This window comes from Silene latifolia, chromosome 10, assembly GCF_048544455.1.
Source record: "Silene latifolia isolate original U9 population chromosome 10, ASM4854445v1, whole genome shotgun sequence".
Classification (NCBI taxonomy): Eukaryota; Viridiplantae; Streptophyta; class Magnoliopsida; order Caryophyllales; family Caryophyllaceae; genus Silene; species Silene latifolia.
This window is the reverse complement of record NC_133535.1, coordinates 130,140,327-130,212,415: the sequence shown is the minus strand read 5'-3', so window position 1 is coordinate 130,212,415 and position 72,089 is coordinate 130,140,327. Positions and strand designations below refer to the sequence as shown.

At 38.9% G+C, this 72,089-nt stretch overlaps 1 protein-coding gene and 1 non-coding gene across 2 annotated transcripts; one reads left to right on the top strand and one right to left on the bottom strand.

Moving 5' to 3' along the window:
* Positions 1-3,795: 3,795 nt before the first annotated feature.
* Positions 3,796-3,901, bottom strand: LOC141609802 (small nucleolar RNA R71). Its single transcript, XR_012527712.1, has one exon. It is a non-coding gene; the product is annotated as a small nucleolar RNA R71 (small nucleolar RNA).
* Positions 3,902-59,114: 55,213 nt separating this feature from the next.
* On the top strand, positions 59,115-59,864 carry LOC141608222 (uncharacterized). The gene has a single exon (XM_074427585.1). It carries the CDS (start codon positions 59,115-59,117, stop codon positions 59,862-59,864), a length of 750 nt encoding a protein of 249 aa, XP_074283686.1.
* Positions 59,865-72,089: the final 12,225 nt, after the last annotated feature.

Sequence of the window (72,089 nt, the reverse complement as noted above, 5' to 3'; positions counted from 1 at the left end):
AGCCAGCTTAGAAGAGTAGCATCATTTAGTGTTCGGGCTTTCCTAATTTCAAGACCCCCGGGCTTGAGGTCTCGTCATTAAGTCCCAATTAGAAAGGTGGAGTTTGCGGGAGGAGAGACTAGACCAGAGAAACGATCTATTGATTTTATCGATGAAGGAGATGGTGGAAGAAGGTAAATGAAGGCGTTGCATGAGGTGGGACGGAATATATAGCATTGAGAGTTGATTTGATGAGGCAAAGTCTCGCAGAACGGGAGCGAAATTGAGTTTCCCAATTGGCAAGTCTAGAATTGATTTTATTAATTAAGGGTTGGAGGTCAGATTTGCTTGGTTTCTTATGGAGAAGAGGAAACACAAGATAGGTTCCAAGGCTGGACGCCTTCTTAATACCAAGCGAACTCTCAGAAAAGGAGATGTTTTGAGGGGAAGTTCTTTTAGAAAAGAAGACTTTACTTTTAAGAGTGTTGTCCGGAAGACGAACAGAATTGGACAAGGACATCTTGAAGGGCACAAAGATTTTTCTCGGTTGCCCTTCCGAAAAGGAGAATATAATCAGCAAAAAGAAGGGATCACCTCCCTTACTAAGAGGGAAGCGAGTCTATTGGGATTCAGAGCAAGAAATGTGGATGGATTTTGAAAGGGCTTCCATATAAAGGATGAAGAGATAAGGGAAAAGTGGCTCACCTTGGCGTACACCTCTAGAGGGTTAAAAGGACGGGGTTGGATTACCATTGAGAGTGACAGAGGAATTAACACCGGTGACACAGTTCATAATTAGGGTGATGGTGTCATTATCAAATTTAGAGCTGGAGAGGCAATCACCAATGAAATCTCATTCCAAACGGTCGAAAGCTTTTTCTAAGTCGAGTTTGAGTGCAAACCAGCCTTTCTTGCATCTAGAGTCGTTCATCGAATAAAGGATTTCAAAGGCACAAACGTAGTGTGCATCGGTACCTCGCACAGGTATGGAGCTTCCCTGGTTGGGAAAGAAGAGGAGCGGCATAATGGGTTTAAGGCGGTTGCCGATGATTTTTGTGACAATCTTATAAATAGTGTTACAAAGGCTAATGGCCGGAAAGTGCTTTATAGACTTAGGATATGGAATTTTTGGAATCAGAGATATTGAAGTATAGATAGTAGAGGGATATGACATGTGTCAAAAATCCAGGTGATGAAGGAATGAGGCCAGGAGAGATGATGTTCCGGAAGCTTTTGAAGAACCCAACATGATCACCATTGGGTCCAGGGGCTTTGCTACAACCAAGCAGGAAATGGCAGAGTGAATTTCATCAATAGAGGGCCTGGAAGCATACAGGAAGGTGGGGCTATCCACATGTGGATGTCTATTGCAGTGGTCTTTTTGGGAGGTGTAGAGGTTGAGGAAGAAGGAGGTGATGTGGTTTGCCAGATAAAAAGGTGAATTATAAGTGCTACCAACATCATCAGACAAGCAAAGGATACAGTTACGAACACGCGTAAGAGAGACCGATTTGTGAAAGAAGGAGGTGTTACGGTCACCGTCATTGAGCCAACTGATAAGAGATCTATCTTTCCAGTAGGCATTTTCAGGGTCAAGAATACGGTTCAAATCAAGGGAGAGGGAATTGTGAAGGTTGTGAAGTGATACGTGCATTTTGTATAGTCTTTTTAGCCTATTTTAGCACGTATTTCCATGTACTTTTGTACTGTTTATATCGCATTATGCCCCGAATTGGCTACTTTGGTTCGTTTTGTCCATTTTGTAGAAATGAACGTGAAAGTAGTGGAATCGTACCATTTTCGTCCTACTTTGCATGCATTTTGAGGAGACGGGATTTTTCGGAGCGAGATCTTGCATTGGGATGCGTGAAGGAACGGTCTACGAAGCAGTCGGTTACGAGTTTGGAGATGTTCAGAGGAAGAACACTCGATCGAGCCCTTTTATTGGTCGATCGAGTGGTTTTTGTAGATGTGTTGGTCGATCGAGTGCTTTGTTTTACTCGATCGACAAAGCTGGAATTGGGTGTTGCTCGTTCGAGTACTATTTCTACTCGATCGAGTAGATTGCTTGGAGAAGAACTCGATCGAGCTGATCCAGACTGCTCGATCGAGTGGTTTTCTCTTTCATTGGCTTTAATTAGTCCGTGAACTTATTTTCGTTAGTGGACTTAGCTTATTTCTATTTAAAACGTACATTAATTAGGTCATGAGGCATCTAATAATCTGATTATCTTTTATTTCATCTTTCACTGCAAAAAGACTACGTCGCTTTTTCCTCTCTACTGTAACTTTTGCTTTCGGATTTTCTCGCTCAGATTTAGTTGTTCTTTACGCCGGATTCTTGCGATTGTAATCTTTTACTCTCTTTTAATCTTAATCTTTCAATCATTTGCTTTAATTACTTGTTTTGTTCCTTTTTAACTTCTGCCTTAATCCTTATTTATGCAATTTCATTATTATTTCATTATGTTTAATGTTAGTTATTTCATTGTTATTAGTTTTAATAATATTAATAGCATGAGTAGCTAAATCATTTCGTGTTGGGATTAGGGGATCTACGGTAGAAATGTGACGATGTAGTGAGTAGTTAGATGAATTATTTGTGAGATTCTGTCTCCATGGCAATATAACTGTATTTACCGACTTAGTTGAGTGCACGCTTCTGAGTCACCTTTTAATCTGGTTAAATTTAATCCAGGATCGGAAGATTGGACTAAATAGACCTGCTATGAACAGTAGACTACCCTGACGAGGACGGAAGTTAAGTTAGTGGAAATCTAGGATAGAAAGTGGACCGGAAGGATCTTTCCATATCCGTCTCACGGTAATTTATCTAAGTTATTTGCAGTTGAGTCACTGGACTACCGTAGTGAACCGAAATCCTGACATGTCCCTTCTTTATTGATCACCTTATTCTTATTTTCTGCCTTTATTGTTCTTCTTTATTTCTCTTCCTTTAAAGCCTTAATTAGTTAGAAATCAATTATAAACCCCCCATTTTGTGACCAAATAGACGGACTCTTTACAGATATCTTGCCTCCCTGAGGAGATCGACCTGACTTCCCTAGCTATATAGTTGGTTTAGTTAGTTAATTTTGATAGGTATACGACTGCCCTATTAAATTTGGCGCTGTTGCCGGGGAGGCAATTGCTCTATCTGTTTTTTGTTTCGTTTATTTTATCCGTCTCAGGGAATTCTTATTCCTTGAGACGGTTCTTATTTATTTTCTTTCAGTGTTGTGTATGCCCAGGTCAAACAGGTGGGAGTTAGTTTCAGCTGATTCTGAGCCAGAAAGACTATTCATGCATAGACTCCGTCTGCAGAAAGAATCACGAAAGGAAGCCTTGAGTACTTTCGAACCCGAACTTCAGCATTTCCTATTTACAGAAGATCAATCTTTAGGAGAAGATAATCTCAATTCTGTAAACCAACCAGTAAAGATGCCGAATATTGCAAGTCATTCGGAGCCTAAAGCATCATCTATTCCCAAAGGTTTCAATCTCCAGACTGAGGATGGGAATACTTTTGACATCCGTCCGTCCTATATCAATCTGGTGGAGTGAAATCTCTTTAGAGGTGTGGCAGGTGAAGACCCGAGGAAGCATATGGAGGTCTTTACGGACTACTGTTCTACTATCCCCGCCACAAAGGGGGTAACTCAAGACAAGATTAAGGAGGTGATGTTTTCTTTTTCTTTGACTGACTTAGCCATGGAGTGGCTGACTGACTTGGACCGTACGGCCGCGGGGATCACAGACTGGGAGACCCTTTCTCTTGCTTTTTATAAGAGATATTTCCCTCCGCAGCGCACTAATCAGCTGAGTGCAAAGATCACTAGTTTCAAGCAGGCACCTGATGAAACTTTCTATGAAGCTTGGTGCCGGTTCAAGATATTGGTGAGGTCTCTCCCTCACCATGCTTTTGATCCGTGGTTTCTGTCCAATCAATTCTACAATGGGTTGTACGATGTTCACAGAGCCATACTCGATGCCTCATCCAACGGAAGATTCCAAAAGAATACTGATGATGATAAGGGATGGGCGATTATTGAGGAGATGGTGACCCATTGTGCCGAGTATGGGAACCCGAGGGATGGTATTCGAACAGTTCACGCGGTTGATAAGGCAGTCGTGGCTCAGCTGGAAGCCATAAATGCTCGTTTTGATAAATTGGAGCTGCATTCGGCTGGAGAGCCTCAGACGGTCCACTTGCTTACTAGATGGGAGACCGTCACATGTGAGAGGTGTGGGAGCAACGACGGTCATACTGCTGTTGGCTGTCTTACAGAGAAGGAACAGGTCCTTGCTTTTCAACAATACAGGCAAGGAGGAGGTTCCTATTATAATAACCAAGGGGCAGTCCATCCCAATTTGAGGTGGACAAGTCAAAATGTGCTCAATCCTACCCCTCCTCCGCAGCAGCAGCAGCAGCTATATGTCCCTCCTCATAAGGCTCAACAAGGCTTTCAGAAGCCTCCTTCCTTTCCTACACCTAATCACAGTGCATCATCCTCAGCTAGGGTGAGCGAGTTATCTGAGTTGAAGACGATGTTGCAGTTTTTGACAAAGCAATGGCAACTAAGTGACCAACAAAAAGATGCGTCCATCAAGTCACTTGAAACTCAAGTTGCACAGTTAGCCGCGAACCAATCCATGAGGAAGCAAGGTCATTTACCGTCGCAAGCTGATAAGAATCCACACGAGACGGTGAATTTAATAAATCTGAGAAGCGGTCGTTCATATGAGGGACCAGAATTGTTGAAATCAGATTCGAGGAAGGTAATTCTGGCGATGAAGCGATTAATCGTTGAAGAAAAAAGAGTCGACGACAAAGAAGATACTCGATCGATTGGTCTCAGGTGGTCGATCGAGTGAAAAAGCTGAAGAAAGGACTCGATCGAGTGGAATTTTTACCCGATCGAGTCACCAGGAAAAATAACAGCTCGACCGAGTAAAACAAACAGCTCGATCGAGTGATGCTGATAAAGAAGACCTCGATCGAGAGCCTGCTAGTGCTCGATCGAGTGAAATATCGCTTGAAAGACCCCGTTCGAGAGGAAAGTAGTCTCGATCGAAGGATGTAGAGCTTGATCCAGCTGATACGTTGGAAGAGAGGAACAAGGGGCTCGAGATACCCATCACGGATTCACGGTACCCTTTCCGAGGCGTCTGCAGAAAACAAAGGCTAATCAACAGTTTGGTAAATTTGCCGAACTCCTGAAAAGCTTGCAAGTCACTGTTCCGTTCGCCGAATTGCTGACACAGGTACCCTCTTACCTTAAATTTATGAAAGAAATTTTATCACGTAAGAGGCACATTAATGATTATGAGACGGTAACTTTGACCAAGGTAGGGACGGCCCTAGTTCAAAATAAGTTACCTCCCAAACAGTCAGACCCGGGTAGTTTCTCAATTCCGTGTCACATTGGTACCCACTTAATTGATAACGCGTTATGCGATCTTGGCGCTAGCGTGAGTGCCTTACCGCTGTCTCTTGCTAAGAGACTTGATTTGACCAAGTTTAATTGTACAAATATGACTGTTCAGATGGCCGACCGTAGTATATCACGGTTGTTAGGTGTCATAGAAGACATACCTGTTAAGATAGGGAGATTCTTTATTCCCGTTGATTTCGTTGTACTTGATATCCCAGAGGACACACATACCCCTATCATTTTAGGGAGACCATTTTTATTCACTGCCAGTGCAGTGATAGACGTCGGGGGCAAGACATTGACTTTCCAGGTTGGGGACGAGGAATTGATATTCCATTAGTCTAAGTCCCGAAGGGCTCCCATGCAAGCTCAGGTTTGCAATGCCCTCTCTTCTACAGACCCTTCTATTGACACTCCAAATGAAGATTTGGAATATTGTGCTGCTATCGTGACCCCTCCGCCTCAGATTGAGAGCAAAAAGGAGGAAAGTTCGTCTGTTTTCCTTGCTGGAGGTACAGATGAAAATAATGCAGGAGCTGTCAATGGTTATTGTGCAATTAATGTCAGTCAAAGTGGGAGTGATGATACTAAAGCTGGTAAGAAAGGAGTAAGGACGAGAAAAGTTCGTGCGTATGTAGACGTCAACTATTTTTCTCCTAATGATTCAAGTTCAAGCTCGTGGAAATTGAAGAGGACGGTTAATGTTGTTGAGGTGACGTCTTCCAGTCAGGAGCCCTCCGAGGGACTACTGAATTGCTTTGAGAAGTGAGCGGGGAAATTCCCCGTGTAACAAATTGTATAAACAATTTTTAATTTCCCGTCGGATTTTATTTATTGCATTTAATTAGGACAATTAGAACTTAGACATTTTTAGCGTAGTTTAGAAGACTATAGACTGTTACTTTTCATATTTGGTATTTTGGGATATTTTTGCGAGTGTTTTTATGCAAGGTCGGGGAATTATACCCAAATTCAAAGGCTTACACGAGGAAAAGAGCTCGATCGAGTACTATTTGTACTCGATCGAGTGAAATTTGATCGATCGAGTGGTTTCATATTGCTCGATCGACAAAAGCGAAAAAGGGGAGTACTCGATCGAGTAAATTTTCACTCGATCGAGTGAAATATATACAGGAGCTCTCGATCGAGTGGTTTTAAATCACTCGATCGAGTGGATTTGCAAAGGCCACGCAGAAAGTGTCTTCTAAACTTCCTATTTTCCTCCTTTATTTCATTCTCTCATCCATTATTCACTCTTCCCCTCTATTTTTGCGAAAAATCCCCAAATCCTCCATTAATCTTGCCCATTTACCAAATCCAACACCTACATTTTGTTCATTGCTAATTACTCGACATTTGCCCTCTACTTTCCCCTTGATTCTTGTTGTTTTACACGGTCAAATAGAGAAGTTAAGGTTTGCGATTTTTCGATCAAAAATCGCCCATATTTGCTTGTTTGTGTCGGTTAATTGCTCTTTGTAGGTTCCTTATCATCAAGTAAGTAATTCCTTTAGTTCTATGCATTTTAATCGTTTTAATTTTGCCTCTCTTGAAGTAAATTAGGAATTAGGGTTTCGTGTATTCATTTTAGGTCGAATTTTTCGACTATAATTATGATTCTTTGCCCAATTTGCCTTACTTGATGATTAATTCCCTTACCTCATTGATTTTCACATGTTTACTTCGAATTATATGGGAAATTTGTGATTAGGGTTCTTGTCAGTCGAAATTTTCGATTGTGAATTGGGTTTTTCCTGCTACCATATGCCTAATTTGCTTCAAGTGTTGCTTAATGTGCTGCATTTGTCATCTGCTACCCTTCCCCTATCGCTGATTACCTGCTTCATTCGAATTATTGAGGAAAAATTCGGGAATTAGGGCTGCCAGTCGAAAATTTCGACTGTTTAGGGAAATTCTCTGCTGTTTTCATGCTGTTTTCTTATCAGTTTCCCCTGCGCTATTTGACTAGTATGGATTCTAGCTCTATGCCTCCTACGAGATCCGCTGCTAGTCCGTCCTTGTCTTTGTCTGAGACGGTAGTCCCTGCTGCTACTACCGTCTCCGCACCTGACAGTACCTCTGTTTTTCTTGTTTCTGTTGTCGGCACTGTTTTTACTACTGCTAGCACTGCTGCTAGCCACGTTTCAGCCACAGCTGCTAGCACTGCTGTTAGCCTTTCTTCCTCAGTAGCGGTCTCCGCTGCCTCCACTGTTGCAACTTCACTTTCACCTGCAGCCGCAGCTGCCTTTAGAGCGGCCCTAGTACCTCGTACTGTCAGTGGACGGTCTTCTACTTCAGGTTCTAGAGGGCGGGGTCGCGGTCATGGTCGTGCTACACCTGCTCCTAGCGTCTCTGCTGGTATGGTCACGATTCGAGTGGACGACACCCTCGACTCCCACCCTGAGTACCAGCAGGTAATTTTTGTTAATGGTGTACATCGTACTACATTTTATAACTTAGTTGACTGTGAGTTTCTCCCTACACGTTTCCTTTGCCGTACGTCACTTGAGAGGCTCGGTTTCTATGAGCCTGTTAGTGAGCTTTTACGGGGCACGGGGATGGCCGGACTGATTACTATGAGTGGCCATACCTTTCGGGAGCTGACTCTTGAGTTCTTCAGCTCCTTCACCTTCACCTCCGGGGCACACGATGCTGCCCCCACTAGTCTTTCTGTATCTTTCCGGTTGTTCAACCGGACATTTTCGATGACATTGGAGGAGTTTGGTACTCTACTTGGACTTTCCTTTACGGGCGCTACTGTTGCCCCTAGGAAGGTCATCCGTCGGCTTTTGCGGACATTGGCCCAGACAACCTTTCCCGAGCGAAAGCTCGCTCAGGTCCACCTTCCCCCTGCCCGTTACTTCCTTAGACTGATGAAGAGTACTATTTTTGGCCGAAAGTAGTAAAACAACATCAACAACAACGAGCTTTCCATTTAGGCGGTTACCTGAACATCGACTGCGAGGGTCCCTTTACCCTCAACATCGCATACTTGACCGCCCAGTACTTCCAGGCTCAGGGAGAGAAGATCACGGGCACTATCGTCTGCGGTGGCATAGCCACCATTCTTGCCCGCTCTCTCCTCCGTGACTTGCCTCGTGACCTACCGTACATTAAGGGAGATAGGTACCTCAGCCTAGCGTCTATGCACTCTCAGACCTGGCTGACTTATGACTACCGGACTTGGAAGATAGACGGTTCCTTGTCCGTAGACCTACATTGCACCACTCTCCCTCGTTTAGCCCCTTTGCCTACTGGTGCACGGGGCGCCCGACCACCACCTTTACCAGAGTACCACCTACCAATCCGACCACCTACTACCTTACTCGCCGCTAAGAAGCGGCGTAGACTTGAGACCGGAGAGGGATCCGCACCTTCCACGGGTGGCCAGACTTCTACGGTCACACCTACCCCGATCCCTACTCCTACTCCCGCGCCTGCTGACCAGACACAGACACAGCCAGTCCTACCGGCTAATTTTGTACCTCCTCCACCCTTTGAGGTGTCCTCGGTCATGGACCAAGAGCGCCGTGACGGTTTGTTGATTGAAATTACACAGAGACAGGCTCGTATGGAGAAGGACATAGCTTTGACTTTGTTCCCTCTGTACGAGTATCACATGCGGCGACACCGTCCTGTTGGGAAATGTGTCCTCAACAATAGTGCGATCACATGATTTAATATCATAATTAAATCTCATACTAAGAATACGTGAGGGATGATTCTTTATACAGTCGACTGACCGTCATTAATCGATAATGATTGGCTAACTAGAGTTTGACATTACTGTCGTGTGACGGTGGTGGTCAGTTGATCCCTTTAGGTCACACCTATAGGATGAGGCCCAAATAGATATTTAATTAATTGTATGCGATACAGATTAATTAATTCCTTAATTATGGGAGTGCAATTTTGCGTCTTATTGTAATGTGATTAAATAAGATTAAATTTAGTTATTAAGTGTTAATTTACTAAATTAGTTGAGCTATTAATATAAGTTTTGAGGTAGAGGTAATTAGTTATTTAAAGTTACAAGAAGTTGTAATTTTAACTAACTAGTAATTTTGGGACCCATTATATGTTGATATAATGGTAGTATACTACTCAAAAGTGGAGTGTATATTATATTATTAATTGTAATATTTAAGTGTTAAATGATTACATTAATAATTAAATATGTAAGATTGTTAAACATAAGACTTATAAGCATTTGTGGGACAAATGACAAAAGACAAAAATGGGCCATAAAAGGACCAAAATTTCGGCCAAAATAAGATGAGCAAAGATGCTCTTTTGTCTTATGTTGATGTTGGTTATTGTGTGAAAGAGACATTACATACTAGCCTTTACATACTACATCTTACACAATCTACCTATAATGAACAAAACAAGTAAAAACAAATGAAAAAAAGATTCCTCTTTTTGCCTAAAGCCAACCGGTTTTGGCTCATCAAAAGGGCAAGATTGTTGTTCATTTTTGATGCTTGCTTTTACTTGTTTTTCTCTCTACCTTCCTCACATGCAAAGCAACAAAAACTCTCTAAAAATACTAATACACTCATCATCTATTAGTAGAGGTAGTAATACAAGATTATTAGTATTATTAAGGTAATATTTCTACTAAATATCTAGTTAATATTAGTAGAGATTTTTGGGATTAATCTTGGGTGCAATTTATTGGAGTGGCTTCTAAACTTGGAGTCTTAGGAGGATCATCCATCATTATAAGCTCAAGAACAAGTGAAGGAAGGTGACCTTACTTGTGCCCTTAATTTCGAACCAATTGACAATGTAAGAGACATTGTTTTCTTATAAATCTTTCATTTAGTTATGCATGCACTAGATCTAAAGAACAAATAATTAACAAGTTAATTTGTTCACTATTAGAGGGGTCTAATAATAGGTATATGAACCTAACAAGTGGTATCAGAGCATAAGGATGTTGCATGCATAATCGGTCATTGTTTTTCCGAGTTAAAAGGTTAACATATAAAACTTAAAAATTTGTGATTAGTAAGTATAAGCCACGAAATCACTATGCATGTTATATATTCTGGTCCTAAAATATTTTTAGGTCATTTTTATGATTCATGGAAATTTATTGCTCATTTTAAGGATTTTTGGTCATTTTATTACATTTTTATGACTAAAATGGGAATTAAAATTCTAAAAATAGTTAAATTTCGTTTCTGACCTTAGAAAATTTATATTACCTCACATGAATATTTTACAAGTTGTGTGTAAAAGGACGAGTTAATTTGATTAATATTGCATGATTTATGATTTTTATGAGATAAAGATGGATTAAAAGAGATAAAATGGTTAAAAATAGTTAAATTTCGAATTAAGCCATGATATTTTAATATGATGTCACATGCAATATTTACAGAGAGTATGTAAATTTCTAAATTTAAATATCTTCTTTAGCATGATTTATGGATTTTTGAGTAAAAATGGCATAAATAGTGACTATTTTAGCAAAAATTAGCTAAAACGTATTGCATGGCTTGAGAAAATTATTTTAAGTTGCATTCATATCCCACTAATCAGATCCAAAGTTGTAAAAATTATTGGTTTAATTTTCGTATACTTTATACATTTTATGAGATAAAAACGATAAAAATGCAACTATATTTTCTCAAAATTAATTCGAAAATTTTAACCATGATTTTTGATATTATGAGTGTCATGGATTTATTCTATAATGTTCAAAAATTTAAAATTCAAATTTTGAAATTTTTATGATTTAGTTTAGATTTATTTCATAAATATTATGTTTTTAAGGTAAAAAATGAGCATAAAATTAAATCAAGTTGAATTATTGTCAAAAATTAAGTGATGACTGATTTTTGAGTCCTAAAATGTGTTAGGATAATTAACTTGAGCTTAGATGTGATTTAAGTGTTAATTAGTGATTTTAAAAGGTTATTATCACGCATTTCCATGAAACCGGGTTGTATGTACGACATAGGTTAAATAGGGCGATTTGGCACATCATTTTGCATGATAGGTACATATTATAATGCTGCATATTTCAATTGTTGGATGTCTTTTATTTATATAATTTTGAATTATGTAATTTTATCTTAGTATGGCCTTAGTTTTAATTAATATTACCCGTAATGAAAGGGAATATTGATTCGGTTGTAATTTAATGTGATCTCGTATCTCTTTTATTTTATTTTTTATTTCAGTAGTTTTTCCATTTTACAAATGTATAATAGGAATAGTTTTGTATTTTTATTATTATTTGTAATTATGGAGCATCTTCAAAGACGGTGCCATTCGGAAAAGTGATCCGACAAAGACGGTGTCTTGGAAGGCGTGCCAATTGAAGATTCAAGGGACCAAAGGAGTTGGTTTCCGAATATGTAATAGATTATTTGATTTTCTATTTTAGGAAGGCCATACTAGGAATTTTATTTATTGCTTTGCATTTCTTTTAATATGTTGCATGCATTGCCAAATCGCCATAACAACACATGCATATTATATCGAGTCATCGACCGTGTCAATTATAATTATCATAGTTCACCGCTTTAGTTCACTTAAAACGTGATAGATAATAAATTGACAAGACCTCTCACATATTAAAAATTGAGAAATAGCCTTACCAAATAGTAGAAACCCACGAAGTACCAATTTCATAAGGGAGTTGAGTAGGCATTCGTAATACAAACCTTGTTACGTTGGCGAAGTGGGGTAGTAAAAAGTTATTACATCGAAATTTGGATTGAGCTCAACGGAAGTATTGTTGACCGTAGTCTCATGTGTTCTGGGCTAAAGATGAGAATTAGAGTAATTTTTATCGACCGAGAGTTCTAAAAGTAGAATCGATTAAAGAGTTAATCCACCGAGTTATATTAATAAGGGATGACTAAAACTACGTACCGTATTAATATGAATTTGGATCTCGGAATCATTTATGTAGTTGGGTGGAGGTCACTATATAAATGCAATACTTGTAGTTAAATTTACGAGTATTATTAAAACGATAGATGATAATTATTTCCTTTATTTCAATTTTTGTAGTTAATTATACGCAATGAATTCATCTAATACTCCTACACCAATCACCGTTGAAACATGGCTCCAATCATACGATGAAAAATGCTCCGAGTATGACAATGAAACGATTAGAGAATTACGCATTGGCATTAGTCAGGATGGAAATTTTTGCTTCTTTACCACCTCCACTCCACCCACTCCAATATTATTGCCCACCACCTTGGAAAGAAAATCTTGTAAAGAAAATCTTACAAAACCCAAGGCATCCTTGTTTGAAGAAACAATGAGAAATATCAAATTGAGTAGGAGTTCTAGCAAGAGTGTCCTTGCAAATGAAAGGAGTGTTGGTTTTATTAAAGGGAAGGCAAAAATGGGCGAGAAACTCAAACCTGATTATAAATTGGAAATGGGTAGTGGGACTACCAAGACCAAGACCAAGAAGGGCGCCAAATCCTATGAGGAATGTCATTATTGTAATGTCATGGGCCATTGGAGGCGAAATTGCCCCAAGTATTTAGAAGATATCAAAGTTGGGCTTGTTACTCCAAGTGGGACTTGGAAATGTGGAAAAGCTAAACAAGAGTGATATGAATCTCCGACAATGAAATGGAGCTCGGGTAGCCGCCACTTCAAGAGAAATTTATGTACTTGTTTTTGCTAATAGCTTTGAGTTATAATTTACATAATTGTTATTATGTATCCACTTAGTCTAAAACATTATTTCCATTTCTATGTGAGACATGAAAGGATCTATATTTTGTCTTCAAAGACAATTGTTGTATTTTGTTGAAAATAGACATGGATGTGAGCCATGTCACTTATCTTTATGATACACAAGTTTTAGACAGTTCCAACTACTGTAAAGATAACTACATAATACGATCCAAAAGACTCATAACTAGTAATCCAAATGATTTGAACATTTGTTTTTCAATTAGGTTACGAAAATGAGAAATGCATTAAACGCTAGTGTCGACTAGAATTATTGGACCATTTGATTTTCAATCATATGGAATATGCGAATCTTGTCTCCTTTGCAATATAATTTGTACTTCCTTTAGTGGTAAAGGGACACAAGCAAGTGATTTGTTGAGACTAATACATGCCGATGTATGTGTTCTAATGAGCATCACCGCAAGGGGAATTTTTTGACTACTTCGTCACTTTTACCAATGATTCAAGTAGATAAGGGTATATTTACTTGATCAATTATAAGGTGAAGCATTTGAGAGATTTGAGAAATTTCTAAAAATGACGTAGAGAACCAATTGAATAAAGTTCTAAGCATTACGACCCAATCGTAGTGGCAAAGATCTAAGTAATAAATTTGATTTATTAAAGATGGATTATGACCTAGCGTCACTACCCATAAGATCAAACTAATATGAGTCGGTTTGAGTTGATGAACTCAATTTTGGGAATTTGCAATCCAAAACGGACAAGTAATTCTAATTGGATGGTCAACCAAGAGATACCTAGAATAGAGAGTCTATCAAACAGATGACATGGATAAGACTCCTATATTATCAAGCTGCCATGTTAGGATGGCCTTTTGAAAGCTAAAACTCCGTTAAATATATATGTTTGTGTCTCACAAAACTATCTCTCAAGAAGATAGATGTATTTCTGAGAGATAGAGTGGGAGAAGATTGTATCGTCACAAACACCTCTTATAGTTGAAATGTTACTTTGTGAAAGTAATTGAATTAATAGAGTGGGAGTTGGTATTGAACTATTATCTATGAAGATAGTATGAGACCATAGTTCAGTGGGAGTCTATCGGACATGTCTTATTGTTTAAAAAATATTACTTTGTGAAAGTGATAGTATCATGACCTTGTTATATATATATCATGACCTTGTTATATATACGAGCCGAAGCATTACAATCCGAAAATTGTTGCTCATGAGTAGATTTACTTTAAAGTGAGGGTCTCTTTAAAGGGAAATAGAGCTTTAGAGTACACAAGTGCATAAGATTTACATGAAGATGTTGATCAAGATAAATTGTGTTAGGAATTGTCGCATTTCATTTTAATGAAGAATGGCAAATAGAATTCGCTTTTCTAAAATGGGAATTTAGAGAAAGAAGTGTTTTAAAACACAAAACCTTAGATGAAGATCTAAGAATCCTAACATATTATGCATAGCTATCTTAAGTGATCACAAGATGGTCTTAAGCTAGCATTAAAGGATCATACTTTTCGTTCTTGTGATTATAGTGAATTGTTTCATTCACATGATTGAAGAATCATGATATACATGAAGTTAAGTGGGAGCTAGAATTGTTTCTCTATGTCTTGTATGTTGATAACATATTACTTATTGAGAATAATGTACCAATTCTCTCTTCTGGCAAGAGTGATTGGGAGACATGGAAAGGGATGTAAAGTAATCTAGATTTTGAATCTATGTGAGAGAATATTGGCATAGAGTTGAGAGTCTTATGAGGATAATATATTTCGCATCTGTTGAACAACAACAAAGTTGAATGGCTTTCCAATAACGCGTAAACCATTTCAAACCAAGACCGATCAATATCCGAACGAAACGGTGAAATGAATTCTAAGGAAAAAGAAGATACGCCCGTAAAGAATTCTTCTAAAAATTCTGAACCCAAGCCGAAATATCACAAGTACCGCCCCGCCCCGGACCATCGCTCCGTCCTTTCTTTATCTCGGTCTCACCCAACAAGATGTTTTCTCGTTAGATACACTATCAAAGATTGATAAGAAATACCCTACGTGAAAGTAAAACAACCGAAAGACAGAAAAAATCTGTTCATGATGATGAAAGTGGAATTACTATGATGGAATCATAGTCGTTCACTGAACCCATTAAGTTGTTGATTACATGAAATCGATTACTAATGTTTCCGCCATTAGAACGATTATGTATGCCAACAGACGCACGTGCTGTGATGTACCATATGCAAGGTACATTATGAATCAATAATAAGTTAATTCATTAGATGGGATTGTGAAAGCCTTAAAGTACAATTGATGACTTGTACACATGTTTGGATGATAAACTAAGTTTGTGTTGAAGGGTTGCACAAACTTTAGTTTCCAAGCTTAAAAGGATTTGATGAAATCCTAAGCTAATGTTATTGACTAAGGAGTAAGAAACTAAGAAAAGTGTTTTAGTTTCACGCATTGCAAATTCTACAAAAGGATTCTAAGTAAATAGTGATTAAATGGTCAACGTAGGGATTAAGGGTGAATCCCTCTACAAATGACTTTATCACAAGTTATGCGATAACAGTGGGAGCTTCTTTCAAGTTAAAGAGCTCAGGTCTAGTATGAAGTCTAGACATATATTTAGAGAAATTCATGTCATTAGAGATGACATTGAATGGAAGGAAATAGCAATTAATAAAGTTGGAATATATGGATATCGGGTATATCCACTTGCCAAGCTTGTATTGCATTTTAACTAGTGTTATTATACACTAAAGATTATAGAATATGAAGTAGTAATAGTGTATTGACTATTCATATGTGATAATCACATTTATCGTTTGAGTTTTATTAAACTCACCAGCTACCTTGTCGTATCCGAATGGGTTGTAGAGACAAATTGAACCCCATTAAAGTGAACTGGATTGACATGGTATTCGCCCCTAGTTACTTATATGAGGTGACGTCTCCAAGTGACTAGAGTGTGATGCGATTTATGGCAAGTTCAAGTGTCATAGAGTCATATGGGATGACTAGTCGATCACATAGGCGGTTTGTATGGGACAATCGTCGGGCGATGACCGCTTATAGAGTTCAGTAATTCATAAAGTCCGGTCGTGGCAAGAGCTACTATAGTATTCTTATGAGTCAATTCTTTTGACTAGAGACTATTCGCCCAAGTTGGCACGACTTCGATTAGCTTTGATTTATACTTTACGATTTCGTAAATGAGGTCAAACTGGGTATATTTTGGGTTATGATGGTGTGGTGAACGAAGGGAATAGGGCGATAGAAATTGTCCACCCCTTGTCAGGGTTGTTTGAAATCTCAAGGCCACTCGAGGAGTAGTTAACTGGAAATGCGTGGCCACGCTCGGAAGGTATCTATGATAGATAATTCCGGTCAGACAGTTAATCTCCAGATCGAGAAAACCACTCAAGATATGATCAAATGTAAGTACGACCTGCGAGACACCTTGCATTGAGTGGGAGATTGTAATAGGACAAGAGAATTGGTGACGCACACTTGTCGAGGACAAGTGGGAGATTGTTGGGAAATGTGTCCTCAACAATAGTGCGATCACATGATTTAATATCATAATTAAATCTCATACTAAGAATACGTGAGGGATGATTCTTTATACAGTCGACTGACCGTCATTAATCGGTAATGATTGGCTAACTAGAGTTTGACATTACTGTCGTGTGACGGTGGTGGTCAGTTGATCCCTTTAGGTCACACCTATAGGATGAGGCCCAAATAGATATTTAATTAATTGTATGCGTCTGATTAATTAATTCCTTAATTATGGGAGTGCAATTTTGCGTCTTATTGTAATGTGATTAAATAAGATTAAATTTAGTTATTAAGTGTTAATTTACTAAATTAGTTGAGGTATTAATATAAGTTTTGAGGTAGAGGCAATTAGTTATTTAAAGTTACAAGAAGTTGTAATTTTAACTAACTAGTAATTTTGGGACCCATTATATGTTGATATAATGGTAGTATACTACTCAAAAAGTGGAGTGTATATTATATTATTAATTGTAATATTTAAGTGTTAAATGATTACATTAATAATTAAATATGTAAGATTGTTAAACATAAGACTTATAAGCATTTGTGGGACAAATGACAAAAGGCAAAAATGGTCCATAAAAGGACCAATATTTCGGCCAAAATAAGATGAGCAAAGATGCTCTTTTGTCTTATGTTGATGTTGGTTATTGTGTGAAAGAGACATTACATACTAGCCTTTACATACTACATCTTACACAATCTACCTATAATGAACAAAACAAGTAAAAACAAATGAAAAAAAGATTCCTCTTTTTGCCTAAAGCCAACCGGTTTTGGCTCATCAAAAGGGCAAGATTGTTGTTCATTTTTTATGCTTGCTTTTACTTGTTTTTCTCTCTACCTTCCTCACATGCAAAGCAACAAAAACTCTCTAAAAATACTAATACACTCATCATCTATTACTAGAGGTAGTAATACAAGATTATTAGTATTATTAAGGTAATATTTCTACTAAATATCTAGTTAATATTAGTAGAGATTTTAGGGATTAATCTTGGGTGCAATTTATTGGAGTGGCTTCTAAACTTGGAGTCTTAGGAGGATCATCCATCATTCTAAGCTCAAGAACAAGTGAAGGAAGTTGACCTTACTTGTGCCCTTAATTTCGAACCAATTAACAATGTAAGAGACATTGTTTGCTTATAAATCTTTCATTTAGTTATGCATGCACTAGATCTAAAGAACAAATAATTAACAAGTTAATTTGTTCACTATTGGAGGGGTCTAATAATAGGTATATGAACCTAACACGTCCGACCCCAGAGGATTGGCCACACCCTTCCTTTTACCGGTACCCAGCTGAGGGGTACCCGGACTGCTAGTGAGGAGGAGGAGGAAGACGAGGACCCGGCGACGGCGGCGGAGAGAGCTCAAGCTGAGCAGAGGAGGAGGAGAGAGCATGAGGTGGATCCGGACTACACTGTGACGGTGGAGGACATGACGGAGGAGGCTGACGAGTAGCTGTTGGTCTACTCACTTCCCCAGTTTTCAGGCTGGTTTGGGGAAGTTCGTGTTTTGTATGTTTATTCTCGCTCTTTTATTTCTTTTGTCTCCTTTTTATTTTATTGTTTTTTATTTTTTATTGGTTGTATATTCCTGTTCCCCTGTATATATCTGCTGGTGTATGCTGAAGGACAAAGAGGGTGTTGTCCGTTTTGGTTTGGGGAGGGTATTGCATCCTTTTGAGTCTGCATTTGCATTTGTTTTGCATTCACGTTTATATTTTCAGCTTGCATTTGTATTTATTTATTTTATTAAAATTCAAAAAAAAACCAAAAAAATTAGAAAATTTCAAAATTTTTAAAAAAATATTCACGTTTAATTTTGCATATAGGTTGAGTCAGAACGGTTGATTTCCGTGATGATATTGCACTATAACTTGTCATTTTACTTGAGCCGTGCACTTCTATTGATAGTTATTAGCTTTGTCATACGCATAGTCTACGAGTTTTTGTTCAAATATAGCTGACTATTTAGACTTGACCTGATAAATCGGCAACCTACTTACAATTTCTGAGATTTAGAGCCCATAACTGGTGACATTCATGACCAGTTCATTAGGAATTGAGAGTAGTACTCCTTGCATAGCATGTTCATCATTTTTGCACTTTTATGACATTCAATTTCTTGTCAAATGCACACATTTGGGTTTGTGGTCGGTGTCACATGCAAGGAGGTGCTTGCAAATTTTCCCCTTTTCTTATATTTTTCACCCATTTAGCTCCACTTAAGCCAAAACTTGCCTTTTTGACCCATTAGCTACATCCCAAACTGAGCCTGCCTAGTAAAGCTAGTTTAGTATGTCTTTTGTGGTATGATTTTTCGTCTGCAGTTTGGCCCGTATCATTTTGATTGGAGTTGGTGTAAATAAATGAAGGAGAAAAGAAGAGGAAAAAAAAAAGAGGAAAACGTGAATAAAGAAAAAAAATGAAAAATGTATGATTCATGTATGTCAGAAAAATGAAAAAGAAAAAATTTGAAAAACAAATTGATCTGTATTAATAGATTCATTTAGACGGTATTAAAAAAGGGAAGTTTGTGACCGTCTAACTCCTCCGTTCTTATTCCATATTTTTGTGGAGATAGTGTATATGATTAGTGAGCTATGTGCCAATTGGAGGGCACTCGTACTTTATTTTCCAGTCAGTTGAGATTCAGACTGTCTTATATGGTCTTGTTTAGGAACTAGCTTGGCGCTTTTACCTCCACATTACCATAACTTGTTTTTCCTTTTCTCACCTGAACTTCACTATTCCAATATCATTTGTAAGCCCTCGGCTGTGACGGACATTATCGGTTGGTGTGTGCATTAGTACTTGAATTGTCTTTCATTTTTGTTGCATGCATGCTATATAGGTCGCAGTTAGGTGAGTGGCTGTTTCTCTTTCTCTCTTTCACATATATTATTCACCCTTTGCTGCATGAGAGAAGAGTGACCACGTGAGAGTCCGATTTTGTTGGTCTTGCAAGGTCGATAGGTCGGCTATATTTCTGAACAACTTATAACTCGTTTGCGTATTGACTGCATAGCTGTAACTGTTAATTATTGTTGTATTAAATTGGTTCAAGTAGACAAGTTATAGCTAGCTCTGAGTTTTCATTTCCGTTCCATTAGTTGCGTTTTAGTTTACTCGAGGACGAGTAAATGTTCGGTTTGGGGAGATTTGATACGTGCATTTTGTATAGTCTTTTTAGCCTATTTTAGCACGTATTTCCATGTACTTTTGTACTCTTTATATCGCATTATGCCCCGAATTGGCTACTTTGGTTCGTTTTGTCCATTTTGTAGAAATGAACGTGAAAGTAATGGAATCATACCATTTTCGTCCTACTTTACATGCATTTTGAGGAGACCATATTTTTAGAAGCGAGATCTTGCATTGGGATGCGTGAAGGAAAGGTCTACGAAGCAATCGGTTACGAGTTTGGAGCTGTTCAGAGGAAGAACACTCGATCGAGCCCTTTTATTGGTCGATCAAGTGGTTTTTGTAGCTGTGTTGGTCGATCGAGTGCTTTGTTTTACTCGATCGACAAAGCTGGAATTGGGTGTTGCTCGTTCGAGTACTATTTCTACTCGATCGAGTAGATTGCTTGGAGAAGCACTCGATCGAGCTGTTTCAGACTGCTCGATCAAGTGGTTTTGTCTTTCATGGGCTTTAATTAGTCCGTGAACTTATTTTCTTTAGTGGACTTAGCTTATTTCTATTTAAAACGTACATTAATTAGGTCATGAGGCATTTAATAATCTGATTATCTTATATTTCATCTTTCACTGCAAAAAGACTACGTCGCTTTCTCCTCTCTACTGTAACTTTTGCTTTCGGATTTTCTCGCTCGGATTTAGTTGTTCTTTACGCCGGATTCTCGTGATTGTAATCTCTTACTCTCTTTTGAACTTAATCTTTTAATCATTTGCTTTAATTACTTGTTTTGTTCCTTTTTAACTTCTGCCCTAATCCTTATTTATGCAATTTCATTATTATTTCATTATGCTTAATGTTAGTTATTTCATTTTTATTAGTTTTGATAATATTAATAGCATGAGTAGCTAAATCATTTCATGTGGGGATTAGGGGATCTACGGTAGAAATGTGACGATGTAGTGAGTAGGTTAGATGAATTATTTGTGAATTCTGTCCCCATGGCAATATAACTGTATTTACCGACTTAGTTAAGTGCACGCTTCTGAGTCACCTTTTAATCTGGTTAAATTTAATCCTGGATCGGAAGATTGGACTAAATAGACCTGCTATGAACAGTAGACTACTCTGACGAGGACGGAAGTTAAGTTAGTGGAAATCTAGGATAGAAAGTGGACCGGAAGGACCTTTCCATATTCGTCTCACAGTAATTTATCTAAGTTATTTGCAGTTGAGTCACTGGACTGCCGTAGGGAACCGAAATCCTGACATGTCCCTTCTTTATTGATCACCTTATTCTTATTTTCTGCTTTTATTATTCTTCTTTATTTCTCTTCCTTTAAAGCCTTAATTAGTTAGAAATCAATTATAAACCCCCCATTTTGTGACCAAATAGACAAACTCTTTACATATATCTTGCCTCCCTGAGGAGATCGACCTGACTTCCGTAGCTATATAGTTGGTTTCGTTAGTTATTTTTGATAGGTATACGACTTCCCTGTCATGAAGGAAGGAGGAGTGGGTTGGAGAAACAATTGAGTTTGGGCGCCTTTGAGTCGGGCACAAAGGTAATTTTTCTCCTTAGAAAGTTTTCCAAAGGTATTCGAGGCCCAGGACGAGAGCTGAGTACTTAGCAAGTTGATTTTAGTAGGTAGAGGGCCAGTGAAACTGGAGCAGAAGCTCAGCAAGCTAGCCTTAGCCCTGACCATGTCACAACCAGATAGCCGAAGCTTAGCTAACCTGCATCCAAGCGCAGTCGGGACTAGGTCCAGATCATTGGTTCAGGGATTTTAAGGATGGTTCAGTCTCAATTCCAAGCTTGGTTTAAGTCCAGCTTTAGGCAACAACATTATGTGCATAATCAGGCCATTTCCAAAAGGTCCTAAGTATCTTAATTTCAGTTCAACAGTCATTAGCCGACAAATCTGAACAAGGCCAACAATCAGCTTTATTTCAGCAGACCAGTGATTTGAGACAACAACAAGTAAAGGGTTTTGTTGGGACTCAAATCTTTGGGTGTTATATGAGGGAGTCATCATAGAGGAGTCAATAGACAAGAGCTCACGCCAAGCCAAAGCCTTTAAATGCTCCTTCACAAGCAAACAAGAACCTGAAAACTACTTTATGCTTTTTGCTTTATTGTCTTTATAACATCCCCATACACCAAGGTGCCTTACCAAGACCACCCTAGCATATCAAGGTGCTACCATCTTGGTTGCCCGAGATAAAATATATCAAATTGACCATTCAAGAACGTTTATTAAAATATAATAACTGTTTATCAAAATACAACTGAAATGTAGCCTAACTATTTACAGCAAAACAACCAAAAGACTAAAGTATTAACTATCAGGGGAAGCTAGCTAAGCGATCGGTGATGACTCGACCCTCATCCAAACCCCCAAGCTATCCACAGCTATACCAGCTCAATCAACTGCTCACCATTCTCGAATGGATCACCACAGTTTTTAAAACAATAACGGGGTCCCTAAACTGTATAATCAAGATAAGAATTCATTACACAAATAATAAAATCAATACCATTGCAATATCATTCTTCCAAACACCATTACTAATCAATAACCGACTACACACTTAAATGTGTAGTCCTTCCACATTACCCATCGCAACAGGTAACCATCACCGCCAGTGGGGAACCGCAACCATTCCCACCTCAGCCTCGCTCATCGAAACGAGCGCACCCAGATTATTAATGTGCACATCCCCCTTGTGACGGGAGCCACAAGAGGTGAACATGGGGTTGGAACTATCTCCCGAACATGGTCCCATCACAACAATACCAATCACAATATTACTCAACCAATCTCAAACCAACGAATCACATCAATCCATCAATCACAAACAATCTCAAATTAATTACGCAATCGACTTAGTAGGGAAATCCTACCTTATTCACAAATCTGAATCAACAACAAAGGATGCTAGAATTGTTCCTCTACGAACTCGTCATCTAGCAAGAATCACAACAATACAATATTAGAAACTACACTAATCAACCTTTACCCTCATCCTAATCAATTAGGGTAAACCCTAAAACACAACCACAAATTGATTACAAAGCACTAGAGACTTACCAACAAAACCGATAAGAATAGACGGAAGTGTAGACTCACGATCGATTAATTAGCCTTGGGAGTGATTAGGGTGATTAGAGAAGTTAAGAATGTAGTTTAGTTTTTATAAAATGAATTATTAACTGTTAATACGAAATATATAATCTCTAATCACCTTAATCAACCGCGAAAATTAATCCCGTCATACCGGGTACTCGGTCGAGAACTTAGGGTACTGAGCCGAGTACGACCTCGGCCGAGTATTTTACAACTCGACCGAGTGTTCCCAAACGAGTAGCCTATTTAAAAACACTCGACAGCCTACTCGACCGAGTATGGAGTACTCGACCGTGTAAGCTAAGACCAGAAAAACGTGGTATTACAGTCTTCCCTCCTTAAAACGAACTTCATCCCTGAAGTTCATACCATACCCAAAAAAACATGCAAAACCAAACTACTCAAAAGACACTAACAAAACCCAACTATAACCAATTATGGTTCACACAACCGAAACATATACCCATATGGACCCCAACACTACCCCAAAACACACTTTCGACCATCTCTACCCCCCTTAAAAGACAACGCTTACGACCCTGTAACCAAACATACCTGCTCGAAAAGGTGTGGGTATCATTCCCTCATAGCCTCATCCCGTTCCCAAGTGGCTTCCTCCATGTTGTGATTAGACCATAGCACCTTAAGCAAGACGGTTTCACCAGTCCTTGTCTTGCGTACCTTACGATCCAATATCTCTTTTGGTACCTCCGCGTAATTTAGAACTTCACCCAACTCGATATTCTCAACTTCAAACAAATGTGGCAGATCACTCACATATTTCCGAAGTTGTGATACATAGAACTCATTGTGCACCCGATCAAGAGATGGTGGTAAAGCTAGCTAATACGCTACTTCTCCAACCCGAGCAAAAATATCATGAGGACCCATAAATTTTTGACTCAACTTCCCTCTCTTACCAAATCTCATAACACCCCGCATAGGTGTAGATACCTCATTTCTGCACCTCCCGCAAACCACCCGGTGATGATTGCGCCGCATGTTTGGTACGCGGAACGATTTGTGATAGTTCGTAAGTTTACCGTCAAGTGATCGCTCAAACACTTATGTCTACCTCTTAATTGTCATCTACGTGCCGATACGGTCATTTTGACAGTAATTAGAGTACATTTGAAGTCCGTGTCATAAAACCGTCTTCATTTTCTGAAACCGAGTCAGAATGTTCTGGAATGTTCCGAATATTTCTATTCCGTATTTTACAATCTTTTAATCTTTGGCAAATAATTTCCCGTAATATCCACACAAAATATTAAGGAAAACAAGATAAATCCGTTATTCCATAATTAAAACACGGAAATATTTCTCCCGCAGGAGGAAACCACTTGGGAAAGGACGCAGCAGGTGCAGCGCCTCTTCCAAGAGACGCAATGCCTGCTGCGCCTCTTCCCAAGTCCTTTTCTGCGTATTTTTCGTATCTTTTCATATCTTTTCGAGATTCACTTCCAAAGTTTCTCCGAAAACTCTACTTCCTCCGTGTGATTAGTATAAATAGAGACCTTCGGTCTCACATATTTCTCACGCGAGTGTCCGCCCTTCTCTTCTCCCTTTGCATTCTAGACCACGTTCTTACTTTTTGGCGTCTACGTGCTTGAACATTCGACCACGTAAGCTCGGATCTTTCTGAGTACCAGCCTCGTTTTGCATGACCGACCAATTTGACCAACTGCACAGTAACCAACTTTAATCAATCAGTTTAATTTCCTCTTACGAGGGCACTTTCGTCTACATTCGAGTCGAGCATCACTAAACGTAAATTTAGTTCATCTCGTTTCGTCAAACATGTAAGTCTTAGGGTGTATAATCCCTATTTTATTATTGTTATTTACTTTTGTAATCATATTGTAAGGTTTATGTCGAAAGTATTTCTAAAACCGATTTCTAAAACTATGCTTTAAACCCTTTTTTACGAATTACCAGAAGATGACCGTCGAGAAAGGACGCAGCAACTGTTGCGCCTCTTCGAAGGGACGCAGCACCTGCTGCGCCTCTTCGTGAGGCTGCCGCAGTTCCTGCTTCCTTTCTTCTTCCTTCGTCCTTTGATGATTCGATTGTTTAATTTCTTTTTCAATTGTAAATTGTTTATTGACGCGATTTAAGCATAATAATTCTAACATGTAATATATTCATCATCATTAGTATTTAATTCGTCGATTCTCGACTTAAATCCCAAGTAATTCATATTTGCGGGTTTTCATCATTAAAATCAAATTCGGGTTTTAGAGGTTCGATTTGTTCATATTGAGTCTCTGGAATTCGATCATTGACATATTCCTGCCTTTTGTTCATCATGTCCATCATTAATTTGTCATTAATAACCTGTTTAATCTAATTAGTTTAGTTAGTTCATTAATTTGTTAAGTAATCCTTTTAATCTTGTAATTAATCTTTTCTAATTAGTTTTTATCCATGTTTATTGTTTTCATGACCATTATTCACATGTAAATAACATACTAATCACTTTCATCCGAGTAAATAACATCAATCAAGCATTAAAATCACCAACGAATGTTAACAACTTGCAATTCCGGCTTCACAGCCAGAACTGAGCCAAGGAACAGACGCAGCAACTGCTGCGCCTCTTCCAAAGGACGCAGCTCTGCTGCGCTTGTTCCTGGTTGATTTCTGTCTCTGAACTCCCGTTTTGCCTTGACTTAGTTTATTAGTTGCGTATTAATTAACTATTAATCGTATTATCACCCTAATTCCTGTTCGTTAATTCATTTTTTATTTCTTTTTCAAATTATCCGTTTTAAAAGTATTTTCGACATAAATCATTCAACCCGATGTAATTATTGTATTTTTTTTATTGTATTTTTTTTATTGTATCACTTGTATGCCTTCACATGTAATTGAACTTAAATCTCTACTTAGGCTTAATTATATGATAAATTAATTGTTCACCGACTTAGCTAATTCTTCACATGTTAGGATTAAAACATTGGATGTTGCATTGCATGCATAAATCGACAATATATCGAGTATATATAACTTCCCTAATCATTAGTAGAGGCCGCTATCGAGGCGGGCGGGATTAGGTGTTCGATCAAAAGAGCTTCCTAATACGCACCCTAACCCCTTACTCTAGATCTCTGTGAACATTCGTGTTCATTGGCATCCACGAGAGTCATTCTAGACATAGAATGCTAAGGGTAACGAGTGCTTAGTGTTTATTTCATTCCTTTGTGTCTTGACATGACACGAGGTATTCGAACGGTTTCCAATTTCCCACAATACATTGGTGGCAACTCCACAAATGCAAACGCTTGTTCTCCCCAAAGCGCCCCCGTGGGCCCGCGTCCACAGTTTGGTGACTCCGTTGGGGATAATACACTTACGTGTAGCTAAAAGGGTGAAACTTGAACAAGGTTAGGGAATAGTTTGTATCAAGGACTTTCACTACTTGAGGAAATGGACTAGGAATTGGCCTTACTCTTGTTTGGTACGAGCCTCTACACAGACTTCGGGTTTGATTGTTCGGTATGGCAACACCCTTTAAACCAAAACCCATTTAAATGCACTCAGCATCCCGTTATAATGCTTGTATATTGTTTGTACCATACGTGATCACCATTTTCTAAACAAAGTCATGACGATTTTTGTAAATTCAAAATCCTTCTTTAAAATGTAAAATTTCGAAATATAGTCCTAGTATTAGCACAAAACAAGTCGAAACTCTGTCCAATTATCGAGTCAAAATTCGGGCCTCAAAACTCATTTCAAAACCTCACTTCGAGTCCACTCCTACAACTACACTAAAGTTGACTAGGACCAACATTTTTCAAACTTTGTCATTTTCTCCAAACTCACTTGACACAAGTGGCACACTCCCACTTCACGAGTCAAAACATTTCTTTTCGAGTAAGTGTGCTAGAATGGTCGATCGTGTTTTGATTCATCATCGATCTCTTATTCGATTTCAAGATGCGAAACAAGCGACGTGAACTTCAACCAACTCCAGAATGGTAATGATCAAATCCTAGCCGCACTAGCTCGTCTCCAAGTTACTCAAGACCAAGTGTATGATCGCCTTGACACCATTGAGGGCCGAATATATGCCGTGGAAACGAGGATGCCTCCTCGAGAAAGTGAGATCGTTGATGACTTCGTGAACAACTTCAGTGACGAAAACCCTCCCATAGGTATGAATGCAGCTGAGAAACGACTCCAATACTTGGAGGAACAATTGATGTATCTCAAAGGGGATGATATTTATAGGGAGAATAATCGCAAGTATGAGGCTGTGAGTTCCAAGTTGCCAACCAACTTCAACATGACGGATATCCCGAAATTCAAGGGGCATGAAAACCCTTTGACCCATATCTGTGCTTTCAAGGATTACATGTCTATCAAAGGCATTAAACCCGAGATGTTCTTAAGGATCTTTCCTTCATCTCTTGACACCATCCCAAAACAATGGTTCTATTCGCTAGAACACAAGAAAATCGCTACTTGGGACGATGCCGCAATCGAGTTTGCTAAACAATATGCGGATAATGCTGAAATCCAAGTCAACATGCGCACTTTAGAGGTTCTTACCCAAAATGACAAAGAAGGTTTCACCGACTTCCTAAGTCAGTGGAGAAAGACTAGTACTCAACTTGTTGAACGTCTGGATGAAGCCACCCTCGTAGAGAAATTCGTGGACAACCTAAAGCCCATTTATGCGAATCATTTGAGGTATCAAAACATCAAGACTTTCAAATATTTGACCGTATTAGGGACAAGGATCGAAGATGACATTCGTAAAGGGCTCTTGTCCAAAACGATAGGTCGTGGATATCAAGGCTCAACAAGTCGTTCTTACGGCTCTACTAGCAAGACTGATGAAGTTAACCTCCTCGAGCCATCTAAGAAGAGTACCCCTCCAAGGAAATTCACAAATCTAGGGGACACATATTCCAACGCTCTGAAAAGGTTAATGAAACTCGGCAAACTTCAATCCATAGGCCCTACACCCGAACCAGAAAAGAAATCCAAATTCTGGGATGAGAATTCGTACTCCGAATACCATAGAGGTAAGGGACATGATACAGAGAAATGCTATAAATTGAAAAATGTACTTCAAGATATGATTGAAGACGGTCGCCTACCAATACCACCTGGAGGTAAGCCTAACAACACTCAAAATCCTCTTGGAGTTCTGATGATTACAAGTGATGAATCTACCTTAGATTGCTCACATCTTATCTCCCCAAAAGAGGAGGTGATCAATGGGATATGGACGGATGGCGAGGAAGATGTCTATCTCCAGGATCTTCCCTTAATCAAGAGCGTCGAAAGCATCATAGATGAGATCATTGTCACACTGGATACAGAAATCAACCAATCAGCAGAAAGGATTGAGAAAATCAATCAAGTGGACAAACAATCAAGGAAGACTCTTCAAGCTCACTACTGGAGAAGGAGAGATGTTCAAAGGAGAACCAGAAGACGATGAATTCGAGTCAGAGTCATAGTCGGAGTCAGAGTCGGAGTCTAGAGAAGTTCCTAGGGAGTCTCCTCTTGTCGTCATTCCCACTCCCCTCCTTTGTCCTAGCTTAGTGTCAAGTAGCAATGGTAGTTCGGGAAATGTCCCAACCGCTGTCCCTTTACCGCCACTGACCACAGATCAGATGGCTTCTTTGTTTTAACTTTTCTCAAATCTTAATATGAATAAATCAGCTTCTGCTTACTCTTCGTGTTATCTTGAATGCAATTCTGTTTATGATGATAACGAGAATGACCCAGACCTTGACTCAATTGAAATACCTCCCTACATAGCCAAATAAATACTACAAGAGGGGGAAGGGGGACCAGTGATAGAGGATACTGAACCCATTAACGTAGGAACTGAACTAGAACCCCAAGAACTTAGGATAGGGACAACCCTGAGCCCCACCGAAAGGGCTAATTTCATAGACCTCCTGCACGAGTTCAAAGACGCTTTTGCTTGGTCCTACAAAGATATGCCCGGGATCGACAAGGACATTGCAGAGCATAGAATACCAACCAAACCTGGTTTCAAACCCGTGAAACAGAAGCTTCGTCGAATGAGGACAGAATGGGCTCTCAAGATCAAAGAAGAAGTCGATAAATAATTCAAAGTCAGGTTCATCAAAGTTTCCGAGTACTAAGACTGGGTAGCTAACATAGTACCCGTACCCAAAAAGGATGGGAGAATCCGTGTTTGTGTTGAGTTTAGAGACTTAAACAAAGCAAGTCCTAAGGATGACTTTCCTATACCACATATCGACATATTAGTGGATAATACGGCGGATCACGCGTTACTATCCTTCATGGATGGATACGTAGGATATAACCAGATCAAGACGGCCTTAGAGGACATGCATAAGACCACCTTCGTCACTCAATGGGGAACCTATTGCTACACGGTTATGCCGTTTGGGTTAATCAACGCCGGAGCTACATACCAACGCACCACAACTACGCTCTTACATGACATGATGCATAATGAAGTTGAGGTATACGTAGATGACATGATTGTCAAGTCCAAGGAAAGAGAGGGACATATTGCGAACCTTCGCGAATTCTTCTCAAGGCTACGGAAGTACAACATGAGGCTCAATCCTCAGAAATGCATATTCGGAGTGACATCTGGCAAATTCCTGGGATACGTAGTTAGCCAACGAGGTATAGAAATAGACCCTTCAAAGATCAAAGCTCTAATCGAAATGCCGCAACCTCAAACAGAGAAAGAAGTTAGGGGATTCCTAGGTAAGATACAATACATAAGTCGATTCATATCGAAACTCTCCATCATCTACGAACCCATATTCAAGAAGTTAAAGAAAATAGATCACACCATGTGGGATGATAACTGTCAGAAGGCTTTCGACCGAATCAAGGAAATACTAGCCAAACCACCAGTGCACATACCACCTCAACGAGATCAACCTCTTGGTTTATATCTCACGGTAACTGAAACCGCCATGGGTGCCATGCTAGCTCAAACCTTAGGAAAAGAAGAAAGAGTCATCTACTACCTTAGTAAGAAGTTCTTGGAGTACGAGTGCAAATACACACCACTCGAGAAGACATGTCTCGCTCTTGTGTGGGCAACGAAGAAGCTACGCCATTACATGCTTAGCTACTCCGTCAAAATATTCTCCAAAATGGATCCTGTCAATTACCTTTTCGAGAAACCCATTCTCAGTGGACGTCTAGCAAGATGGACTTTGATGCTCTCTGCGTTCGATCTTAAGTATGTGCCTTTGAAAGTCATAAAGGGGCGCGCCGTTGCCGAATTCTTCGCAGAAAATCCCATCAATGATACACAAACGATAGACACCTGGTCATTTCCGGATGAGGATATACTCCAAACAGATGTAGACTCCTGGAACCTCTATTTTGATGGAGCATCGAACTTAAGAGGATTTGGAATAGGAGTGTTGTTCATTTCTTCTGAAGGCGAGCATACACCAATCTCTGTCAAACTCGACTTCGAGGTGACAAATAATCTTTGCGAGAATCTGGCTTTGTCTCATTGGATTACAAGCGGCAGTAAGTTTAGGCATCAAGAATCTTCGAGTACATGGGGATTCCTCTTTGATCATCAACCAAATTACGGGATCTTGGAAAATCCGAAGCGAAAGCTTGGCACCTTATCAAGCCAGGATAGACCAAGTAGCCCAATTCTTCGATCAAGTAACCTACTTACATCTACCTCGAGAAGAAAATCAATTTGCGGATGCTCTTGCAAAACTCGCATCTTTGATTAACATGCCGGATAGCATGGTAGAAATGCCTTTATGCATCGAACGACGATTAGAGCCAGCTTATGTGCACCAAATCACCGATGAAGAGGAAATTACGGAGGAACCTTGGTTCCAAGCAATCCTAAACTTCAAACTCAACGGCACCTATCCACCAAAAATGGACAAAAGGGGACAACGCGCTATCTGCTTGCTAGCTTCCCAATATGTCCTTATGCAAGGAGAGCTATACAAAAGAACACCTCATGGTGTAATCCTACGTTGTCTTGATCATTCACAGGCACGGAAAGTGATGGAAGAAGTCCATGATAGAAAATGTGGCCCTCACATGAGTGGACCCATGATGGCAAAGAAAATCACATGCTTAGGGTATTATTGGACCACGATGGAATCTGATTGCATCAAATATGTAAGACATTGCCATAATTGTCAAACCTTTGGAAATGTGCAACATGTTCCTCCCTCATTGCTTTACACCATGACATCCTCATGGCCATTTTCTGCTTGGGGAATTGACATCATCGGCAAGATCACTCCAGCCGGAATAGGAGGTCACTGTTTCATCCTATTAGCAATCGATTATTTCACCAAATGGGTAGAAACGACTTCCTATACCAGTCTTACAGCCAAGAACGTGGCGAAGTTCATACAAACCAATATCATCTGTCGATATGGTTGCCCATATGAGATCATCAGTGACAATGGGTCACATTTCCAAGCTGAGACTGAACAATTGCTAGCCAAGTACAAAATCAAGCATCACCACTCCTCGCCATATAGACCACAAACCAATGCCGCGGTAGAGGCAGCAAACAAAAACGTTGTCACAATTCTCAAGAAAATGATTGACAACTATAGAGATTGGCCAAGCAAGATACCCTTTGATTTATGGGGATACCGTACATCCGTTGGGACGCCCACTGGGGCTACTCCTTTCTATTTGACCTACGGCATGGAAGCCGTACAACCAGTCGAGCTAGAAATACCATCTTTGCGTATTTTACTCGAAAGTCAAATACCCGAAGCCGAATGGAAGAGGGATAGATATGAAGAACTCATCCTCCTGGATGAACGAAGGTTACGTGCATTACATAATGTGCAAACATACCAGGCGCGTATCAAACAAGCCTTCAACAAAAGGGTTAAGCCAAGGAACATCAAAGAAGGAGACTTGGTCCTCAAATCAATTAGAGCTCTTTTACATGTCGATCCACGAGGAAAATTCAAACCCAATTGGGCCGGGCCATTCCTAGTCAAGTCCATACTTCCAGGGGGTGCTGTTAGGATCACAGACCTAGACCGGAACGAATTTTCCAATCCAACAAACCTTGACCAATTAAAACGTTATTATGCCTAGAATAGGAGCAAAAACGCGCCTCGCATAACCTCACGTGTCGCTCTTGTGGCACGAAATAAACGGCCCCTGGCCAAGCTGAATCAAGCTAATGTCATCTTGCTCTTGCATTTTGACAATTTGTCGTTCCCATATCATCAAATAAACTAAATTGCATTTTCGGAATAAGTAAAGCACATGCTTATTTTCTAAAGTTCGCCACAAGTTCTTGCTTAGAACAATTATTCTTTTACATTTACTCGAACTACGCGCAAGGGTTTGATTTCATTTTTAACTGAATACGTAGGCAATCCTTCACGGGATACAACCCATTTAATTATTCTAAATGTAAATAGAAGGACATTTGCGCAAATGCATTTGAAATTCAACAAGAATAATGAAAAGAAAATCACAACGGTTTCATAACCAATTAACCTCTTTTATTTCATTTCTAATAATAATACGTTACATAATAAAATCATAATAAAAAAATAAATAGGCTAGGATTCTAAAAACCCCACCTTCTTATTACAATAATAATAATAATAATAATAATAATAATAATAATAATAATAATAATAATAATAATAATAATAATAATAATAATAATAATAATAATAATAATAATAATAATAATAATAATAATAATAATAATAATAATAATAATAATAATAATAATAATAATAATAATAATAATAATAATAATAATAATAATAATAATAATAATAATAATAATAATAATAATAAATAATAATAATAATAAAGGCTTAGGCTACTCTTCCATTTTCCCTTTGCCTTTGTCATTTCTATCATACTTCTTGTCACGACCTCGAGCCGGACGCTCTTGCGCCACTTCCGACCTAATCACCAATGGTCTCTCTCGTGGTCTTGCTTTGTCATTCTTGTCAACCACCATCTCGATGGCAGGAGAAGTCTTCGGTTTCTTCGAAGGATGAACAACTCGAAACCCGGCTTCTTCCTCTCCCTCAGTCAGATGCTTCTCCTTCTCCTTTTCCACCTCGCAAACCTTGTAATCAACAGGTTCACGCTTCCCCAGTCTTTCGCGCTCCTCCGGAGTAGCAGCTTTCCTCCACCGCAGATAGGAATCCGACACCCATAGAGCACTGACAGAAGAATTCAAGAACCAAATGTTCCTCTGAGCCCATTTGATGGCCCATTCTCTTCGACTCTCAGTAGTAAGCGCCACGGCAGTCTGCGGAACGGTGTCAAGCTTCGGAATCCTCTGCTTCAATCCAACCTGCCTCATCAACCTCTCCGTAAAAATGCATATCATAACTCCAAGCCGGGAATGCGAACAGATCGGGTAGGATCTAAGGAGGATGCTCCAGTGACAGATTTGAGATGCCACTATGGTACGATCCATCTGATTAAGGGGCCATCTTTACTCCTCAATTTGTTTTCCCAATAATTGCAAACTCGAGTGAAGTCCACCATGTAAAGCCTGGTCTTTATTGCAATTGAGCGAGCATGATAAGCAGGAACATTAACTGGGGGCTCGATCAATCGAAGACGCTCCATAAGCCAGACCTACCAAAAGCGGGTATTTAAAAACGGAAAAGAACAAAAAGAAAAACGAAACAAAAAGAAAAAAGAAAAAAAGAAAAACAAAGAAAAACAAAGAAAAACAAAAAAATTCAAAAAAAAAAAATTCAAAAAAAAAGAACGAAAAAAAAGAAAAAAAGTTCTTTTACCTACAATATAATGGGACTTCCCAAATAAGGTTGGTCACGATTAGCCTTCCTGTTATCCAAACCCAATAGGATCTCTCCTAAACACAGACAAGCTGGGCTCCTGCGCAGCTCCATTTGCTCAATCAAGCTCAAGAGACGAGGGTCGCCTCTCATATCCTCATCAACATGCCCTTGAAGGACATATACATGTAATAGGCAAAATCCGAATGCCCTTCGCCTCGCAACATAAGAGACAGTGGGATCAGCCCTATTGATGAAGCGATCAATGAAATCCAACATTCGCACTCCTTTAGAAGTCACGAGACGGTCAACATCAACTCTGGCCAATCCAAGCAAGTCTCTAAACTTGTTCTTATACCCTTGAGAAGTGGAGGGAATAGCAGGCAAATGTTCAGGATCCAAACCACCAATCGCAGCAATCTCCTCGGGAAATGGGCAAATGTTGCCGTCAGAAAAGGCAAATACGTGATAATTAGGGTCCCAATAGTCAAGACAAGCATCTAGAAACGGTTTGACTACCTTGATCAACTTCAAGCTCAAAAGTGATCCAAAATTATAAGCACCCATGTCGTGTTTCTCCACATTAGAGAACTGATTTGTCCATTCTCTTAGACGAATTTCAAGAGTATTCATGATGTAGGCTTATTTTGGGAGCTTTGTGTAATAAGACGAAGAAAGACGGAAGAATTGTGTGAATAAAACCTCCCTCGACGTCTCTATTTATACTAAAAGTTGTTTCCTAAAATCCGTCGAACAGCAAGATTGGGGAACAGCGCAAAGTCTGCCGCCTCTTGAAGGGACGCGACTCTTCTTCGCGCCTCTTCCTCAGCTCTCTTTCTGTGATTTTCCGCGTTGGATCTTTCCTAAATTCCTAAACGAATAATTTCCTATTCATACGAGTTATTATTTTGGTAAATGCATCAAGTTGCCATGTTTCGTGTTTCCTAATTTCGCGGGCACGCATCTCGAGACGATATCGACATTTTCGTCATTTTAGCACACTTGTGCATTTCTTTTTAATTTTCTTTTTTGGGGAATCATTTCACCAATTTAATTCAATTTATTCATTTTTCAAATCTATACTTTTTGTATTTAATTTAATTATATCATTTTTCAAACTTATACAATGCTTTTTACTTTTTCTTTTTGGGGAATCATTTCACTCTCCATTTCAAACTTATATGTTTTTATTTTTTCTTTTTTTAGGGAGTAACCCTCCCTACCGTCCGGTCATTCCCGACCAAATTTTTGCATTTTCATTTCTGGTCATATTTTTGCATTTTCGAGTCATTGTTTCGCGCTAATTTAGGTCATGTGTACAAATATATGTTCTATGAGATTTCTGTATAAATTTCGGCAGCATGACGGCGTAAACCGTCATCTACCAAACCTGTTCAAAGCTAACCTGCAGGTACAAACAAAGCAACCCAGCAGCAAAGGCACGCAGGCCATCATATATACAACCAAAAAAGGGATATGTACACCAAACTAGGGGCTCGAGCCCCAAAACAAGATCCAGATGTTCAAAAGCGGGTCCTAAAATGTACAAATATACAAGAATACAGCCAAAAACGAGAAGCAACAAAAAAGCTACTGTTGGTCGCCGTCTAGCTCAGGAACTCTCGCCTCGAGAGAAGCAACCTCGGCGTCGCGGACCTCGAGCTCCCTCAGCAGGTGAGCCGTCTCCTCCCGGGACTGGGCAAGCTCTCGCTCCAGCTCACGCTCCCTCTGCAAACAACAAAAACTGGCTCATGTCAATCATTTCAAGCATAAAGGAAGATTAGAAAATTCGAAAATGAAGTAAACGGAAGGTTCATACCTGACGTCCTCGGCCACCAGCAAGTGCCTCGACGGCAGTAGCCAGCAACCGGTTGGCTACCCTCCACAACGCCACGAACCGGGATGGCGCAACCTGCATTTCCAAAAGAAAATTCTTAGCAATTGGACAAACTCGAGCAAATGTGTTCTTACACGAAAACTATACAAGTTAGAAGGCTTACCCTCCGAATCAAATGCTGCCAATCGTCCAAGCCAACATCTCTCACCGCCACGTTAAAGTCACGTAGCTCGGAGATCATCATCATCTTCGTCGTGTCGGTGTACTCAAGGGTCTCGGGGTACTCTGGGGGCTCGATGCCCGCCGCCTCGGCCTCCTGCAAGATCAGATGATTTCTGTTAACCGATGATCTTTCATCGTATTCTAAAATAATCAAAAAGGAAAGAGGATAAAGCACCTACCACAACCGGCCAGTACGCCAACCTTCCGTAGAGGAACACTGAGTAGTCCTTACCAGGAAGAAGGAGGCCGTCGCCACCGACGCCAGCCAGGTCAGCCTCCCTCTCAGCCTCAGAAGGCTCCCTAAACATCGTCCGAAGAGGATCGATGGGAACCGTCAAGACGTCCCGAGAGAACTGACGAGCCAAGCGCTCACCCAAGTACCACACAGGACCCATCGACGTCCTCAGCAGCAGCCGGCTCGAGCTCCTAGGTCGAAGGACCTCAGCCACGAAAGGAGGAGCGCCAGCATACTCCTCCCACGGCCTGGGCACCCACTAGAAAAGCAAACGAAGGGTCATTCTTATGATCAGTTCTAAAAGTAGGAGAAAGAAAGACAAACAATGCAAGGTAAGGTACTCACACCGTCCAGCTGAAGAGCGTTCATCTCCCGCCGACAGACGTCGTGGAAGGAACTCCGACTCCTCGTGCGACACATCACCCAATCCCTCACAACGGGATAAGCCTTCTCCACCGGCTCCGCCCTCTTGGGCGCGAGGCCTGGAAAGTAGGAGTAAACCCACGCCTGTAAATCAAGATAATCAACAACGATCTTTCGTGATTTGATAAGAAAAGGAAATGATCTTTCATGGAATGAAGTGAAGGTTCATACCTCCAATAGTAGTCCAGGGCCGACAGCAGCAGGAGAAGTCACCTTCTCCATCAAATCCGGACGAACCATGGCCCTCATGAAACGAATGAGGACCGCAAAACCTGCAGTGACCCAGTCCCAACGGCCTAGGGAGCTCAGGTCAGAAAGAAAGGGAAGAAGCTTCGTCGAAAGCCTCTCTCCCTTGTCTCCGAGGTAAATCGAAGACAAGAACCACCAGAGCCACAAACGGACTCTCTGCTCTGCAGTGCAGGGAGGAGGAGCCGTCTCCCTCCCACCGATCAGCACCGACGCCGGGGTCTTCCCCGTAAAGTAGTACCGAACGTAAGAACTAGGCACCAGGGCAGGTACCGCAGCCGCCTTCGACGCCAAGTTCCAGCTGATCAGCCTCCTAGCCTCCGCCGAGTCAACCCTCATGGCTGTCTCCGGCTACTTCACCACCTCAGTCCCACACGGCAGACCAGAAATCATGCCGTAGTCCTCCAATGTGACCTCCACCTCACCAAAAGGCATGTGAAACGTGGAGGTCGTGTCCCAAAACCGGTCCAAGAAAGCTCGGACGAGACTGAGGTTAGCCCGAAGCTTCTTCCTCGCAATGTCCCTCCAAGCCTGCACCAAAGCGCCGAACGCTCCCCGCTCGATCATGGCTCGCTCCTCAGCCGACAGCCTCTCGTAGCACCCCATCGCCGTCCCGTAGCTCGAGAACGACCTGATGTTCCCGACCTCCTATGTTGATTTGAAACAAAAGCTTTCTTTAGCTCAGATTAAGAAGAAAAGGAATGACAAACATAAATGAAAGAAGATGAATGAAGAGTGATGAATTCGATTTACCAAGCTCTCCACCGTCCTATAGGACAGGTGACCCTTCGCAACCCAAAGCAGGTGTCTACTATCCCAAGTCTCAGCCCACGCAGGTGCTCCCCTCAGATGGCGACCACCTCATCCAACGTTGGCCCGTCTCGGGGCCTCCTCCTCCTCAGCAACCTCCTCCTCTAGAACCTCGTCCTCAGCAGCCGTCACCGCGGCGGTGAAAGCCTCCTCCAACGCCTCCTCAAGCTCCTGAGAAGGGTCAACAACAGTATCCACATCCATGGGATCCCTCCCAGACGTAGAAGCCTCGTCACCTGCAAAATTAAACTAAATTTAGGCCGCGTCAAGTGACGACAAGCCTTGATTACGGGATTTTCGAGTTTTCGGAGCTCCGAAATCGTTCTTTTCTCGCCATCTTCGGCCAATTTCCCACAAACCCGTCCACTCATGTGGTAGTTTGGGTTAAGTCAAGCCTAAGTTGAAGCCTAGTCATGGGTTCGAGTCGGAATTTCGGCAGCATTTCGTTATAACGGCGATTATGCCCTAGAAAGTGTCCTGAAAAACCCGTCACAAACCAAAATTCCAAGATGGTAGGAAGTTTACCCATCACACAAGGATTCCAAATATCAAGTTTCGTCGCAAATGGGCAATCCTAAGGTTATTTTCGAAGCGATTTACGATTTAGCTGTGAAACCGTCTCAATTTCACTCAAATGCTCAAAACTCAACGAAAATTCGAAACAAATACATGGTTATGATCCTTATATTACCAATTAGCCATTTACAAAGTCAATTTCGCAAGGCAAAATTAGTTGGGGGAAAAGCCCCAAATTTTCGACTAATTAGGGTCGAAAACCCTAATTTTGTCGATCCCATTTGATCAAATACGGAAGATAAATGCAAGATTGATACACATACCTCGATTAGTCATGGCGAATGCAAGCTTTTGGATCAAATTTCGACGGAAATGGTCTGAATTTGAGAGAGAAATTGAGGAATTATGTTTCGAATAAATGACACAAACCCTCTGTTTCATCGGGTTTTTACGCAGAAAAGACACACCCAGGAATAGACGCAGCAGGTGCTACGCCTCTTCCAAGCGACGCAGCTCTTGCTGCGCCTCTTCCTCAGCTTCCCTTCATACGAATTTTCAAAAATTCGTTATGAGTTCGTTATTTTGTGGGCCCATCTTTGGTGCGCCTCTTCCTTGATGCCATATCGCGTATTTGGTCCGTTTGACGTATATTCTTCACCCGGATCCACATATTCCAAGACAACGACAAATTATCGCCCTATTTTTATCCAAGACCTAGCTTGTCACAATGAGCGTTCCTTCTTTGACAGGTGTTTCGACACACCTTTATTCTGTTCCCCTAGTGAGAGTACACGGATAGACATTCCCACTCGAGACATGGAGACCAGTTCCCGATTATGTTCCCCCATCGAGAGTACACGGATAGACATTCCCTCTCGAGACATGGAGATCAGTTCCCGATTATGTTCCCTCACCGAGAGTTCACGACCGACAGTCATTCCCTCTCGAGACATGGAGATCAACATCGACCCCAAGCCCTTCCGAAGTTTGTTTGAAGCCGACCACAAGCAGATTTCTCCCATCAGTTCCAGACTGTGTCCTGCTGTCTTCTCCCAATATCGCGTTTTGTTTCCCCTGGAGTTTCAAGGAATTTCAGGTATGGTCTCTTCTTCTGGCTGGCGAGCTTCCTTACGTAGTCTAATGGACTTTAAACGACCCTCCCCGATAGTCGACAGACTCTAAAATGTTCCCGACGACAAGTCCTTGGCTCAGACCCCTTGAGCCGCCTCGCGTCGCCATAGTCGTCAGGTTGTAATCTTCGATTGACCTGATGGCTATACTTTGACTTTCGCCTTGTCCAAGCGTCAGTCAAAGTAAGGGCTCTGTAGATACCTCATTTCCGCACCTCCCGCAAACCACCCGGTGATGATTGGGCCGCATGTTTGGTACGCGGAACGATTTGTGACAGTTCGTAAGTTTATCGTCAAGTGATTGTCTACCTCTTAATTGTCATCTACATGCCAATACGGTCGTTTTGACAGTAATTAGAGTATATTTGGAGTCCGGGTCATAAAACCGTCTTCATTTTCTGAAACCGAGTCAGAATGTTCTGGAATGTTCCGGATATTTCTATTCCGTGTTTTACAATCCTTTAATCTTTGGCAAATAATTTCCCGTAATATTCACACAAAATATTAAGGAAAACAAGATAAATTCGTTATTCCATAATTAAAACACGGAAATCTTTCTTCCGCAGGAGGAAACCACTTGGGAAAGGACGCAGCAGGTGCTGCGCCACTTCCAAGAGACGCAGTGCCTGCTGCGCCTCTTCCCAAGTCCTTTTCTGCGTATTTTTCATATCTTTTCATATCTTTTCGAGATTCACTTCCAAAGTTTCTCCGAAAACCCTACTTCCTCCGTGTGATACATATTTCTCACGCGAGTGTCCGCCCTTCTCTTCTCCCTTTGCATTCTAAACCACGTTCTTACTTTTTGGCGTCTACGTGCTTGGACATTCGACCACGTAAGCTCGGATCTTTCTGAGTACCAGCCTCATTTTGCATGACCGACCAATTTGACCAACTCCACAATAACCAACTTTAATCAATCTGTTTAATTTCCTCTTACGAGGGCACTTTCGTCTACATTCGAGTCGAGCATCACTAAACCTTAACTTAGTTCATCTCGTTTCGTCAAACATGTAAGTCTGAGGGTGTATAATCCTTATTTTATTATTGTTATTTACTTTTCTAATCATATGTAAGGTTTATGTCGAAAGTATTTCTAAAACCGATTTGTAAAACTATGCTTTAAACCCTTTTTTACGAATTACCAGAAGATGACCATCGAGAAAGGACGCAGCAACTGCTGCGCCTCTTCGAAGGGACGCAGCACGTGCTGCGCCTCTTCGTAAGGCTGCCGCAGTTCCTGCTTCCTTTCTTCTTTCTTCGTCCTTTAATGATTCGATTGTTTAATTTCTTTTTCAATTGTTCATTGTTTATTGACGCGATTTAAGCATAATAATTCTAACATGTAATATATTCATCATCATTAGTATTTAATTCGTCGTTAACTTCTCGACTTAAATCCCAAGTAATTCATATTTGCGGGTTTTCGTCATTAAAATCAAATTCGGGTTTTAGAGGTTCGATTTGTTCATATTGAGTCTCTGGAATTAGATCATTGACATATTCCCGCCTTTTGTTCGTCATGTCCATCATTAATTCGTCATTAATAACCTGTTTAATCTAATTAGTTTAGTTAGTTCATTAATTTGTTAAGTAATCCTTTTAATCTTGTAATTAATCCGTTCTAATTAGTTTTTATCCATGTTTATTGTTTTCATGACCATTATTCACATGTAAATAACATACTAATTACTTTCATCCGAGTAAATAACATCAATCAAGCATTAAAATCACCAACGAATGTTAACAACTTGCAATTCCGGCTTCACGGCCAGAACTGAGCCAAGGAACAGACGCAGCAATTGCTGCGCCTCTTCCAAAGGACGCAGCTCTGCTGCACCTGTTCCTGGTTGATTTCTGTCTCTGAACTCCCATTTTGCCTTGACAAAGTTTATTAGTTGCGTATTAATTAACTATTAATCGTATTATCACCCTAATTCCTGATCGTTAATTCATTTATTCTTTCTTTTTCAAATTATCCGTTTTAAAAGTATTTTCGTCGTAAATCATTCAACCCGATGTAATTATTGTTTTTTTTTATTGTATTTTCTTTATTGTATCACTTGTATGCCTTCACATATAATTGAACTTAAATCTCTACTTTGGCTTAATTGTATGATAAATTAATTGTTCACCGACTTAGCTAATTCTTCACATGTTAGGATTAAAACGTTGATGTTGCATTGCATGCATACAATCGACAATATATCGAGTACAGATAACTTCCCTAATCATTAGTAGAGGCCGCTATCGAGGCGGGCGGGATTAGGTGTTCGATCAAAAGAGCTTCCTAATACGTACCCTCACCCCTTACTCCAGATCTCTGTGAACATCCGTGTTCATTGGCATCCACGAGAGTCATTCTAGACATAGAATGCTAAAGGTAATGAGTGCTTAGTGTTCATGTCATTACTTTGTGTCTTGACATGACACGAGGTATTCGAACGGTTTCCAATTTCCCACAATAAATTGGTGGCGACTCCACAAATGCAAACGCTTGTTCTCTCCCAAGCGCCCCCGTGGGCCCGCGTCCACAATAGGTGACACTTTCAAGAGAACCATGTCACCCACTGCAAACTCAATGTCCCTTTGATGCAAGTCCGCATAACTCTTTTGTCGATCTTGGGCTGCTTTCATCTTTTGTCGAATTAAGTGCACTTGCTCAACCATATATTGTACCATTTGTGGTCCCAAAACCACAGCTTCGGCACTATCATCCCAACACACTGGACTCCTACACTTCCTTTCGTACAATGCCTCAAAAGATGTCATCCTAATCCCATACAATGCCTCAAAAGGTGTCATCCCAAAGCTGTTGTCTATCCTCCCAACTCCCACCAAATTCCATCGCACAAGCTCGCAATGTCCTCTATAGTATTGATAATCCTCTAAATTTTACCATCTGTTGCAGGATGAAACGTTGTACTCATCTTTAAGGTAGTCCCCATCAATTTCTGCAACTCTTACCAAAATCGTAATATAAACCTCGCATCTCTATCCGACACTATTTCTTTTGGTACCCCGTGTAACCGTACCACATGCTTTCTGTAACCTATAGCCAGCTGAATCTTACTCCAAGTATCTTTCATTGGAGTAAAATGAGCTGACTTTGTCAAATGGTCGATGATAACCCAAATCATGTTGTTACCCTGCTGAGTCCTTGGTAACCCTACGATGAAATCCATAGAAATCGATTACTATTTCCATTCCGTTACCTCAAGTGGCTGAATTTTACCTTGTGGTATTCGTTGCTCTCCATTTACCCTCTGGCAAGTCAAACACCTAGGCACGAACTCCGCGACATCTTTCTTCATACCGTGTCACCAAAACGTCTTCTTCAAGTCCTTATAGAGCTTTTCACCACCCGGATGTACCGAATAAGGAGTGCAATGAGCCTCTATCATGATCAACTTCTTTAAGTCAACATCACTAGATACACACCACCTCCTATCAAATCGAACACTCTCATTTGTATGGATAGAAAACCTCAAAACTGTGCCATCTCCTACCCTTGTATTCCACTCCTGAATCTTGGGATCAAGTTCCTTTTTCCTTTTTATATCATCATATAGTTCAGGCTCGATAGTCAATTCGCCGATGGCATATCTCTTGCAAATCATATGAATCCCCATCTTAGTCATCTCATCTCTTAGTTTCATCAGTGACATGGCAGTGCATAGCTAATGCACACTCTTCTTACTCAAAGCATCTGCAACCACATTAGTCTTCCCCTCATGATAGACGTTCTCTATATCATTGTCCCCAATCAGCTCCATCCACCTTCTCTGATGCATGTTCAACTCCTTATGAGTGTAGATCTACTTCAAACTCTTATGATCTAAAAACAACTTAAAGATTGCTCAGTATAGATAGTGCCTCCAAATCTATAGAGCAAGTACGACTGCACCCAGCTCCAAGTCATGAGTAGGATAGTTTTCCTCATACGGCTTCAGCTACCTTGAAGCATAGGCAATGACCTTCCCATTCTACATCAAAATACAACCCAACCCATTCTTCGAATCATTAGTATAAACCTCAAAGTTCTCACTTCCCTTAGGTAAAGCCAGGTCGGGAGTTGTCTTCAAATGCTCCTTTAATGTTTGGAACGCCGTCTCACAACTCTCATCCCAATGAAATCCGCTCTCTTTCCTCATCAAAGCTGTCATAGGTTTAGCGATCTTAAAGAAATCCTTTAGGAACCTCCTATAGTAGCCAGCTAAACCCAAGAAACTCCGGATCTCAGCAACATTCTTTGGTGCTTCCCAGTTTGACACCGCCTCGATCTTACTAGGATCCACCAATAGTCCATCTTTTGAAATCATATGACCCAGAAGAGCCACTCTTTCCAACCAGAACTCACACTTGGATAACTTTGCATATAGCTAATTATCCTGCAAGGTTTGCAGTACCAACCTCAGATGCACCGCGTATTCTTCCTTAGTCTTAGAATAGACCAAGATGTCATCAACGAAGACCACCACAAACCTATCTATACACGGACTGAAGATTCTGTTCATGAGATCCATGAACACTGCCGGTACATTATTCAAAACGAAAGGCGTAACCTCATACTCATAGTGACCATGCCGCGATCGGAAAGTTGTCTTAAGAATATCTTCATTTGCAATCCTCAGCTGATGATAACCCGATCTCAGATCAATCTCGGAAAACACCTCAGCTCCACTCAACTGGTCAAAAATATCATCAATCCTCTGCAAAGGATACATGTTCTTTACGGTAACATGGTTTAGCTCTCTATAATCTATGCACAACTTCATACTACCGTCTTTCTTCTTCCCAAATAGAACTGGTGCACCCCAAGGCGATACACCAGGTCGAATGTATCCCTTATTCAATAACTCGTCTAACTATTTCTTCAATTCCTCCAATTCTTTCGGTCCCATACGGTACGGAGCCTTAGATATAGATCCTGTCCTCGATTTAAGATCAACACTGAAGTCAATGTCCCTCTTAGGAGGTAAACCTGGTATCTCCTCCGGAAAGACATCGCTGAACTCACTAACCACGGGTATCTCTACTACTGATGGCTCCTTTACCCGAGTATCCCTCGCATAGCAAAGGATTAACGAACACCTCTTCCTCAAACATGACTTCAAAAGCATCACTGCAATCAACTTCATCTTGGGTTTTACAACAAACCCCCTATATGACACCTTGACTCCCTTAGGCCCCCTTTAAAGACACTTTCATTTGATGATAGTCTATCTTGGCCCCATACTTACCCAACCGATCTATCCCGACGATGATCTCAAACCCATCCATAGGAAACTCAAGCAGATTAACCGGTAAATCCACTTGTCCAACTACCATAGACACTCCCTTATACAACTTGTTATAAGACACCGACTCTCCCGATGGTATAAACACGTTATATTTCACCAACTCATACACCCCCAAACCCATAGATAAAGCATGACCCCTAGACACAAATGAATGGGTTGCCCCTGAATCAAATAAGATAAAACACGACGTATTATTAATAAGAAAAGTACCAGTGACCACATGAGCATGCTCCTCAGCCTCCTGCTTGCCCATCATAAAGAGTTTACCGCTGTTTTTCTCTCCGCCTCCCTGGACCGTAGTCGCCAACGTAGTAGGCTTAGCAGCCGAATTCTGAGTCACACTGTTGGTCGGACGCTGATAGGGCCCCCATTGTTGTGGTTTTAGCCGTCATTGTTGTTGCCTTGGCCTCCTTGGTTATTCCACGACCCAATTGGCCTGTTACTTGCAAACTCTGGCTTGGAGGTTGCGAGTAATTCCCTTGATATGATCTTGGAAAGCCTCCTCCTCCCCTTGCAGCGCTCATACACTCAAACCGGTTATGACCCGTTTCACCACAGTTGAATCATTGAAAAGTGGAGTTCACACTAGTACTCCGATCGCCTCTTCCCCAAGCATGAGATCCGCCCGACATAGCTAGACCCTCCAGAAAATGTCCTAGCTTGGTTGTGATTACCCCTGTTGTGGCTAGAGTGGTTGTCACCCTCACTCTCAGCCTTTCTCTTCTTAGCTCCCTTTTTCTTGGCCTCCTTGGCCATATCCACTGACCTCTCAGCATGCCCCGTCCTTGCATGGACATCTTTCAGATCAGAGATTACCCCGGCTGGTAGCCTTTCCATGATCTTCATTGCTAACCCTCTCTCGAAACAAAGAGCCAAACTCTGTTGACTCAGTTGTATGTCCTCCGCATAGCATGACAGCTCAATAAACCTGTGGTAGTACTCTGTGACAGTCATGTTGTCGGCCATAGAAAAGGAATCAAATGCAGTTCTAAACTTTGCATGGATTTTCTCCGGAACGAAGTGGTCCCTCATTGCCCTCTTGAACCCTGCCCATGGAATTGGAGGTTGAACCAGATTCCGATAGTATACCCGAACTTCTTCCCTCTCATTGTGCAACCAAACCCCAGCCTCATCCCTTAGATAGAACACAGCCTGTTCCACCATCATATCTGCCGGACACTGAATCACCTCCTACACATTCTCCATCTCCCAGTGCCATTTATCGAGCATCTTAGGCTCACCAGTGCCCTCATAAGTAGTATGGTTAAAGCGAGAAATGTTGGTGCTTAGACGGGATGCTCCACCAGTTTCCCTTCCCCCTTCCCCACATTTTTGAGCTCTTACGTGAGCACTTCTTGCTGCTCAATCATCCTAGCAACCTCTTCGAGACTCATCTCTGAGGCCTGAAGGTACGCAGCTGATCTCTTTGGTGGCATTTTGAGCTGATATAACCAAGACAAACGTAAGCACATAGCCTATAGCTCAAAAAAAATATCACATCCGCCAAAGAGGTACTCGGTCAAGTAAGATGACTACTCGGCCAAGTACTACGACTCCAGTAGCTGATCAAAAATACACATAAAGCATACTCGGTCGAGTACCTTACGTACTCGATCGAGTACGCCCCACTCGGTCGAGTACCTCCTCTACTCGGACGAGTGGCCATATTCCAGTAGCTACTGCCAAAACACAACCCCCCTCACACTCGGTCGAGGGACAAGTTACTCGGCCGAGTACCTTCTACTCGAAAGAGTACCTGCCCAGCTCAGCCGAATCATGCCAAAACAATCTACCCTTCCACTTTAACAACATATATATATATATATATATATATATATATATATATATATATATATATATATATATATATATATATAGAATTAGGATCACATGAGTCCACCCTATCTTTTTGAGTCCGTGAGTCCATGATAAATATCACACGTTATATTAAATAATATCACAAACTTACAAGAGATCGACGTTATACTAAACAATATCACAAATTTGGAAAAAAAACTTTTTCAAAAAAAAAAAAAATTGAAAAAAAAATCGTGATATTGTTTTGTAATACAATATCACACGTTATGCTAAACAATATCACACGTTATACTAAACAATATCATAGATTTCACGAAAAAAAATTTGTTAAAAAAAAATTTCGAAAAAAAAAAATTTCGTGATATTGTTTTGTAATACAATATCACAAGTTATGCTAAACAATATCACACGTTATACTAAACAATATCACAGCTTAAACGAAAAAAAAAATTCGAAAAAAAAAAATTGAAAAAAAAAATTTGAAAAAAAAAAATTCGAAAAAAATTTTTTATTTTGAAAAAAAAATTTCGTGATATTGTTTTATGGACTCATGGACTCAAATATTTAGGTGGACTCACCGGATCCCACCTCTATATATATATATATATATATATAGATGTTACTATCAATCAAAAGCCAAGTAATAACACTCAAACAGGCTTACGCCATCTATGACGCATCAATTCATCCACTTCTCCAAGTTCATCCAATTCACATAACCATCCATTCCATCCAACAATATTATACGAACATACACAACACATACAACGACTCCCTTGACACCCCGTAGTGACCGGCACAAAGTTGTAAGGGCCAAATTGCGGCCTTAAGATGTCTCCCAAGCCTTTGCGGTAGCTCCAAACAACTCCTATCCGGGTTCATTTTAGTTAGACACTCTATCTTCATTTTGCTCATTTGTTTTAGGTTCCAAAATCATCGCTCTGATACCACTTTATAACACCCCCATACACCAAGGTCCCTTACCAAGACCACCCTAGCATATCAAGGTGGTACCATCTCAATTTCCCGAGGTAAAGTATATAAAATAGACAATCCAAGAACGTTTATTAAAAGATAACAACTGTTTATCAAATTACAACTGAAATGTAGCCAAACTGTTTACAGTAAAACAACCAAAAGACTAAAGTATAAACTGTTAGAGGAAGCTAGCTAAGCGATCGATGATGACTCGCCCCTCATCCAAACCCGCAAGCTATCCACAGCTATACCTGCTCAATCAACTGCTCACCGTCCCCGAATGGATCACCACAGTTTTTAAAACAATAACGGGGTCACTTAACTGTATAATCAAGATAAGAAATCATAACACAAATAATACAATCAATCCCATTACAATATCAGTCTCCTAAACACCATTACTAATCAATACCCGATTACACACTTAAATGAGTAGTCCTGCCAGATTACCCATCGCAACAGGTAACCCTCACCGCTAGCGGGGGACAGCAGTCGTTCCCACCTAAGCCCCGCTCATTGCAACGAGCGCACCCAGATAATTAATGTGCACATCCCCCTTGTGACGGGAGCCATAAGATGCAAACATAGGGTTGGAACCATCTCCCGAACATGGTCCCATCACAACAATATCAATCACAATATTACTCAACCAATCTCAAACCAACGAATCACATTAATCAATCAATCACAAACAATATCAAATTAATTACGTAATCAACTAAGTAGGGAAACCCTACCTTACTCATAAATCTGAATCAACAACAAAAGATGCTAGAATTGTTCCTCTACGGACTCATCACCTAGCAAGAATCACAATAATACAATATCACAAACTACACTAATCAACCTTTACCCCTATCCTAATCAATTAGGAAAAACCCTAAAAGACAACCACAAATTGATTAACAAAGCACTAGAGACTTACCAATGAAACCGATACAAATAGACGGAAGTGTAGACTCACAATTGATCAATTAGCCTTGGGAGTGATTAGGGGTATTAGAGAAGTGAAGAACGTAGTTTAGGTTTTTATAAAATGAATTATTAACTGTTAATACGAAATATATATAATCTATAATCACCTTAATCAACCGCGAAAATTAATCCTGTCATACCGGGTACTCCGCCGAGTACGACCTACTCGGCCGCGTATTTTACAACTCGACCGAGTGTTCCCAAAATAGTAGCCTGTTTAAAAACACTCGATAGCCTACTCAACCGAGTATGGACTACTCGACCGAGTAAGCTAAGATCATAAAACCGTGGTATTACAGTCTTAGTCCTTGTTCCAGTTTTTATAAGGTTTATTTGTCATTTGGTAAGCTAGCTAAGGATAAATATGAGCCTTAGAATTTTCCTTTGTGAACATTGTAAACCTGAGACTCTTGGCCTGTATAAGGCAAGACATTATCAATGAGAAAGACAGACTACTTTTGATTAAAACTTGCATTTTTTTAAAATTTATTTTCTGAAAATAATCTCTTGGCTATGTGCTTGAGATCCCTCTTTTTCTAAGTGGTGGGAGATTGAATTATTGATTCTTTGCCATGTGTTGGAGTGTAATTCACACCCTTTTCTCATTGTCTTTGTGCGTTGAGTAAGGTTCTATCAATTTCACAGTCCTTCACAACAGTTTCAGGAAACTTGTCAGAACAGTCATCTTGCAGGGCATATTAAAAATACTTAGACTCAATTAAAAATCATAAAAATTTACTCAGATTTAGTATTCATACTAAACTAAATTATCACCAATTTTCAGGATTTTAGGAGTTCATTTGCTATTTTTAATTAAGCCTGACATTTCATTGCACCCGGGTACATTATTCTGAGCCTTTGTGACTTGTTCTGTGATTTTGGGTCAATTATCCCTCAAATTGAAGTTCAGAAACCACTCCAGGTAGTGTAGACAAAAGGCTTAAAGGAAGGTTCTAAAAGCCACGTAGACTCGAAATTGATGTTTTTAGAAAGGCGGGGGTGGGGATGGTAGTATCAAGAAGGATAGGGCATTGGTCGGAAGAGAGGCAAATGAGGTGTTGGTTGTGGGAGTCGAGGAATAGATCAAGCCAAGAGTGGTTAACCCAAACCCGGTCGAGACGTTCAAGAATATGGTTGGTTCTTCTACGGTTGGTCCAAGTAAACTTAGGTCCTGAAAACCTTAGATTAAGAAGGTTACACAAATTCATGGTATCATTAAAGAGGTTCACCCGGTTCAAGTTCACAGCCCTACCGTCAAGTTTATCAGCAACACAAGACACTTCATTAAAATCTCTCATACAAACCCATGGGAGAGTCAAGTTATCAGCTAAATTAACAAAGGAATCCCAAAGTAATTTAGGAAGTCTGAATGTAGGACTAGCATATATAATAGAGAGTAAAAAAAATATGATTAAAGGCAGTTATCTAGACCACAACGTTGATGAGCTGTCCCCCTTTGTTCACCAGCGTTAATCGCATTCTGACCAGCAACCCTAATTTCCGAAAGGATAATCATATCCGGTTTATGGGCATTGATAAAGTAAGAGAGGTGAGATTTGAAAGAGGGCATCACAATACCACGACAAATCCAAAAAATAATCTTCATTTTATTATGGATTATGAAAGAGTCTAAGAGCTCAGCTTGTGCTCGCGGGCTTTGATTTTCCGCGAGGACGTCAATTTCTCTATCCAATTGAATGCTGTAAACTGACGGGTTCTTCCCCTCGGAAGACGCAGTTATCGTCCTTGGTCCCATAGAACGAAAGTCCTCCCAATTTATCCAAATGCCCAAATGCCTCATCGGAATAATTGTGTGGGTCAGAATCACCCCATTGGATAAGCTTGACATCTTGATTTCCTTGCAAGTTAAATTCAATGGTAAGGTTTTTCTCAATCGAGGCAAGATGGGAGATGGGTCGATTAGGAAGCCCACTTCTTCCAGAAAGACAAGGGGAGGCCAGGTTAGTTGTAACCATCGAACAAGCCATTGAAGGAGATACTGTAGAACAAGTGGTAGTCCCTCTAGGTATTAGACGCCGATTTGGTGAGAATGGGTCCACCATTTTTAGATCTAGCAGCTCGTCGGGGGCGAGGAAGAGCTAGAAGCAGACGAATAACTTGCCTGCTAACTCGTGGCGAGCCTGGCAGAGGATATGACAGGTAGGTTATCGAGTTGATTGGGATTTCGGGTAGGGTTATGGGGGAGTGGGAAACAAAACACAGTCGAATGTTTTTCCGGAATGGGGGTTAGGATTACTGGCAGCGGGGGAAGGGATGAGGCTTCTGGAAGAGTAAGGGGGTAAAGGGTCTGGTTGATGGGATGAAGAGTCGGGAGGATGTGGTTTTGGGCTGATCCATTGAAGATGAGAGGTGATGTGTGGAATTAGAAAGTGTGGTCGGGGGGAGATCTCAGAATTTGGTTTAGGGAGAACGTTATTATTCTTACTCTTATGATGTTTCTTATTCTGGTCCCTACAAATATAGGGGAGTAAGAAGGGGAGATGGGAAATTGAAATAAAGTTGTTATGAAAAAGGAAATTCAGGATATGGGGTTTTGCAGGGGAAAGTTGACTAGAAAAGAGAGTTAAGATAGGGCTAAGTTGATCAAATGAGTTGACAAGAGCGAGAAAAGGGTCTTTTTTCTTTTAGGACAAGGGGGACTAACCATTAAAGAATCATTCTTAAAGGGAATAATAGTCCTATTACCTTTATTAGATATGGGAGCAGTCCTATCATGACAGGTTTTGGCCTTACCCAAGCTAGTATCACGATCCTCATCTATCCGTGGTTCATAATGTAGCTTAACCAGAGCAATTCTCGAAGGCTTCCCCGAACATTTCCCATTGCAGAAGCCATAACAGTGGATGCAGATTATCTATTTATCTGCAATTTTAACTTCTTGACACAAGGGGCCAATCCAGATTTTTTATGGGGGCGGCAAAATTTGATCCAAATGGACCGAAATCCGAGCAAATCTGGCGTTTTTATTAGTAATCCTAACGTTATCATACTTAATAAACCCTCCGAGTTTTTCACCTATAGCACAGGGAATGTCAATGCGAATGCGGTGATACTTAATTGCTAATTAAGGGAGAATTACCCAAATTGGCACAAACTTGATGTTAGCAAGCGTAGGGCGGAAATTGGAAACCTCAATCTTGAACATGGAGGTAGTGACCATGGACAAACCACAATCCCCTTGCTTTTATCAAATCACTAAGATTTTCAATTTTGCAGGAATAAAACCCTCTGCCTAGACCAATGATCCGTAAGTTCTGGAGGTTAAGGATGGAAGAAGTGAGTGCATGCTTGAAGGAAAAGGGGGATTTATTGGGGGGTGTGATTGCGGTGGTGATGATGGTGGCGGGGGGAGGTGAGGAGATGGATTGCTGGGTTGAAGATGGTGGATTGTACAAAAATTTTATGATGGTTGGTCGAAGAGCAGATGAAGATGAACATGAGGGGGTAGACGGTGGTCCAGAAAAGGTGGTTTTATTTTATTTTTTGGTTTTTTTCTATCTAACCTTACATCTCTCTCACTGCAATTTATATCTTTTATTGAAGAAATCACGGATACAATTGGTATGATAGGAGATGAAAAGGAGAATATACAAATTCAACTAAAGGGTAATTTTAGTTTTGATTTTGGATTGATTTCTAAGATTTGTGATTTGAAGGAAAGAAAGAGATGATTTTTTTTTGGTAAAAAGAGACATGGTGGATGATGATGATGGAGGAAGAGGAGGTCAGACCTGGAAGATACGACATGGTGTGAAATACTGTTATTATTGTTGTTACAAAAAAAAAAGGAAGACAATGAGATCAGAAAAGAAAAAAAGGTGGGTTAAAGGAGGAATTAGAACAATTTTACCTGCTTAGCAGGTAACCTGTCCACCTATTCTAATACTATAAGGGAAGGTGGGTACAAGTTGGGATTATTGGTAATTAAAATTGAGTTTGCAGTATTTTGAGAAGTTTTCCCATAATTCAGAGTATTCCCACTAAGTAACTTTAAAAAAATTCTGCAAAAATAATTTATGTTAAAAAACTGAAAATGCACGATAGAACAAACTAAGACATTTGTCTAAACAATCTTTGCCGGCGACTGAGGATAAGTTTATCAACAAAACTTTTTGCAGTCTTACTAAAACTATACCCTATCAACTTTAACTATTTATTTATTATCGCCTTTAACCCGGTAAATTATATCATGCTCCCAAGAGTAGGGAGCATGATACTCCCAGGGAGTTATTGAGGAAAAAAAATAAAAAACAAAAATAATAAATACAACCACCCACTAATCCACTATGTTACAATTCAGTTACCCTGCTCCTCTAATACTTATGTTATTCTAAAAAAACTCTATCATGGATCTCTTACTACTCAATTACGTAAATTTCATGTCTTTTGGCCAAATTATTTTGCATTCTTCGCTTTGCTATTGTCTATGAAGCAAAACGTTCATGATTATTATTCCGTTTATTTGAACGAGTCCGCAAATGAAGATATCGACATTCACAAAATATAAATAAGTTATAGATTCACATGTTATATATTGTGAATATGAGGTTTATGGTTTGCGTATATGTAATCAATATGCAATGAATACGTAAGTATATTTTATGAATATGTAGTTATACTATGTGAATATATGTTATGTTATGTTAGATTAAAATTTGATAACCTCTATGTGTTTGTCATTACTATGAATATGTATTTGTGAATATGTTTATCATATTGTGTGAATATGTTTATCATATTGTGTGAATATGTGATTTTTAATTTGAAAATAAAAAGTTTGATTTATATGAGTATGTCACTATGTAATGTGAATATTCTATTGTTATGAACATGTCAATTATATGATGTGAATATGCGAGTAAAATTAAAATAAACAGCAAAATATATCAAATGTGATCTCAAATTATAGAGGAATGAAAATCACGAATAATGGTATAATTTTTATATTTTTCTAATTTATGAAATTTAAGTTTTAAGGATTTTAAAAAACTAAATTAAAGTAGGAGTATGATGTTTTATACACATGGGTGTATGGTATAAGTGTTAGTAAACAATATATTGTTCATATCTTTCCGTATATTTGTTCCTTGATCGTTACTTCGTGTATCTAATTAGTTTAGATATATTTCGATTCATATATTCATTCCTAAATTCATGTATTTGTAAACTATATAAGGTTGTATTCTATTGCAATAATAATCATCACATTCAAAACCAATTCTCTTGTTTTCTAACATGGTATCGAGTTTGTAAGATCCGTCTTACCCTAATCACTCCCAATTTTTTTTTTTCGGTCTTCCTGTAACCGTCCTCCGTCCTGCCTCCATGGCCCCTCATGGAAATCTTATTCCCAACCTAACGATCCTAAAGCCCCCTTTATCGATGTCAATCTCTCTCAATGCAAAGAACTCACTCTCCTTACCTACTTTACCTGGAAAACTCAACTATCCAATATCCTCTTCGGATACGACCTACTGAAATTCGTGGAGGGCACCCATCCCGCTCCCCCTGCCACTGTAACCGATGAAACAACCAAAACCAAAAAATCAAACCCTGCCCTCACTACATGGCAACGACAAGACCGTCTCATTCTTGGTGCCATCACTGGTACGCTACCGAACAATATTGCCTCCCTCCTCACTAACACCACAACCTCACGTGAAGCTTGGCTCACCCTTGCTAACACGTATGCCAATCCACACGCGGCCATATCCTTCAAGTCAAGGACACTCTTGACTCCGTCACCAAAGGTGACCTCTCTATCTCTGATTACATGACCCAAATCAAAACTCATACTGACAAACTAGCTTCTATCGGCAAACCTATGGATGTCGAAGACATCATTGCTAAAATCCTTTGTGGCCTTGATAGTACGTATCAACCAGTCATTGAGGCAGTATGAAACCGTGATACCCACAATCTCCTTCGACTCCCTTCATGAGCAACTTATCAATCATAAGCTTACCCTCAAACAAAATACTCCCTCTCCTCAACCAGCCTTTCCTACCTATCCTGCCACTGCTCTTGCTGCTCAAACCCGCCCCAACTACACTCGTTCCTACTCTCGCACAACAAATCAACCTGCTCTCCTTCCCACACCGCCACCTACTTCCTCCTCTGACCCTCCAACCCCCTTCAAAGGCCGCTGCCAGTATTGCAAACACCCTGGCCACTACCTCACCATCTGTCGCAAATTCAAGCGTGACTTTCCTACTCTCACCCTCCCTGACTTTCCCCTTCCTACTCCTCGCAACAACAACAAACAGCCTACCCAAGCTCAAGCTCACATAGCCTATGCCGTGCCCTCCTCTTTCTCTCGCCCTTGGATTGTGGATAGTGGTGCAAGTCATCACCTTACCAATGACCTTGATAATATTTCCCTCCATAACCCCTATGATGGCTCCGATGATGTTATTATAGGCGATGGTACATCTCTTCCAATCTCCAACATAGGTTCCTTTCATCTCTTCACCTCTTCTTCTCCTTTAAAATTTTCTGATGTTTTACACGTTCCTCGTATCTCCTGTAATATACTCTCTGTCTCTCGTTTTTGTGCTGAAAATAATGCTTATACTGAATTTTTTCCTTCTTCTTTTCTCATTAAGGATATCAAAACTTCCCAAGTTCTTCTTCACGGCAAGCTTGAAGATGGTGTCTACTTATGGCATCCCTCCTCTCCACAAGTTCCGAGTCATCTTCCGTCCTCCTTGGTCGGCACCACAAGCTCGGCCATCCCTCGAAGTCTATCTTAAGTTATTTACGCACCAACTTTCCATTACAAATACCTATTCCTAGTTATTCTAATTGTAATTCATGCGATATCAATAAAAGTCATAAATTATTATTTTTCGAATCATCATTGTCTTCCTGTGCTCCTCTCGAACTCATTTTCTCCGACGTATGGACCTCCCCTGTTCTCTGTTATGACAATTTCAAATATTATGTAATTTTCTTTGATCATTACACAAAATATATATGGCTATATCCTCTTAAAAATAAATCCGACACCTTCCATGTCTTTCAGCGCTTCAAAGCTCTCGTTGAGAAATTTTTCAATCGTCCAATAATTCGAATTTTCTCTGACAACGAGGGCGAATACCTTAAACTCACTCCTGCCCTATCCCTCACTGGTATATTGCATCTCACATCCCCTCCCCATACTCCCGAGCACAATGGCTATGCTGAGCGACGACATCGTCACATAGTCGAAACAGGTCTTGCTCTTTTATCCCATGCCCGTCTTCTGCTTACCTTCTGGCCTCACGCCTTATCTACTGCCACTTACTTAATAAATCGCCTTCCAACTCCGACACTGTCAAATGCTTCCCCTTATCTCAAGTTATTCCAAAAACCACCTAATTATCTCAAGCTTCGGAGCTTTGGGTGTCTTTGCTACCCTTGGCTCCGTCCTTATGCAGCTCACAAACACGACTCTCGTTCTAAACCTTGTATCTTTGTTGGGTATTCTGCAACCCAGAGTGCTTATCATTGCATTGATCCTACTACAAATCGTCTCTACACTTCTCGTCATGTCAAGTTTATCGAAACTGAGTTTCCCTACTCTGCCCTCACTTCTTCCTCCCTGTCCTCTGATTACTCCGTCACTCGCTGGTGTCCCCTTGTCCTTCCCTTTATATCCCAAACACCTCTACCCGACACTACTACCCCCTCTCCTTCCTCCCCTGTTTCTCCTTCCTCCCCTGTTTCTCCTACCTCTCCCACTGCCACTCCCTCGTCTAAACCTGCCCCAACCGAAATCCCCACCTCTGTTCCTGCATCCAACCATGTATCCTCTCCCTCCACCTCCACTACAGTCCCTGCCACTCCCTCTTCTACACCCCCTCCTCCACCTCCTCCCCCTCCTCCCCCTCCTCCCAGCCGCACTATTCAAACCCGAGCCCTTAACAATATCCGTAAGCCCAACCCGAAATACGCCATGGTAGCCACTGTCTCTTCCTCACACTCGCTCCCTACGTCTGTCAAACAAGCTTTGTCCATTCCCCATTGGCATCAAGCTATGCTTGATGAATACAATGCGCTTTCTACAAACAAAACCTGGACTCTGGTTCCTCCATCTCCTGACCGAAATATAATTGGGTGTAAATGGGTATTTCGCATCAAATATAATCCCGATAACTCGATCCAAAAGTATAAGGCTCGTTTGGTTGCTAAGGGTTTCACTCAACGTCCGGGTCTTGATTACTCAGAGATTTTCAGCCCGGTTGTTAAGCCTGCTACAGTCCGTCTTCTTCTCTCTCTCGCTGTTAGTAATCGTTGGCCCATTTGTCAACTCGGCGTTAACAATGCCTTCCTTCAAGGCTCCCTTACTGACAAAGTGTTTATCGCCCAGCCACCGGGCATTATTGATAAAGGTTCTCCCTCCCATGTGTGTTTACTTTCCAAGGCAATTTACGGTCTCAAACAAGCTCCGCGAGCTTGGTACAATGAACTGAAGTCTGCCCTGCTCTCCTATGGTTTTCGCTCATCACCTGCTGATCCATCGTTCTTCGTGTGTTCTGTCTCATCCTCCCCCATTTATTTGCTTGTTTACGTTGATGATATAATTGTCACCTGTCCATCTCCGTCCTCTATGCAGAAATTTATCAATATCTTATCTGCTCGTTTCTCTCTTAAGGACCTCGGTCCCCTATCTTATTTCTTAGGAGTGGAAGTAATGCCCAACTCTGATGGTCTATTGCTTACTCAGTCCAAGTACATTCTTGATTCGCTGGAACGTCATAAGATGCATGAATCCAAACCGCTTCCGACTCCTATTGCTTCCCATCCTCCCTTGCGTCATGATGATGGTCAGCCGCTCTCTCCTCCTCATGCCACTGATTATCGTGCTGTTATTGGTGGACTTCAGTACCTCTCTCTCACTCGTCCTGATATTTCCTTTGCGGTAAATAAACTTGCTCAATTTCTTGCTTCTCCCACGGATGTTCACTGGTCTGCAGCTAAACGGTTGCTACGCTATCTTCATGGTACTGCACATCTTGGCCTTCAATTATATGTTAACTCTCCCTTGCGTCTTCACGCCTTCTGTGACGCGGATTATGGCGGGGACAAGAATGTTTTTGTTTCCACCTCCGGTTATATTGTCTATCTTGGTCGCAATCCGATTGTCTGGTCTTCTCGTAAGCAACGAACTGTTGCTCGTTCCACCACTGAAGCCGAATTTCGTGCCATTGCGGATGTAACATCTGAGCTTGAATGGGTTCACTCTCTCCTTATTGATATCGGCATTTCTTCTTCTTCCCCTCCTGTCATTTATTGCGACAACCTCGGAGCTACTCATTACTCTGCTAATCCCGTTTTTCACTCACGTATGAAACATGTTGCGATTGCTTTTCATTTTGTTCGGGAGCGTATCAAATCTCAGCAGTTGCGTGTTCAACATATTGCCGATCTTGTGTCGATTTGCCCACTAAGCCTCTTCCACGATCTCGGTTTTCTTTGTCTTATGTTCCAAGATTGGTGATCCTCGGGGACGTCCATCTTATGGGGCGTGTTAGTAAATAATATATTGTTCATATCTTTCCGTATATTTGTTCCTTGATCGTTACTTCGTGTATCTAATTAGTTTAGGTATATTTCGATTCATATATTGTCTTTCCTAAATTCATGTATTTGTAAACTATATAAGGTTGTATTTTATTGCAATAATAATCATCACACTCAAAACCAATTCTCTTGTTTTCTAACAATAAGGATTGCACTTAACCCTCAACTCATGTCTTGACTTTAATGGGGGACAAAACTCGTAACGAAGAAGATCAACGTAAAACTTTTGAGTCTATATTATAAATTTTACTGTATAATGTTTGTAAAAGCGAATTTTCTCCAAGTTACCAAAGGGTGATTATTGACTAATAAGTGAATGAGCAGTGAAGGGCAACTCACAATTATACATTTTGGCTTTTGGATAACTCCAAAGATCTCCTTTCAAGTAAGGCCCAGAAGAAAAAGGAAGATCTTCGATCCGTCCACGTTATAGTAAGTGGTTTAAACTTTATAAACTTTTCAAAATCATTAGATGAAAAAAATATATTTATATTAATGATAAGTAAAAGTGCTTCGAAATGTAGTGATCTGGTGAAGCTAGTACTGATTAATGGATTCCATCTAGATCCCCAACGTTGGACATCTTTAATGGCGGCTATACTTTAGACTGTCGACATATTTGTATTCAACTTGACTTTCAATCGTTAAGATATTAGACAATTAGTCTCACTATAGACGGATATATCCGTCTAAAGTAAAAGACGGGTCAAATATGCTTAAAGTGGTGACATTTTTAGACCCCATCATGCAACTTGTCGCTTGTCTTATGCTTAAAGTGGATGGATATTTGATCCGTCTATAACTATAGACGGGTATCTCCCGTCTATAATGAGAATTTGTGTAAGATATAAAAGCCTTGCATTTTTTGAGATTCTACAATACATATCTTTATTTTTTTAAAATCACATAAAATATCCCTAAATACAATAAATTGAGCGGTTTTAGTTGATTACTCAACCAAAGAATGTTAAGCTATCAATATAATCCTTATTAGTTATTACTGATCAATGTACAATTTCTTTTGACAATATGTAACCATTAAATACTTGAATTTGGATACCTTAACATTAATTTCCTAAAATTATCATAAATAATCCCTTTCTGACTTCATTTAAAATTTTTTATTATAACCTTTTCAAATTTATTAAAGCACTCTAAAATAAGCGTTGATAGATAGGAGAGTATAAGACACATCTCCTTTTGAAAATTTATCGTATTATAGTAGATGGTTAGTGGACGATTGGGTGAATACATTTTTATATTTTGCCCGTTTAAGCATCAAGTGTGGTTTTGAAATTTTGCACCCAATATGCATGGTGGGCAGTTTGGGTATAAGCATTGTTTAGCGGGTATTAGCTATAATTTGAGTCTCTGGTCTTGGGTTTGCAATTGGCTCTTCGTTCTTTTTAAGGCTGACAATAAGCATGAGGCTTGTCTCTCCTTTTTGTGTACCATTTGGACTATTTGGGTGGTAAGGTGCAGAAAGATTTTTGATAGTACCGAGTGCTCCCCTATTGGTGCTATCTTTCTTTATCAAGACTCCCTTAACTTAGCTCTTTCTACTGAAGATGGAAAACCGGGGCCCGTAGCTTTCCAAACACCGATGGAGGAGGACTTGTCTAATCTTAGGAATGGAGTACCCTTTCCTCTGATTCAGAGTTCTGTGAGTTGCTCTCGGACTCATATTTATGTGGATGCGGCGTGGTCTAAGGAGTTTGTTGCCGGGTTTGGCGGATGCATCCTTTTTGATAATGATATTGTTTCTGAATTCTGTATCAAAGGAATGGCAGAGAATGCTGAACAAGCGGAAGCTTTGGCAATTAGGGAAGCCTTAAAGTGGGCGCTCTCGCGCAACATCCTCCATATTAACATTTTCTCTGATTGTCTACAGGTTCTTGCCCAAGTCCTACAATTCTCTCAAGTCAAACATTGGACAAGGAACACTGTTGACGATATAACCGATCTAGCAGCAAACTTTCATTGTATTACTTTTGCTTATGTTCCTAGAATTTGTAACAAAGCCGCTCATAGGATAGCTAAGCGTGCTATTAATATGTAGGTCTCGTTAACCCGATTGTCAAAAAAAAAAAAAAAAAAAAAAAAAAAAAAAAAAAAAGTTGTGGAAAACTTACAAGTTACATCCACCTTCACCCCCGCGCTAGTGACACCGCCCTAGTAACAACCCTATTTAAACATGTCGTTGAGTTATTAAAGTCATTTTATATTGATTGTAGCTTTGAACTGATGCGGGAGCTGGATGACAGACATGGTTTCCTAGGCCGAACTAGCAACACGTTGAATCTGAGCTAGCAAACACGGTTTCCTAAACTGTATAGTATTAGTTATTTATCTTATTTCACTGAATTCAAATAAGTTTAGATTGCTAAAATCTATCTGGTTGTTACTCTTTTAATTATTAGTTTATCCTTTCCTAATTAGTTTAGGAAACTAGCTATCTTACTAGTTATGCTATGTAAGAGTAGGAGTTGATTTAGTATAAATAAGGCTAACCTTATTTTTTAGTTTATGCAAAGTTAATAAAAGTTTACAGAATAGTAAGCAATTTTGTTGTTCTTGCGAGATAAACGAGTCGTCATCATTGCGAGCTTGACCTGAGTGAATTCGAGTGATTTCCTTGCGAGGTTAGAGCGCGTTTTCACATACCTATCTCGTTTCCTTACAAATTTACAGGAGATTCGTACAACAACTTCCTGTTTGACTCGTTATTTTCACGAGTTTTGCAATCAGATTACAAGTTATTCCGCTGCAAGTTAATTCGCATTAGATTAGAATTAGCTCAATTTTGACCTAGTTCTACATCATGAACTATTTTTTGATTGTTATGATTAAAGGTGATATCTACAAATTTCCCCTTAATGATAGTTTTTTTCTTCTTCAAAATAACATAAACTTCAATGTTAAACAATGCGCGAAAGTGGTAATTAGCCCCAATAACTGTAACCAATTGTGAGATTATGCCCCATAACTTAAAAATGTAGCAATTAGGCCTCATACCTTTCGCAAAAAATGAATTCAAACTCAATTTCTCTTTTCAACTTAAATCATATCATTAAATCAATTTATATATAAGTTCATTGTACACTAAATAATTATTAACATTTTAAAAGTATTTATTAATTTATTAACATAATTTTTAAAATATTTTTAATATTTTCACTAATTTTATTATAATTCAAATACATATGAGAATACGTTTACAAGTTTTCATATTTATTTTATTCATTCAAATATTTGTTTCCAACAATGTGTAATAAATTGCATACACAATTTTAAATTTTTAATAAATTTTATTGTATACTTATAAATTGCATTGATGAATGAAATTGAATTTTTTGTGCAATTTTGGTTGAATACAAAAAATTAGGTTGAATTTCACCTTTTTATCAAAGTTATGGGGCCTAATTACTACATTTGTAAGTTATGAGGCTTAATCTCATAATTGGCTAAAATTATGAGGGCTAATCACCACTATCGTGTTAAACAATGTGATTAATTTATATGAGATTTGATTTGATATATTATATCCTAGGTCACCCCGAGATTGAGAAAATTTTAAAAACGTTATTAAAAGGGTAGGTAGTTTAAAATTTCAAATCTTATGGGATTTAGGTGGATATATTATATATTATGCTAGGGTATATTACAATATACCATGTTAAGGAATATGGTATATGATTATAATATATCAATATATCATCAATCAATATAAGATTATGGAATAAGATAGATTGTGTTTACCATGATTAGAGAATCGAGATCGATAATAAGATCTTGGAATAAGGGTAGGAGATAAGTAGGCTTATCTTAATTTTTATATTGTTGAGGTAAAAGGCTAGTAGGAGATAAATTCTTGAGTACACCAGATGTACCACGTCATCGTACACCCTCTCAATGAGTCTCAAATGAAACAATTAGTATTGATTGAATTCTCCTTATCAATACTATATATATTAAATCCAGAAACCAAGGAACTTCAATGTAATTAAAGAAAGTTATACAAATTAATTATATTATATAGTTTTAAATTACTAGCACCGTGTGATGGACCCAATTAAGGGATCTCAATGCAAATATTATATAATTTAGGTTAAAGTTAAATTAGATAGAAGCTTGGTAATTTTCCTAAACATTTGTAAGAGACTAAAACATGGTAAATTTCCTTAAAATAAAATAATTAATTAAGATGGTCAATTTCCTTAAAATAAAATAATTAATTAAGATGGTCAATTTCAAAGAGATTAAGAGAAAGAAGATAACTTGGTAATTTTCCTAAATATTTATAGAAAATTAGAAGATGGTCAATTTTCTTAAAATAAAATAATTAATTAGTATAAACATGCACACTTATGGTATTACATAAAATTATATATTAAATTTAAAATTTATGCAATTTTATTAAACTTTATAATTTATTAGATGTATAGAGATGTTAATTATTTAACATACAAAAATATAATATAACTATATAAGTAGGTTATAAATAATTCAAGTTAGATTCCGTAATATATAATATTGGATAATTTTTTTCGTTGATTTAATGCATATATGTAATATATTTATATAAATATATAATCCTCTTAAAATTGCATGCTACGTAGTAAAAGTAATTTCGTCAGTAAAGAAAAGAATTGTAGTAACATTGGATATAGTTATATGATAGTAATCACTCATTTGAATGTAAAAGTAACATTATTATCAGCGAGATTAGTGAAAGTGATAGAAACCATAACGAGAATAGTGAAATAATCATTATTAATACGGCAATAGTAAAAGTAACAATAATTACGGCGGAAGTAGTGAAATATCAATATTAATGCGGCAATAGTGACAGTAACAATAATTACGGCGGGAGTAGTGAAAGTAACAATGATTACAGAAAGTAGTGAAATGTTATTACTATTGTTTCATTAATAAGAGTAAAATATTAATAGCGAGGGTATGGAATTTATCTCAAAATTTATTTCATCGTAATTTTAAGATATGTCATAGATAAATATATTATTGATAAATTTATGGGTTATACAACTTTAATTAATTTTATTTAACGTAAAAAAAAATAATGATAAGTAGATGTAGCCCGAGCGAAGCCGGGCCACCAATACTAGTAAATAATAAAGTACGAACTTAGTAGAATAAAAATTAAGAGTGATCATTAGTTGGGGTGTACTTTAATGTGTTATGCCCAATGTATTTTTGAAATTTTCGTATATATATGTGATGAATTATTATACTATTATTGTATTCCTTATGTCCTAGTCATTTGTTGTCCTATTCTATATTGGAGTGTCTCAGTCAATTGTTGTTCTTTATATTTTAGAAATGAATTTAATGAACAATTTAATTCTTCACACTCAATTTGTTCCACTTCTCTTTCCAAAACAAAAGGACAACAATTGACCGAGATGGAGGGAATAATTATTTAATCATCAATCCTCTATCTATTAAAAGAATAGGTGAACTCACAAATTTTTCCTCCAAACAACATCTTTTTTAAATAAGTAAACTATTGATAATTTAATTGTATTTACTAAATAAGGAAATTAATAATTATAATGTATTTATTATATATTTTTTTCATTAAAATTAATATTTTTATCAAAATATATAATTATCACTAAACACTATACTATAATATTTTAAGTACAATATAAATAATATAAAACTATAAAATATTAAATCTTTTACTAGTTCTATTATTTGAGAATGACTTGACTCATATTATGTATAAATAAAACTATAAATCGTTTTTGTTGTAAAATAAAGAGGAGAGATAATTATAGAGAGAAGGTAGAGAGAAGGTAGAGAGAATAGAGAGAGACAGAACTGTATCTTATTCTATTATGAGGGGGTATATTAGTATATATACATATACAATGAGGATAGAGTTTTCAAAAGATAATGCACTCTATAATATTCTAAGATATGGACATTCATATAATATTATACTATAATATTTCATAACACTACCCTTTTGATGTCCATTACTGAAGAAGATGTCTCGTTAAAACTTTCCCAGAAAACCTCGTGGGAAAAACACTAGTGAAGGAAAAGAGTACTAATCTTCAAATACACATAACAAGCTGCCTCGTTAAAACCTTTCCATGGAAAACCCAGTAGGACAAAACCATAGCTACACTACGCCAAATCTGGCAATCAATAAAGAGCGTATCACAACGGTTTAATGTACTTAATAACGACACTTAGATTATCGTTTTCCAAATATTGGCGGAAACCTAGACCGCGATAATGAGAATAACGGTTTCCCACGAAAACCGTTGTTATTATAATGTGACAACGTCTACTTAACAAACCGTTATCAAAAACCTTTAACGGTTTCCAAAAGCTCGTTATAAAATCGTTCTTATCAACGGTTGTTAGACAACCGTTACCAGTTTAAGAAAACGGCATTTCGAAAACCGTTACTAAATTAGCACCAGCAACGCTTTGTGGTACCCGTTGTTATGTTATAGATACGGATTTCTTATAACCGTTATCATTTTTAATTATGAAAGAACGGTTTTTCAATTCAAGCGTTGTCACTATTTGATTAGATTTCTCAGTTTGACCACTGCATGCAAAACTTTATCAGAACTTTAATAAATATTCAATTTGACCAATAATATTCAATTTGACCAAAATAATTCTATAAATATGTCTTCATAATGTTTTAGGTCAAAATCTAAATTATCAAACATTTACTCTTTAATTTCTCTCTAAATTTCTCTCTAAAAAAATATGGTTGGTGTATCGGAGCTACAATCACGTAATCGTTACGCACAGCCTTTTACTTGCATTCTCCATAATCTCACGGTTCGTTATTATGTGAATGGAAAGGGTTTAAACCCTAATTTTGGGTGGTTGGCACAAATGCTTCATGACTCCGGTTTCACTGCGGTTAAAAAAGTGTACCCAGTGTCTACAAACAAGCAAGGTTTTGTAGGCTTCGCTTTTATCTAGTTTGACGAAGCCAACTGCCATGATAGTTTTCGTCAGGCAAGAATATTAGGGGTTAGATTTGCGGGGAAAGAGGACGTCTAATCGGATGCTAAACAAAAGGGCCCTTATATATGGGTTGCGAGCCATGTTGATCATCGTCTGCTGACACATTACAGGAGGCATTACATTCCTGCCACCGTGCCTATGTCATGGGAGAAAGAGGTCATTCCACCTGCGTTGCCCGCTGATGATGAAGAGTCGATCTACGACTTGATCTATGCTGAAATTGGGCATGAAGACTATCCTAATTCTTCATCATGTTCTAATTAAGTCTTTAATTATTATCTGACATTATGAGTTGTATTTTGATTATGGTGGTTATTTGAATTAAAGTTTAATTATTTATGTTATTTGTTACTACATTTTAATTAAGTCCTTACACTCAAATGCAATCCACCAAATAAAATATTATAATGACTAACTTTCTACTTATAATAATAAAAAAGAATGGAAACGGCATAATAAGATAATAAGAATTAGAACCGTTATAATAATAAGACAAAATGATAACGGTTCTTTGTTAAGCCGTTATCATATTACATATATCAACAACGGTTATTTTAAAGCCGTTGTCATATTACACCAATTAACAACGATGTTTCTTAAAGTCGTTGTAAAAACAAATCCACTGTGAAAACTGAAAAGTTTGTAATTTTAGTTTACCAATGTATGCCCTATTTATTGGTTGTTTGACCATTATTCACCTCATGCATCCTTGCTCAATTACAACGGTACTTATAAGAACCGTCTTAGATTATGCAACTCTAAAAGTAAATGAAATTTCAAAGGTATTAATAATAGAATGACTGATGGTGAACAAGTCATCTTTGCTGTCGTCGCCGTCATTAATCTTTATAGCTTAAAAAAGGTAATCTCATTTTCATAGCTACTGGCTTATATATGGGTCGTACTTGGATTATTGATGGTGAAATTGGTGATCCCATTTATAATGATGGAATTGCTGAATTTTATAATTTCGTTAGTGAAAATTTCCATCTCCACTCATCAATCCCCTGCCCTTGTAATAGATGTGGTAATATTAGGGTTTTGCCTATCCCAGATGTCAAAATACACTTAGAAAAGAATAGTTTCAGTAGAGATTATAGGCGTTGGATTTTTCATAGAGGATGAGGACGGGGAATCTAATGTAGAGGTAAATTATCATAGACCTGAAGCTGCTGGTTTAGATATAGGGGATGGGGGATATGATGTGTGTGTAAACAATCGTTCACCTACACTTGAAGTTGTTTTAGGTGAGAAGTTTGCTGAAAATGATGGATTCGATGATTTTGAAGCTACCGGTGATGGGGAAATAAATGCTGATGATTTAATTGAGAAGTTGAGTCGATCTGAAATGCCTTTATTTACTGATTGTAAGAAGTATACCAAATTGTCCTCGGTGGTAAAGTTATATAACTTGAAGGGGGCAAATGGGTGGAGTGATAAGAGTTTTACAGATCTTCTAACTTTGCTATGTGACATGCTTCCTGACGGTAATGTTCTTCCGAGTCGGATATATGAGGCTAAAAAAATGATTAGAGAATTGGGCATAGAATATGAGAAAATACATGTTTGTCCCAATGATTGCATATTGTACCGTAAAGATTATGAGAAATTATCATATTGTCCGTGCTGCTCGGTATGGAGTTATAAGACTAAGGAAGAGATCCCAGCAAAGGTGTTGTGGTATTTTCCAATAATACCAAGATTCATAAGAATTTATTTGAATGAAGAAGATGCAAGAATGTTGACTTGGCATAATAGTGGAATGATTGAAGATGGAAAGTTAAGACACCCAGCGGATAGTCAACAGTGGAAAGAGTTTGACGCTAAATATCCTGACTTTGCCAATGAAGCAAGGAACTTGCGTCTAGCGCTCTCCACCGAAGGAATGAACCCTCATGGAAACATGAGCACCCAACACAATACTTGGCCAGTTGTGTTGGCCATCTATAATTTACCCCCATGGGTTTGCATGGAACGAAAGTATCTGATGTTGTCTTTGTTGATATCTGGCCCTCGACAACCTGGAAATGACATAGATGTGTATTTGGAACCACTTCTAGATGATCTGAAGATTTTGTGGGAAAGAGGGATACCAGTGTTTGATGGTTATAAGAAGGAAAGTTTCAATCTGAGAGCTATGTTATTGTGTACAATAACTGACTTTCCGGCGTATGGCGATCTTTCTGGACATACTGTACATGGGAAAAAGGTTCGCCCATTGTGTGGGGGGGATGTTGAACCAGAATATTTGAAGCATTCTCGCAAGCATGTGTACAGGGGAAATCGTCGATTGTTATGCTCTGATCATCATTATCGTAAGTTTCACAAGGCGTTTAATGGGTGTCTTGAGCAACGTGGGAGTCCTCAGATTTTGAATGGTCATGAAGTGTATGAGAAAGTGAAAGTTGAGATAACGTATGGGAAGAAGGGACCTAAGTTGTCTACTCGTGGTTATTAAAAAAAACCATATTTTTTACCAAACTTCCGTACTGGCGTGACCTCCCGGTTAGACATTGCCTAGATTTTATGCACATTGAAAAGATCGTTTGTGATAATATAATCAATACTCTGCTAAATGTTCCGGGTAGGACAAAAGACAACAAGCACTACAAAGAAAAGGTTCCATAGCGACGGAAAACTCCGTCGCAAATACAGAACTTGCGACGGAATTACGACGGATTTATTCCGTCGCCTTATTTCGTCGCAAAATTTAGTTTTGCGACGGGAATTCCGTTGCATAGGGAAATCTGCGACGGATCAAAGCGTCGCAGTAACTCATCGCAAAAGATCGAATTGCGACGGAATTTCCGTCGCAGTTCACTGTTCATGGGAGGCCACATAGGCACATTGGTCAACCATAAAGTCAATATTTGCGACGGAAATTCCGTCGCATAACACTGTTCATGTAGGCCACGTAGGCACAGTAGTCAACCATAAAGTCAATATTTGCGACGGAAATTCCGTCGCAGAACACTGTTCATGTAAAGCCACGTGTCCCCAAAGTCAACCAGAAAGTCAACATTTGCGACGGAATTTCCGTCGCAGGGCAGAATTAAACAGGGGGTTTACAGCGCTTTTCCAGCTCCCCCATTGCTTTGAAAGCAATTACGTATACTCCCGGTTTCCTACAAACATACAGAAAATCCAGCAATTGACAAATTCACAACTCGTTCAAGACGAGATTTCCAAACAACGTCTTCGCATTAACTTAAAATAAAAGGTTTATAACCGTTTAGTACAATAATTGTTCAACAAAGAAAGCTAAATAAGTCCATAAACTACGGGGTAGGAGATCAACTAACAACTACTAATCAATACACGTGAGTAGGAGTAGGCCTAGCATTGTCGCCACCATCATCATCAAAGTCATTTCTAGCTTGAGATACACCTCCGGGGTTACAAGTTTGAGTGGTAAAACCTTGTTGGCTCAAGAACTCCTCTATTGCCGCAAGCCTTTGAGATTGTTCGGCCTCGACTTGCTTTAGTCGGGCATTCTCTTTTGCGACTCTACCAACAAAACCCGGAGTATGAGGAGTAGAAAAGAGGTTACCAGTCGAGCGGCGGTGGTGCTCCCAAATTTGTGGTGCTGCATTTCCCGCGCCAAGTACTATACCTTTCTTATCAAACCCTCCATGTTCTTCAATATAAATTTCATTATCATCAATGTTCTCGACCCCTTGACTCTGAAGCTCAGTTTTCTTTGAGATGATTTTACCCTATATCAATAAAAAACGAAAGATTAGATACCATCTACTAAATAATCATGATTGAAAAAATGAGTTAAAAATTAAATAATTATAGTAACTTACGAAGAGTTGACCAGTTTTTTTGGATAACCATCCTTTTGTGCTATGCTTCTTTGTCTTCTCCAACAACTGCAAAGCGGACGGAATATCTCCTTTCCCATCTTTATCAATCTACAATTTTGATACTTGTTAAATATAATTACTAACTTTAAATAAAGTTAAAGAAAAAAAAAGGTAATAAATTAAAAAAGGAAGTGAAGAAATTACCATTGAGTCCATATATTGCAATGTGTTTTTTCGACCCATTAGGTGAGTACCTAACGCCTTCCCTTTCTCGTCACTTCCCGACCTACGGTTGGCCGAATTCTGCTCCGATCTTCCCGTGAAACTAGGATCTTCAAGTGGTCTATTCCTCAATTGACGGTGCAACTCAACACTAATCCAATCCGGCTTTTCATGCTCTTCCTTATGATATGCCCGATAAATCATTTGCCGTAAACGGCTCTTCATGGCATCTTCCCAAGCCTTCTTAACCCTTTCCTTGTCGCGGGGATCGTAACTAACACGCCACTGTTCAATAAACAATAAAGTTAGAAAATAAACTTCATTGTAAATAAATATAGAATAAATGAATAAAATACCTAATATTAAATTAAATGACAATTGCTAATACCTCAAACCAATTCCACCAATCCTTCTTTAGAGTAAATGACGCCGATTTCCAATTAGGAGCATGTTCTTTGTAGTTGCATCCAATAATATTCGATATCAAGTTCACAACTTTTTCATCACTGAACCTGAAAAAAAGAATGACAATATAATATATAATATATATATATATATATATATATATATATATATATATATAAATCGTTATAAAAATAATTAATTACGAAAAATAACATACTTACCAAACGCCTTCTTGCTCAAGAGAATCGAGAGGAATTTTGTCAACTGGCACATTTTGTTGTTGTTCTTGTTGATGACCTGCTGATATTTCTTCATTCTCGTTTTCATATCCTTGGTTTCCTGCATTACTATTACTACCATGTCTTCGTCTCCTCGACGCCATAGAAACCAACTAAATTCTTCAACATTGTTAGAAATTAAATAATAGCAACAAAATAAAATATTAAATAATAGCAACAAAGTAAGAAATTGGCAAAGTAAGAAATTGGCAAAGTAAGAAATCAAATAATCAAATAATAGCAACAAAATAAGAAATTGGCAAAGTAAGAAATCAAATAATCAATTAATAGCAACCAAATAAGAAATTGGCAAAGTAAGAAATCAAATAATCATATAATAGCAACAAAGTAAGAAATTAAATAGTACTCCCTCCCTCTCGGTCAAGTAATCAAATAATAGCAACAAAGTAAAAAAATAAGATTGAATAAAAAGTAAGATTGAATGAAAACAAACTAGATTTAATTAAATTAAGCCATACGACATCTACAACTAATAGTACCAACAAAGTAATAAGATTGAAAGAAAAAGTACAAAACATCTACAACTAATATAAATCCTAGTCATCATCATCATCATCATCATCATCACTTAAATTAGTCTTTTCGTTGCGTTCAAAAAGCGATTCTAAAAAATCCTCATCATCATCTTTTTCTAAATACTTCTTCAAAGTCTCCTCTCCTAACTCTTCTTCATCTTCCTCCTCTTGCATATCATCATTCTGTACTTGCATTTCATCTCCTTGCATTTCTTCTTGTTCCTCCTCCACATTTTCATTCTCATCTTCTATTTCAATTATTGCCAATGTTGTATCACCATTATTAACATCTTCTTGAAAGATAGATTCATCAGTAGGAGCATCAACTTGTGATCTTGCCTTTATTTTAAATACTGCTGACCACTGATCTTTATCTCTTTTGATATTTGGATAAAGAGTATAGCAAACTTGTTCCACTTGATATGCTAACACAAATGGGTCATATTTTGGAAATTTTTTGCTCCGATTAACATCCACAAGTTTATATTCCTTATGTACTTGTATTCCTCTTTCTGAGTTATCTATCCAATTACATTTGAATAAAATAACGTTGTAAGGATTTTTCTCGCCAGTATAAGACAACTCAACAACTTCATTTAGGGTTCCATAGTAATCAGCTCCTTCAGTCGAACTCACACACACTCCATTGTTAATTGTCGACTTTTCCAAATCTTTCCCATCTATGAAAGCTCGAAATTTGTATCCATTGATGGAATAACACTTCCATGTTCTTACTTTTCTTGAAGGTCCATTTGCTAAGGCAACTACAACTGGATCTTTTAAATTATTTACCTAGAATTAATGATAATGAACCAATTATTTACCAAATAATAATATAATTTAAATAAGCATTATAGAATATATATTATTTACTTACTTGACCTCTAAGCCAGTTAGGGAATTTTGTTTCAAATTTGTTCCAAATATCCTCGGCCATAGAAACCTCAGGATATTCTCTTTTGATGTAATCCTCAAACAACCTATTCAAAAATGCCGAATTAAGTTTTGAATTAATTTTTGCATGTTTTACTTGAAACAACGTTTAAAATTAAAAAAAAATTCACCTACCTTTCCATACGTTTCAACTCATCAGAATCACAATTAGATAAAACATAGAGGTGTGCACGTTCATATTCGTTATCTTCCAAAAATCTTTCACGACATTTTCCAGAAGTAGTGCCCTCATGATCTTGAAATAGCTCAGGCAAGGTAGAATACTTCGCTTTTTTCTGACCAATGTCAAGGTCTTTTGCCTTTGTGTCTATATGATCTTCAAAGTAAAAAGAACAAAAATTTGCTATTTCTTCAAGCAAATATGCGTTGCATAATGACCCTTGAACACGAGCTTTATTTCCAATTTTTTTTCAAATGATTCAAGAACCTACAAAAAAATTGGTTAAGAATGAATGAAATTAAGTAATAACCTTAAAAGGCTTCGTAAAAGATATTGATATTACGTCTCAAAAGGATACATCCACCTATATTGCACAGGACCACCCACTTTCACTTCATATGGCAAATGAATTGGTAGATGTTCCATTGAGTTAAAAAATGAAGGTGGAAGTATTTTTTTCCAATTTGCAGATTATCTCGACAATATTTTCTCGAGACTTGTTATTTTTTCAATTTGTACTGATGAAGTGCACAAGTCTCTGAAAAATTGACTAATCTCAGTTTTGGCATCCTACTCATTTTTAGGGAGAAGGTGCCTTAAAGCAACCGGCAGTAAACGCTCCATAAACACATGACAGTCATGGCTTTTCAAGCCATGTAGCTTTAACTCATTCATATCGATACATCTTCTCAAATCTGAAGCATAGCCGTCTGGAAACTTTAAATTACATATCCAATCACACAACACTTTCTTCTACTCTTTTTTCAAAACGACTGAATCCACCTTTCGCGACCATGAACAAAGTTGTCACATGTCTTTTTGTGCATTTGGGTTCAAGGTTGTCTTGTCTTTTCTATCCATCACGGTGTGAATTAGTTGTTCGAAAAAAAATTTCTC

Coding starts and splice junctions, on each gene's coding strand:
- LOC141608222 (XM_074427585.1), top strand. CDS start 59,115: ATGCATGGTGGGCAGTTTGGGTATAAGCATTGTTTAGCGGGTATTAGC.